Source organism: Ursus americanus, chromosome X, assembly GCF_024610735.1.
Source record: "Ursus americanus isolate L20-20 chromosome X, mUrsAme1.1.p, whole genome shotgun sequence".
Lineage (NCBI taxonomy): Eukaryota > Metazoa > Chordata > Mammalia > Carnivora > Ursidae > Ursus > Ursus americanus.
Genome location: NC_142164.1, coordinates 56,114,357 through 56,186,445, shown reverse-complemented (window position 1 = coordinate 56,186,445; position 72,089 = coordinate 56,114,357). Strand labels below are relative to the sequence as shown.

Below are 72,089 nucleotides of genomic sequence, written 5' to 3'. Positions count from 1 at the left end.
TTACCATACCACAGAAGTTTATGTTAGCCATGGGATTTTTACATATGGTCTTTCTTATTTTGAAGTATGTTGTCTCTAAACCAGGTTTCTTGACTTTTTATCATGAATAGATAATGTACTTTATCAAATGCTTTTTCTGAGTCTATTGAAATGATCATGCCGTTTATACTTTTGTTAGGGTGACATATCCCTTTGATTGATTTACGAGTATTGAACCAGCCTTGCAATCCAGGAACAAATCCCACTTAATTGTGGGGAATGGATTTTTTTAATGTATTGTTGGATTTTCTTTGCTAATATTTTGTTAAGGATTTTTTCATCTATGCTCATCAGAGATATAGGCTTGCAGTCCCCCCCTTTTTTTAAATAATGTCTTTATCTGTTTTTTTTTTTTAGCAGGGTAATGTTGCTCTTCCAGAATAATTTTTATGCTTTCCTTTCTATTCTATTTTTTTCAAATAGTTGCATAAGAATATTAACTCTTGTTTATATATTTGGTATTCACTGTGAATCTATCAGTTATGACTTGCTGGTTATGAGGTTTTTTATTAATAATTAAATTTCACCACTAGTAATCACTCTATTTACATATCCTATTTCTTCCTGATTCAGTTCTAGAAAGTTATATGTTTCTAAGAATTTCTGCATTTCTTTTAGGTTGTCCAAATTTGATGCCATGTAATGGTTCATAATTTTCTCTTATAATCCTACACCTTTTTCTGGTGTCAGTTGTTATTTCTCCTCCTTTATTTCTGATTATATTTATTTGAGTCCTCCTTTTTTCTTGTTAAGTGTAGCATAAAGTTTATCCATTTTGTTGATTTAAAAAAAACAGTTCCCATTTAATTGACCTGTTCTACTGATTTTTTGGTCCCTATTTCATTTATTTCTGCTCCAATCATCATTATTTCCTTTCTTCTACTGGCTGTAGGCTTTGTTCTTCTTCTAGTTACTTTAGGTGTAAAGTTAGGTTGTTTATTTGAGATTTTTCTTGCTAGTTGATGTAGGCCTGTATTGCTATAAACTTCCTTCTTAAAATGGCTTTTGCTGCATCCCAAATATTTTTTTACTCTTGTTTTTTTGCTTGCTTTGTTTTTTTAAAAAGATTTTATTTATCTATTTGTGAGAAAGAAAGCACAAGTGAGGGAAAGGACCATGGGAGAGGGGGAGGGAGAAGACTCTGTGCTGAGCATAAAGCCTGACATGGGGTCCAATCCCAGGACCCTCAGATCATGACCTGAAGAGGGGAGGAAAAGAGATGGCAGAGGAGTAGCAGACCCTATTTTAACTGGTCTCCTGAATTGAGCAGGAAATCTACCACACCATTCTGAACACCTACAAAATCAGCCTGAGATGTAAGAAGATATATCTGGATCTCCACAAACAGAATATCTCTGATGGTTGATCTTGAGGTATGAAGCAGGAAGCCATGATTTGTGAGAAGATATCAGAAGATAAAAAGAAAGGGGAGGGAGCTTCCATGAACTTGTACCAGGAAGGCAAAAGCCTCCCATGCTGGGAACAGGCAGATGTACAGACCGGTAGCAGCAGGGAAAGGACTTTAGGGCAGCCCACCCCCCCAGACTGAAACTGGGAGCTACAGATGCCTCTGTGCAAACCAGGGGTGACTTGCAGTTTTAGAAGCACAAAGGGCAGAGACGTGCCCAGACCTGGGAACAGTGGCTGAGAGTGTGTGCTCTGGGGCACACAACCCAGGAGACTGAGGTTTTTAGTAGCACAGACAGAAACAGAGACAATGTGGCCTGGAGAGTTCAGTGAAGATCAGACTTCAATCTCTCTATTCTGAGATACAGGTTTGGATGTGGTCACTTCTGCTCTGACTCTCAGAAGAGACGTGGAAAGCCACCAGAGAACAAAAGCCCCCCAAAACCAGTCTTCACTGAGTCCATCACTCCCACACACAGGGGGCAGGACAACTCTGCCCAAACAGGGTTGCCTGAGTATCAATGCAGCAGGTCCCTCCCCCAGAAGACAGGCTGGAAGAACAAGTTGCCCACAACCCTTAAGTCCCTATTAAACGGGTGCATCTTGCTTGGGTCATGGTTAATTCTTTGGACTCTGTACATTCCCTCAACCACCCTTCAACAAAATGACAAAGAGGAGAAACCCCCAACAAAGAAGAGAAGCAGACACTGTGGCCTCTGCCACAGAACTAATGGATATGAATGTAAACAAAATGTCAGAAATAGGCATCAGAGTAACAATTAAGAAGGTGATATCTAGGCTTGAGTAAAATATTAACAAGAATATAGAATCTCTAATGGCAGAAATGAGATCTAATCAGGCTGAACTTAAAAATACTATGAATGAAATGCAGTCTAAACTGGATACTCTGACAGCTAAGGTAAACGAGGCAGAAGAATGAATTAGTGACCTAGAGGATAAGGTGATAGAAAAGAAGGAAACTGAGGTGGAATTGGAAAAACATATTAAAACACAAGGGATCAAACTGAGAGAGATTAATGACTGACTTCCAATATCAGAATTCCTGGGATCTTTGAGGGAATGGAGAGAGAGGGAGATCTAGAAGATGTATTTGAGCAAATCATAGCTGAGAACTTCCCAAATATGGGGAAGGAAAAAAGCATTTGTGTCCAAGAGGACCCTCCCAAGATCAATGAGAACAAACTGATGCCATGACATATAATAGTACAATTCATAAATCTTAAGATCCAAAGAAACAATCTTGAAAGTGGCGAGGGGGGAAGAGATTTCATATGTAAAGAGGGAGGAACATCAGATAACATCAGAACTGTACACAGAGACCTGGCAAACCAGAAAGGACTGGCAAGATATATTCAGGGCACTAAATGAGAAGAACATGGAGCCAAGGATTCTTTATCCAACAAAGCTGTCATTCAGAATGGATGCAGAGACAAAGAGCTTCCAAGATGGCAGAAACTGAAAGAATCTGTGACCACCACACTGGGCCTGCAAGAAAAATTAAAGGGGGGCAGTGTTCCTAAAAAAGGAGAAAGACCCCAAGAGTGATATAGAAAAGAAATGTACAGAGACAATCTATAGAAACAAGGACTTCACGGGCAACATGATAACAGTAAAATCATATCTCTCAATAACTACTTGCAACGTAAACAGTCTAAATGCTCCCATGAAATGGCACAGGTTGCAGATTGGATGAAAAGACAAGACCCATTCATATGCTGTCTACAGGAGACTCATTTTGAACCAAAAGATATCCCCAGACTGAAAGTGAGGGGATGGAGAACAATTTTCATGCCAACAGACCTCAAGTGAAAGCTGGGGTAGCAATTCTTATATCAGACAAAATAGATTTTAAGTTTAAGACTGTAGTGATACAGAAGGACACTATATCATTCTTAAAGGTTGTATCCAACAAGAGGATAACAACTGTAATTACTTCTGCCCCCAACATGGGAGCAGCCAACTACATAAGCCAACTGTTAAACAAAATAAAGAAACACATTGATAATAATACATTAATAGCAATACACAGATCATCTAAGCAGAACATCGACAAGAAACAAGAGCTTTGAATGACACACTGGACCAGATGGACCTCATAGATATATACAGAACATTCCACCCTAAAACAAAAGAATACTCATTCTTCTCAAATGCACATGGAACTTTCTCCAGAATAGACCACATACTGAGTCACAAATCAGGTCTCAACTGATACCAAAAGACTGAGATTATTCCCTGCATATTCTTAGACAACAATGCTTTGAAACTGGAACTCAATTGCAAGAAAAAAACTGGAAGATATTTAAACACATGGAAACTAAAGACCATCCTGCTTAAGAATGTTTGCATAACAGCAATTGCAGTACTGGGTATTTACCCTGAAGATACAGATGTAGTGAAGAGAAGGGCCATATACACCCCAATGTTCATAGCAGCATTGTCCACAGTAGCCAAACTGTGGAAGGAGCCAAGAAGCCCTTCAAAAGAAGAATGAATAAAGAAGATGTGGTCCATATATACAATTGAATATTACTCAGCCATCAGAAAGAACGATTACCCAACATTTGCGTCAACATGGATGGGACTGGAGGAGATTATGCTAAGTGAAATAAGTTAAGCAGAGAAAGACAATTATCATACGGTTTCATTCATTTGTGGAACATATGGAATAGCAGGGAGATCAGTAGGAGAAGGGAGGGAAAAATGAAGGGGAGGTAAACAGAAGGGGAAATGAACCACGAGAGACTATGGACTCTGGGAAACAAACTAAGGGTTTTAGAGGGGAGGAAGGTGGGGGGTGGGCTAGCCCAGTTTTGGGTATTAAGGAGAGCATGCATTGCATGGAACACTGGGTGTTATACACAAACAACGAATCATGAAACACTACATCAACACTACAAAACTAATGATGTAGTGTGTGGTGACTAACATATCATAATAATAATAAAAAAGAATGTTTGGGTCAACCAGGAAATTAAAGAACTTAAACAATTCATGGAAACCAATGAGAACAAAAACACAACAGTCCAAAACATGTGGGATACTGCAAAGGTGGTCCTAAGGAGGAAATACATAGCCATCCAAGCCTCACTCAAAAATAAATAAATAAATAAAAATTTAAAAAAAATTCCTGAATACACAACCTAACTTTACACCTTGAGGAACTGGAGAAAGAAAAACAAATAAAGCCTAAGCCAAGCAGGAGAAGAGAAATAATAAAGATTAGAGCAGATATCAATGAACTAGAAACCAGAAATACATCAGAGCAGATCAACAAAACTAGAAAGAGGAGTCCAAGATGGCGGAGGAGCAGGAAGCTTAAATTTTGTCTGGTCAGAGGAATTCCCAGCTAGATAGCTATCAGACCATTCCGAACACCTACAAACTCAACTGGAGAATGAAGAAAAGAGTAGCAGAATCGCTATGAACAGAAAAGCGACCACTTTCTGCAAGGAGGAGAAAAGATGGCGGAGGAGTAGGAGACTCTTTCTCAACTGGTCCGGAGTCGAGCTGGATATCTACCAGACCATCCTGAAAACCCATGGAATCAGCCTGAGACGCAGGAAGATACACCTTGATCTCTACAAACGAACATCTCCAGCACTGATTATTGAGGTACAAAACGGGGAGCTGTGAATCCGGGCTCAGATATAGGAAGATAAACGGAAGGGGGAGGGAGCCTCCGCACTCGGGCGCTAGGAAGCAGTAGCCACTTGCGCTGGGGAATGGGCCGGACTCACGGACCCGCACCCGTGAGAAAGCAGACTGAGACTGCGAGCCCAGGAATGCACGTGACCAGACTGAAAACTGGAGCTCCGGAGCGGTCACTGGAACCGGACAAAATCCGGGAGCTCAGGAGCACGCGCGTGTCCAAACTGAAAACCGGAGCTCCAGAGCGTAAACTTTAACTAGACTGAAACCGAGAGCTCGGGGGTGCACGCACGACCAGACTGAATATGGGTGCTCCAGAGCCCACGTGAACCATACTGAAACAGGGAGCTCGGGAGCTCAGGAGCACAAGTGGGAACAGGGCTGCTGGCAGTGTTAGAAGCACAAAAGACAGATATGCTCCGACCCTGGAAGTGAGGGCTGGGAAACAGGCTATGGGGCGCACATCCCGGGTCACTGCAGGGTTTTTAGCAGCACCGATAGAAACAGAGTTAAAGTGGCCAAAATAGCTCAGTGGAGAGTGGACTGCAATCTCTCTGTTCTGAAAAAGAGGCTAGGATACGGCCACTGCTGCTCTGACTCTCAGAAGAGGCACAGAAAACCGCCAGGGGAAGACGCCAGAGAACAAAAGGCCGGAAATACCAGCTTACATTGTGCCCATACCCATGTCCCCTTGCAGGGGATGGGGCAACTCTACCCAAACAGGGTTTCCTGAATATCAGTGCAGCAGGATCCTCACCCAGAAGGCAGGCTGAAAATTCAGGAAGCCAACATCCCTAAGGTCTCTATAAAACAAGTGCACACTGCCTGTGTCCTGGTCAATAACTTGGGCTCTGGGGATCCCCACAACCTTTCCTCATCAGAATGATGAGAAGGAGAAATCCCCCCCCCCCAAGCAAAGAAAAGATAATGAGTCTGTGGCCTCTGCCACAGAACTGATGGATATGGATAAAACCAAATTGTCAGAAATGGATTTCAGAGTAACAATGGTCAAGATGATGTGTAGGCTTGAAAAAACTATTAATGAAAATATTAAAAAGAATATAGAATCTCTAAGGGCAGAAATGAGAGCGAGTCTGGCAGAAATTAAAAATGCTATGAATCAAATGGAGTCTAAACTAGATGCTCTGACGGCAAGGGTAAATGAGGCAGAAGAATTAATTAGTGAATTGGAAGATGGGATGGTAGAGAGAAAGTTAAAACAGAAACTTGGCTCAAAAAAATCCAAACTCAAGAATGTAGATTATGGGAGATTACTGACTCAGTGAAACATTCCAATGTCAGAATCATCGGCATCCCCAAGGGGGTGGAGAAAGAGAGAGGTCTAGAAAAGATTTGAACAAATTGTAGAAGAGAACTTCCCTAATCTGGCAAAAGAAACAACTATTCATTTCCAGAAAGCAGAGAGGACCCCTCCCAAGGTCAATGAGAACAGACCTACACCACGACACATCATAGTGCAATTTGCAAATATTAGATAGAAGGATACAGTATTGAAAGCAGCCAGGGAGAAGAAAATCCTTACCTACAGAGGGAAAAATATCAGAATAACATCAGAACTGTCTACAGAGACCTGGCAGGCTAGGAAGGGTTGGCAGGGTATTTTCAAAGCTATATCTGAGAAGAACATGCAGGCAAGGATCCTTTATCCAGCAAGCCTGTCATTCAGAATTGATGGAGACATAAGGAACTTCCAAGATCGGCAGAAACTGAAGGAATTCATAACCAACAAACCAGCCCTACATGAGATATTAAGGGGGTTTCTATAAAAGTAAACAGACCCTAAGAGTGATACAGAACAGAAATTTACAATCTATAGAAGCAAAGACTTTACAGGCAACATGACATCATTAAAATCATATCTCTCAATAATCACTCTCAATGTGAATGGCCTAAATGCTCCCATAAAACACCACAGGATTGCAGATTGGATAAAAACACATGACCCATCCATTTGCTGTCTGCAAGAGACTCATTTTGAACCTAAAGATACATCCAGAATGAAAGTAAAGGGATGGAAAACCATCTTTCATGCCAGTGAACCTCAAAAGAAAGCTGGGGTAGCAATTCTTATATCAGACAGATTAGATTTTAAACTAAAGACTGTAGTGAGAGATACAGAGGGACACTATATTATTCTTAAAGGATGTATCCAACAAGTGGATATGTCAGTTATAAATATCTATTCCCCCAACAGGGGAGCAGCTAGAAACATATGCTAACTCTTAACCAGAATAAAGAGAAATATAGATAAAAATACATTAATAGTGGGGGACCTCAACACTCCGCTCTCAGCAATAGACAGATCACCTAAGCAGAAAATCAACAAAGAAACAAGAGCTTTGAATGATATACTGGACCACATGGACCTCATAGGTATATATAGAACACTACCCCCTAGAAAAACAGAATACTCATTCTTTTTGAATGCACATGGAACTTTCTCCAGAATAGACCCTATACTGGGTCACAAAACAGGTCTCCACTCATACCAAAAGTCTGATTCCCTGCATACTCTCACACCACAATGCTTTGAATCTGGAACTCAATCACAAGGAAAAATTTAGAAGAAACTCAAACACTTGGAAACTAAGAACCATTCTGCTCAAAATGATTGGGTAAACCAGGAAATTAAACATCAGTTAAAACAATTTCTGGAGACCAATGAGAATGAAAACACATCCGTCCAAAACATGTGGGACACTGCAAAGGCAATCCTGAGGGGAAAATACATAGCCATCCCAGCTTCACTCAAAAGAATAGGAAAATCTAAAATGCAGTTTTTATATTCTCACCTCAAGAAGCTGGAGCTGGAACAGAAGAATAGGCTTAACCCATGCACGAGAATGCAGGTGATCAAGATTAGAGCAGAGATCAATGAATTAGAAACCAGGAGCATAGTAGAGCAGACCAACAGAACTAGAAGCTGGTTCTTTGAAAGAATAAATAAGATTGATAAGCCACTGGCCAGACTTATTCAAAAGAATAGAGAAAGGATGCAAATTAATAAAATTGTGAATGAAAGGGGAGAGATCACAACCAACACCAATGAAATAGGAAGGATCATAAGAAACTCTTATCAACAACTTAATGCCCATAAAATACAAACTGGAAGAAATGGAAGCCTTCCTGGAATCCTATAAACTAACAAGACTGAAATCAGAAGAAATTGATTATTTAAACAGACTGATTAATTATGAAAAGATTGAAGCAGTGATCAAGAACCTCCCCAAAAACAAGAGTCCAGGGCCTGACGGATTCCCCGGGGAATTCTAAAAAACATTCAAAGAAGAAATAATACCTATTCTCCTGAAGCTGTTTCAAAAAATAGAAACAGAAGGAAAACTACCAAACTCATTCTATGAGGCCAGTATTACCTTGATGCCCAAATCAGGCAAAGACCCCATCAAAAAGAATTACAGACCAATTTCGTTGATAAATATGGATGCCAGAATTCTCAACAAGATCCTAGCTAATAGGATCCAACAGTACATTAAAAGGATTATCCATCATGACCAAGTGGGATTCATCCCTGGGATGCAAGCGTGGTTCAACATTCACAAATCAATCAGTGTGATAGATCACATTAGTAAGAGAAGACACAAGAACCATATGATCCTCTCAATAGATGCAGAAAAAGCATTTGACAAAATACAGCATCTTTCCTGGTTAAAACCCTTCAGAGTGTAGGGATAGAGGGTACATTCCACAATTTCATAAAAACCATCTATGAAAAGCCTACAATGAATATCATTCTCAATGGGGAAAAGCTGAAAGCCTTTCCCTTAAGATCAGGAACACGACAAGGATGCCCACACTCGCAACTATTATTCAACATAGTACTAGAAGTCCTTGCGACAGCAAACAGACAACAAAAAGGGATAAAAGGTATCCAAATTGGCTAAGAAGAAGTCAAAATGTGTCTCTTCACAAATGATATGATACCCTATATGGAAAACCTAAAAGAATCCACCCCCAAACTACTAGAAGTTATAGAGCAATTCAGTAATGTGGTGGCATACAAAATCAATACTCAGAAATCAGTTGCATTTCTATACACGAACAAGACTAAAGAAAGAGAAATTAGGGAATCCACTCCATTAACAATAGCACAAAAAATCATACGTTATCTAGGAAATAACTTAACCAGAGACATAAAGGATATATATTGAAGAAACTACAAATCACTCTTGAAAGACATTGAAGAAGACACAAAAAGATGGGAAAATATTCCATGCTCATGGATCGGAAGAATAAACATAGTTAAAATGTTTATGCTACCCAGAGCAATCTACACTTTCAATGCCATCCCGATCAAAATACCAATGACATTTTTCAAAGTACTGGAACAAACAGCCCTTAAATTTGTGTGGAACCAGAAAAGGCTCCGAATCCCCAAGGAAATGTTGAAAAGGAAAAAAAAAAAGCTTGGGGCATCATGTTGCTGGATTTCAAGCTATACTACAAAGCTGTGATCACAAAGACAGCATTGTATTGGCACAAAAACAGACACATAGACCAATGGAACAGAATAAAGAACCCAGAAATGGACCCTTGGCTCTTTGGGCAACTTATGTTTGACAAAGCAGGAGAAAACATCCAGTGGAAAAAAGACAGTCTTCAATAAATTGTGCTGGGAAAATTGGACAGCTACATGCAAAAGAATGAAACTTGACCACTCTCTCACACCATACACAAAGATAAACTCCGAATGGTTGAAGGACCTCGATATGAGACAGTTATCCATCAAACTCCTAGAGGAGAACATAGGCTGCAACCTCTTTGACATCAGCCACAGCAACTTTTTTCATGACGCATTTCCAAAGGCAAGAGAAACAAAAGATAAAATGAACTTGTGTGATTTCATCAAGTGAAAAAGCTTCTGCACAGTCAAGGAAACCATCCAAAAAACTAAGAGGCAGCCCAAGAATGGGAGAAGATATTTGCAAATGGCACTACAGAAAAAAACTGGTATCCAAGATTTACAAAGAACTCCTCAAACTCAATACATGTGAAACAAATAATCAAATCAATAAATGGGCAGAAGATATGAACAGACACTTTTCCAATGAAGACATACAAATGGCTAACAGACACATGAAAAAATGTTCAACATCATTAGCCATCAGGGAAATTCAAATCAAAACCACCTTGAGATACCACCTTACACCAGTTAGAATGGCAAAAATGGAGAAGGCAGGAAACAGCAACTGTTGGAGAGGATGTGGAGAAAGGGGATCCCTCTTACACTGCTGGTGGGAATGCAAGTTGGTACAGCCACTTTGGAAAACAGTGTGGAGGTCCCTTAAAAAGTTAACAATTGAGCTACCCTATGATCCAGCTGTTGCACTACTGGGTATTTACCCCAAAGGTATAGACGTAGTGAAGAGAAGGGCCATATGCACCCTAATGTTCATAGCAGCATTGTCCGCAATAGCTAAATCGTGGAAGGAGCTGAGATGCCCTTCAACAGATGACCGGATTAAGAAGATGTGGTCCATATATACATGGAATATTACTCAGCCATCAGAAAGAACAATTTCAGAACATTTTCAGCAACATGGACGGGACTGGAGGAGATTATGCTAATTGAAATAAGTCAAGCAGAGAAAGACAATTATCGTATGGTTTCACTCATTTATGGAACATAAGAAATAGGAAGATCGGTTGGAGAAGGAACAGAAGAAAGAAGAGGGGGTAAACAGAAGGGGGAATGAATCATGAGAAACTGTGGATTCTGGGAAACAAACTGAGGGCTTCATAGGGGAGGGGAGTGGGGGATTGGGATAGGCCAGTGATAGGTATTAAGGAGGGCACAGATTGCATGGTGCACTGGGTGTTATACACAAGTTATGAATCATGGAACATTGCATCCAGAACTGGGGATGTTCTCTATGGTGACTAATATAACAAAATAAATATTATTTTAAAAAACCAACACCACAAAACTAGAAGCTGGTTCTTTGAAAAAATTAAGAAGATTGATAAAACACTGGCAAGACTTATCCAAAAGAAAAGAGAGATGACCCAAATTAATAAAATTATGAATGAAGGGGGAGAGATCACTACTAATACCAGGGAAATAGAAACAATTATTAGAAATTATTATCAATGACTATATGCCAATAAATTAAGCAACCTGGAAGAAATGATGCCTTCCTGGAAACCTATAAAATGCCAAGACTGTAAGAGGAAGAAATTGGCAATCTGAATAGACCAATAAGCAGTAACCAAATTGAAGAAGTGATCAAAAAACTCCCCAAAGACAAGAGTCCAGGACCTGAGGGATTCCCTGGGAATTCGACCAATATTCAAAGAAGAAATAATACTTACTTCCTGAAGCTTTTTCAAAAAAAAAAAAAAAACAGAAAAAGAAGGAAAACTTCTAAACTCATTCTATGAAGCCAGCATTACCTTAATCCCAAAACCAGGCAAAGACCCATTGAAAATGGAGAATTACAGAGTGATATCCCTAATAAATACCAATGCCAAAATTCTCAACAAGAGACTAGCTGACAGGATCCAACAGTACAGTAAAAGGACTATCCATCACCACCATGTGGGATTTATTCCTGTGATGCAGAGTTGGTTCAACATTTGCAAATCCATCAATGTCATAGAACACATTAATAAGAGAATAGACAAGAAACATATGGTCTTCTCAATTGATGCAGAAAAGCATTTAACAAAATACAGCATCATTTCCTGATTAAAATTTTTCAGAGTGTATGGATAGAGGGATCATTCCTCAATTTCATAAAAACCATCTATGAGAATGCCAGAGGAAATATCATTCTCAATGGGGAAAAGCTGAGAGCCTTTCCCTTAAGATCAGGAACACGATGAGGATGCCCGTTCTTGGCACTATTGTTCAACATACTACTAGAAGTTCTAGCAACAAGAATCAGACAACACAAAGAAATAGAAGTTATTCAAATTAGCAAAGAAGAAGTCAAACACTCTCTCTCATAGACGACATGATACTTTATGTGGAAAACCCAAAAGACTCCACCCCTAAATTACTAAAACTCATACAGCAGTTCAGTAATGTGGCAGGAGACAAAATCAATGCACAGAAATTATCTGATTTCCTATACACTAACAATATAACTGTAGAAGGAGAAATTATGGAATCATTTCCATTTACAATAACACCAAAAACCATAGGATACCTTGGAATAAACGTAAACAAAGAGGGAAAGTATACTCTAGAAACTACCAAACACTTATCAAAGAAATGGAAGAAGACACAAAAAGATGGAAAAACACTTCATGCTCATGGATCAGAAGAATAAACATTGTTAAAATGTCTATGCTGCCTAGAGCAATCTACACTTTCAGTGCCATCCTGATTAAAATACCAATGACATTTTTCTAAGAACTGTAACAAACAGCCCTTAAATTTGTGTGGAACCAGAAAAGGTCCAGAAACAGCAAGGACTTTTTGAAAAGGAAAAACAAAGTTGGGGGCATCACGTTGCCGGATTTCATGCTATACTACAAAGCTGTGATCACAAAGACAGCATGGTACTGGCACAAAAACAGACACATAGACCACTGGAACAGAATAGAGACCCCAGAAATGGACTCTCAGCTCTTGGGGCAACTCTTCTTTGACAAAGCAGGAAAAAACATCCAGTGGAAAAAAGACAGTCTCTTCAATAAATGGTGCTGGGGAAACTGGACAGCTACATATAGAAGAATGAAACAGGACCATTCGTTTACACCATATACAAAGATAAACTCTAAATGGATGAAAGACCTCGATGTGAGACAGGAATCCATCAAAATCCTAGAGGAGAACATAGGCAGTATCCTCTTCGACATCAGCCACAGTAACTTATTTCAAGACACGTTTCCAAAGGCAAGGAAAAGAAAAGAGAAAATTAACTTCAGGGACTTTGTCAAGATAAAAAGCTTCTGCAGAGCAAAGGAAACAGTCCACAAAACAAAGAGGCAGCCCAGGGAGTGGGAGAAGATATTTGCAAATGACACTACAAATAATGGGCTGGTATCCAAGATTTATAAAGAACTTCTCAAACTCAACACTCAAAAAACAAATTATCAAGTCAAAAAATGGTCAGAAGACATGAACAGACACTTCTCCAAAGAAGACATATGAATGGCTAACAGCCACATGAAAAGATGTTCAACATCATTAACCATCAGGGAAATTCAAATCAAAACTACATTGAGATAACACCTTACACCAGTCAGAATGGCAAAAATTGACAAGGCAAGCAACAACAAATGTTGGAGAGGATGTGGATAATGGGGGACTCTGGATAATGGGGGACTCTCTTACACTGTTGGTGGGGATGCATGTTGGTACAGCTACTTTGGAAAACAGTGTGGAGTTTCCTCAAAAAGCTAAAAATAGAGCTACCCTAGGACCCAGCAATTGCACTACTGGGTATTTACCCCAATGATACGGATGTAGTGAGAAGAAGGGCCACATGCACCCAAATGTTTATAGCAGCAATAGCCACAATTGTCAAACCGTAGAAGGAGCCAAGATACCCTTCCACAGACGAATGGGTAAAGAAAATGTGGTCCATATATACAATGGAATATTACTCAGCCATCAGGAAGGATGAATACCCACCATTTGCATCGACTTGGATGGAATTAGAGGGGATTGTGCTAAGTGAAATACGTCAAGCAGAGAAAGACATTTATCATATGGTTTCACTCATTTATAGAACATAAGAAATAGGAAGATTGGTAGGAGAAGGAAGGGAAGAATGAAGGGGGGGTAAACCCAAGGGGGAATGAACCATGAGAGACTATGGACTCCGGGAAACAAACTGAAGGTTTCAGAGTGGAGGAGCGTGAAGGAATGGGTTAGCCTGGTGATGGGTATTAAAGAGTACACATATTGCATGGATCACTGGGTGTCATATGCAAACAATGAATCATGGAACAGTACATCAAACACTAATGAAGTACTGTATGGTGACTAAGATAACATAATAAAATTTAAAAATTTAATTTTAAAAAAAAGAGCATGACCTGAGCTGAAGTCAGATGCTTAACAGACTGAGCCCCCTAGGCAGCCCACTGTTGGATTTCCATCTTCATGTATTTTTTTAAAATTTCTTCTTTGATCTGTTTGACCCATTCATTGTTTAGTAGCCTGTTACTTAGTCTCTGCATATTTGTGTTCCTTCCAATATATATTTTTTTGTGATTGATTTCTAACAATCACAATGCTTTATTTACAAAGCATTGTAGTCAGAAAAGATGCATGATAGGATTTCAAACTTTTTGAATTCACTCAGACTTCTTTGTGGTATTACATGTGATTTATTGGGAGAAAGATTCCATGAGCCCTTGAAAGGAATGTGCATTCCACATACTGGGTAGAATGTTCTGAATCTGTTAGGTCCATCTTGTTCAATTTGTCATTCAAAGCCACAGTTTCCTTGTCGATTTTCTGCCTGGATGATATACTTATTCCTGTTAAGGTGTGTTAGCGTTCCCCACTAGTATTGCAGTTTTGTCAATTTCTTCCTTTATGTGTGTTACTAATTACTTTATGTATAAAGGTGCACCCATTTCTGGTCCATAAATATTTAAAATTGTTATATCTGCTTGTTGGGTTTTTCCCTGTATCACTAAGCAGTGTACTTCTTTGTCTCTTGTTACAGTTTTTAAAAAATACATTTTATCCTATATAAGTATTTCTACGCAGCTTTCTTTTTTGCTTCCATTTGCATGGTAAGTTTTTTCCATCCCTTTGCTTTCTTTTTTTTTTTTAAGATTTAATTTATTTATTTGAGAGAGAGAAAGAGCATGAGTGGGGAGAAGAGGGAGAAGCAGGCTCCCCCCTGAGCAGGGAGCCTGACCTAAGGCTCGATCCCAGAACCCTGAGATCATGACCTGAGCTGAAGACAGATGCTTAACCAACTGAACCACCCAGGACCCCCTAATTATTCTTTAAATGTTTGACATAATTCCCTTGGGAAGCTATCTGGCCAGGGACTCTTGTTTGTTGGGAGATTTTTGATTCCTGATTCAATTTATTTGCTGGCTATGGGTCTGTTCAGGTTTTCAATTTCTTCTTGTTTCAGTTTTGATAGTTTATATGTTTCTAGGAATGCATCCATTTCTTCCAGATGCCTAATTTGTTGGCATGTAAGTGCTCATAATATTCTCTTACAAGTGTTTGTATTTCTTCAGTGTTAGTTATGATCCCTCCTTTTTCCTTCATGATTTTATTTATTTGGGTCCATTTTTTCTTTTTGATACATCTGGGCAGGGATTTATAAATCTTATTGGTACTTTCAGACATCCAGCTCCTAGTTTGGTTGATCTGTTCTAGTGGCTTTTTGTTTGTTTGTTTGTTTGTTTGTTTTCTATATCATTGGTTTCTGCTCTAATCTTTATTATTTCTCTTCCCCTGCTGGATTTAGGTTTTATTTGCTGTTCTTTTTCCAGCTTCTTAAGGTCTAAGGTTAGGCTGTGTATTTTAGACTTTTCTTGTTTTTGAGGAAGTCCTGTATTACTATATACTTCCCTCTTAAGTCCACCTTTCCTGCATCCCAATGTTTTGAAATGTTTTTGATGTGTTTTCATTTTCATTTGCTTCCCTTTTTATTCCTTCTTTAATTTTCTTGTTGACCCATTCATTCTTTATAATAATATGCTCTTAACGTCCATGTACTTGTGGTCCTTCCAATTTTTTCTTGTGGTTGACTTTAGGTTTCATAGTATTGTGGTCTGAAACTATGCATGGCATGATCTCAGTCTTTTTGTAGTAGTTGACAACTGATGTTTTAGCCAGTATGTGATCTGTTCTGGAGAATCTTCCATGTGCTGTAGACAAGAATGTGTATTCATCTGTTTTAGGATGAAATGCTCTGACTATATCTGTTAAGTCCATCTGGTCCAGTATGTCCATTATATCCTTGTTGGTCTTCTTCTTAGATGATCTGTCCATTGCTGTGAGTGGGGTGTTAAAGGCCCCTATTATTATTGTATTATTATTAATGAGTTTCTGTAATTTTGTTATTAATGGGTTTATATATTTGGCTGCTCCCCAGTTAGAAGCATAAATATTTGGAATTGTTAGGTCTTCATGTTAGATAGATCCCTTTATTATGCTATAGTTTCCTTCATCTCTTCTTACAGTCCTGTTGGTATAAAATCTAGTTGCCTTATAGGAGGATGGCTACTCCAGCTTTCTTTTGATGTCTGTTAGCATGATAAATGTTTCTCCATCCCCTCACTTTCAATCTGGAGGTGTCTTTGAGTCTAAAATGAGTCTTTCGTAAGCAGCATATCAGTGGGTCTTGAGTCTTTCGTAAGCAGCATATCAGTGGGTCTTGTGTGTGTGTGTGTATGTGTGTGTGTGTGTGTGTGTGTGTGTGTGTGTGTGTTAATCCATTCTGATACCTATGTCTTTTGATTGGAGCATTTAGTCCATTTACATTCAGAATAGTTATTGAAAGACATGAATTTGGCGCATTTCTATTATCTGTGAAATTGCTGTTCCTGTAGATTTTCTCTGTTCCTTTCTGGTCTTTGTTACTTTTGGGCTCTCTCTCACCCAAAAGATCCCCTTTAATATTTCTTCTGGGAGTGGTTTGGTGTTCACATATTCCTTTATTGTTTTTTTATCCTGGAAACTATCCATTCTTCTTCTATTCTGAATGACAGGCTTGCAAGATAAAGTATTCTTGACTGCATATTTTTCCCATTTAGTTCAGTGACTATCTCATGCCAGTCCCTTTTGGCCTGGCAGGTCTTAGTGGACAGGTCTGCTGCAAGCATTATGTGTCTACACTTATAAGTTAAGGACCCCCTTTCCCGAGCTGCTTTCAGGATTTTGTTTATATCTTTGAAATTTGCAAGTTTCAGGATTATGTATTGGGTGTTGACCTATTTTTATTGACTTTGAGGGGAATTCTCTGTGCCTTCTGGACTTGAATGCTTGTTTCCTTCCCCAGATTAGAGATGTTCTTACCTAAAATTTGTTCAAATGAACCTTCTACCCCTTTCTTCAGCTCCTCATCTTCTGGTACCTGTTTTATTCAGATATAATTCCACTTTATGAAATTGCTGGGTTCTCTATGTCTCCCTTCTTGATTTAATAGTTTTCTTTCTCTCTTCTTTTCAGCTTACTTGTCTTCCATCATTTTATATTCTATATCACTGATTCACTCTTCTGCCTCAATAATCCTTGTGTTTATAGCCTCCACTTGGGATTGAATCTCACTAATAGTATTTATAATTTCAGCCTGACTAAATTTTAGTTCTTGTATTTCTACTGGAAGTGATTCTCTAGTGTCTTCTATGCTTTCTTCAAGCCCAGCTAGTATATTTATAGTCTATGTTTTAAATTCTAGTTTGGACATCTTACTTATATCCATATTGATTAAATCCCCTGCAGTGATTACTACCTCCTGTTCTTTCTTTTGGGATGAATTTCTCTGTCCTCTCATTTTTTCCAGAAAGGAAAAGAAGAAAGAAAAGCAGAAAATAGCAAAGACAACAGAAAAAACAAACAAAATACAAAAACAGAAACAAAACAAAACAAACAAAATCCAAAACAATACAAAACAAAAACTAGACCACGGGTGTGTTTGGTCTGCTTATTAAAAGAAACTAGATCCCAAAATAAGAAAGGAAAACTTGTGTGTGTGTGCGTGTGTGTGTGTGTGTGTACATATATATATATATGAATGATTGGAAAAATAAATATATGTGTAAAATATATATAAAAAGAAAAATTTAGAAAACAATAAAAAAGAATTGAAAAATTGAGAAAATAACTGAAAAAATAATACTGAATGACTAAGGAATAAAAAAAAAAAACAAAGAATTCAATATACAGTTTTCTCCAAGAGCTGAAGTTTTGCAGCCCTCCACGATCAGCAAACTTGGTGTAAGCAGGTTGTTGCTCCTGGTCTTCAGGAAGAGGGTCCTGTTGCACCTGCCCTATTACAAATGCACCTCCCTTTTGCAGAGGCAGAGCTCAACGTAAGTGTCCCCAGATTCTACTATGTGGCACCATTTTTCTCCCTGAAAACTTTCTGCACTGTTGGGGGGGATGAATGTTGTGGTGAACAGCTTTCTGGCCCCAGAGCTAAAGGTTTGCAAACCACACTCTTCAGTGAACCTTCACAGAAAAACAGTCAATCACTCTTGTCTCCCAGGTTTCCATCAGAACTCTGTTCAGCCAGACAGTGATGTCCCAGGCACAGGACTTACTTTCCAAATTCCAACTTTTATTTATTTTTTTAAAATTTACTTCAATTTTATTTTTTAATTAAATTCAGTTAATTAACATAGAGTGTTATTATTAGTTTCAGGGCTAGAGTTCAGTGATTCCTCACTTAATTAATACCCAGTACTCGTTATATCACATACCCTCCTTAATGTCCATCATTCAGTTACCCCATCCCCCCACCCATCTGCCTTCCAACAACCCTGTTTGTTTCCTATGATTGAGAGTATTTTATGGTTTGTATACCTCTCTGATTTTGTCTTTTTTATTTTCCCCTCCCTGCCCTTATGGTCATCTGCTTTTTTTCTTAAATTCCGCATATGTGTGAGATCATATGAGAATTGTCTTTCTCTGGTTGATTTATTCTGCTTAGTGTAATACCCTCAAATTCCATCCATGTCATTGCAAAAGACAAGATTTCATTTTTTGAAGGCTGAGTATTATGTATGTATGTATCTACATATATAGAGATATATATCTACAGGCTGAGAAGTATGGGTTTGAAGGCTGAGTAGTATTATGTATGCAGATCTATATCTACATCTATATCTCTATCATCTATCATCTATTATCTATCTATCTATCTATCTATCTATCTATCTATCTATCTATCTATCATCTATCTATCTATCATCTATCATCTATCTATCTAAAATCACATTTTCTTTATGCATTCACCTATCCAACATCTGAACTCATTCCACAGTTTGGTTCTTGTGCACATTGCTGCTATAAACATTGGGGTGCAGGTGCGCCTTTGGATCACTACATTAGTAAATACCTAGGAATGCAATTGCTAGGTCCTAGGGTAGTTCTATTCTCAACTGTTTGAGGAACCTTCATACTGTTTTCTAGGGTGGCTACACCAGCTTGCATTCCCACCAAAAGTGTAAGAGGATTTCCCTTTCTCTGCATCCTCACTAACATAGGTCAATTCCTGACTTCTTAATTTTAGCCATTCTGACCAGTGTGAGGTGGTATCTCATTGTGGTGTTGACTTGTATTTCCCTGATACCAAGTGATGCTGAGCATTTTTTCATGTCTGTTGGCCATTTGTATGTCTTTGGAGAAGTGTCTGTTCGTATCTTTTGCCCATTTCTTGACTGGATTTTTTGTTTTGTTTTGTTTTGTTTTGTTTTGAGTATCGGTATTGATTTTGTTAAGTCCTGTATAGATGTTAAATACAAGCCCTTTCTCTGATAAGACATTTGCAAATATCTTTTCCCATTCTGTCGGTTGTCTTTTGGTTTTGTCAACTGTTTCTTTAGCTGTGCAAAAAAATTTTTATCTTGATGAAGAACCAATAGTTCATTTTTCTTCGTTTCTGTTGCCTTTGGAGACGTGTCTCACAAGAAGTTGGTGTGGCTTAGGTAACAGGTTATTGCCTGTGTTCATCTCTAAGATTTTGATGGATTCCTGTCTCACATTTAGCTATTCCATCAATTTTGAGTCTATTTTTGTATATGATATAATAAGAAAATGACCTAGCTTCGTTCTTCTACATGTGACTGTCCAATTTTCCGAGCACCATTTATTCAAGACACTGTCTTTTTTCCATTGGATATTCTTTCCTGCTTTGTCAAAGATTAGTTGAGCATAGGGTTGTGGGTCCATTTCTGGGCTCTCTATTCTGTTACATTGATTTATGTGTCTGTTTTTTGCCAGTACCCTACTGTTTTGATTATTACAGCTTTTTAATATAGTTTGACATCTGGCATTGTGATGTCACTAGCTTTGATTTTCTTTTTCAACATTCCTTTGGCTATTAGGGTTCTTTTCTGGTTCCATACACAACTTATAATTGTTCCAGATCTGTGAAAAAAAAAGTTGATGCTATTTGATAGGGATTCCATTGAATGTGTAGATTGCTCTGGGTAGCATAGACATTTTAATAATATTTGTTCTTCCAATCCATGATCATGGAACACTTTTCCTTTTCTTTGTGTCTTCCTCAATTTCATTAATGAGTGTTCTGTAGTTTTCTGAGTACAGATTCTTTGCCTCTATTGTTAGGTTTATTCCTACATATCATGGTTTTGGGTGTAATTGTAAATGGGATTGACTCCTAAATTTCTCTTCCTTCTGTCTCATTGTTAGTGTATAAAAATGCAACTTATTTCTGTGCATTGATTTAACATCCTGCCACTTTGTGAATTCCTGTATGAGTTCTAGCAATGTTGGGGTGAAGTCTTTTGGGCTTTCATATAGAGTATCATGTCATCTATGAAGAGTGAGAGTTTGACTTCTTCTGTGCTGATTCGGATGCCTTTTACTTATTTTTGTTGTCTAATTGCTAAGGCTAGAACTTTCAGGAATATGTTGAACAACATTAGTGATATTGGCCATCTCTGTCATCTTCCTGACCTTAGGGGAAAAGCTCTCAGGTTTTCCCCATTGAGAGTAATATTTACTATGGGCCTTTTGTATCTGGATTTTGTAAAGATACTGAGGTACAGTCACTCTATCCCCACACTGTGAAGAGTTTTACTCAAGAAATGATGCTGTACTTTGTCAGTTGCCTTTTCTGCATCTATTGAGAGGATCATATGATTCTTGTCCTTTCTTTTATTACTGTAGTGTATCCATTGATTTGCAGATGTTGAACCAGCCTTGCAGCCCAGGAATGAATCCCACTTGGTTGTGGTGAATAATCCACGAGCATGGAATGTTTTCCATCTTTTTGTATCTTCTTCAATGTCTTTCATCAGTTTTCTCTAGTTTGTAGAGAATATATCCTTTACCTCTCGGGTTAAGTTAATTCCGAGATATCGTATGATTTTTGGTGCTATTGCAAATGGAATCGATTCCCTAATTTCTCTTTCTTCAGTCTCATTGTTCGTGTATAGAAATGCAACTGATTTCTGAGCATTGATGTTGTATCCCGCCACATTACTGAATTACTCTATGACTTCTAGTAGTTTGGGGGTGGATTCTTTTAGGTTTTCCATATAGAGTATCATGTCATCTGCTAAGAGAGACAGTTTGACTTCTTTGCCCGTTTGGATACCTTTTATGCCTTTTTGTTGTCTGAATGCTGTTGCAAGGACTTCGAGTACTATGTTGAATAATAATGGCGAGAGTGGGCATCCTTGTCATGTTCCTGATCTTAAGGGAAAGGCTTCTAGCTTTCCTCCATTGAGAATGATATTTGCTGTAGGCTTTTCATAGATTTTTTTATGAGATTGAGGAATGTATCCTCTATCCCTACACTCTGAAGTGTTTTAATCAGGAAAGGATGCTATATTTTGTCAAATGCTTTTTCTGCATTTGAGAGGATCATATGATTAGTGTCTTTTTTTCTCATTGATATAATCTATCACAGTGATATATTTGCAAATGTTGAGCCACCCTTGCATTCCAGGGATGAATCCCATCCACTTGGTCATGATGGATAATCCTTTTAATGTACTTTTGGATCTTACTAGCAAGAATCTTGTTGAGAATTTTGGTGTACATATTCATCAGGGATATTGGTCTGTAATTCTCCTTTTTGGTGGGGTCTTTGCCTGGTTTGGAGATCAAGGTAATATTGGCCTCATAGAATCAGTATGGTAGTTTTCCTTCTGTTTCGGTTTTTTGAAATACCTTTAGGAGAACAGGTATTATTTCTTCTTTGAATGTGTGGTAGAATTCCCCGGTGAATCCATATGGCACTGAAGTTTTGTTTTTTGGAAGGTTTTTAATCACTATTTCAATCTCTTCGTAATTAATTGGTCTGTTTAAAAATCAATTTATTCCTGTTTCTGTCTTGGTAGTTTATAGGTTTCCAGGAAGGCCTCCATCTCTCTCAGGTTGCTTAATTTATTGGCATAAAGCTGTTGATAAAAGTTTCTAATGCTCCTTCCTATTTCATTGGTGCTGGTTGTGACCTCTCCCTCTTCATTCACAATTTTATTAATTTGGGTCCTTTCTCTATTCTTTTGGATAAGTCTTGTCAGTGGTTTATCTATTTTATTTATTCTTTCAAAGAACCAGCTTCTAGTTCTGTTTTTCTGCTCTACTGTGCTCCTGGTTTCTAATTCATTGATCTCTGCTCTAATCTTGATCAACTGCTTTCTCATGCGTGGGTTGAGCCTCTTCTTCTGTTGCAGCTCCAGCTTCTTGAGATGAGAATATAAAAACTGCATTTTAGATGTTTCTATTCTTTTGAGTGAGGCTTGGATGGCTATGTATTTTCCCCTTAAGACTGCCTTTGCAGTGTCCCATAAGTTTTGGACCGATATGTTTTCATTCTCGTTGGTCTCCATAAATTGTTTAAATTGATTTTTGATTTCCTGCTTTATCGAATCATTCTTGAGCAGAATGGTTCTTAGTCTCTAAGTTTTTGAGTTTCTTCCAAATTTTTCCTTGTGATTGAATTCCAATTTCAAAGTATTTTGGTCCGAGAATATGCAAAGAATAATTTCAGGATTTGATATCGGTTGAGACCTGTTATGTAACCCAGAGCATGATCTGTTCTTGAGAATGTTCCATGTGCATTAGAACAGAATGAGTATTCTTTTGTTCTGGGGTGTAGTGGTCTTTATGTATGTATGAGGTCTAGCTCATCTAGTATGTCATTCAAAGCTCTTGTTTCTTTGTTGATTTTCTACTTAGGTGATCTATCTATTGCTGATAGTAGAGTGTTGAGGTCCCCTACTATTAATGTATTTTTATCTATATGTCTCTTTCTCTGATTTAGAGTTGGCTTGTGTATCTTGCTGCTCCCCTGTTGGGGGCATAGATATTTATAATTGTCATATCCAACTGTTCGATACATCCTTTAAGAATAATATAGTGTCCTTCTGTATCTCTAACTACAGTCCTAAGTTTAAAATCCAATCTGTCTGATACGAGAATTGCTACCCCAGCTTTTTTTGAGGTCCATTGGCATGAAAGATGGGATTCCATCCCTTTACTTTCAGTCTGGATATATCTTTAGGTTCAAAATGAGTCTCTTGTAGACAGCAAATGGATGGGTCATGTCTTTTTATCCAATCTTCAACCCTGTAATGTTTTATGGGAGCATTTAGGGCATTCACATTGAGAGTGATTATTGAGAGATATGTTTTTAATGATGTCATGTTGCCTGTAAAGTCTTTGTTTCTATAGATTGTCACTTTCTGTTCTGTATCACTCTTGGGACCTTTTTACGTTCATAGAATCCCCCTTAATATCTCCTGTAGGGCTGGTTTCGTGGTTACAAAATTGGTCAGTGACTGGCAATTCTGGACGGTCTTTATCTCTCCATCAATTCTGAATGACAGCCTTGCTGGATAAAGGATCCTTGCCTGCATGTTTTTCTCTGAAAGAGCTTTAAAATGCCCCCCCAACCCTTTCTCTCATTCCAGGTCTATGTAGACAGGTCTGACCTAATTGTGATACCTTTGCCTTGGTATGTGAGAACTGTCTTTGTCCTGGCCGCTTTCAATACTGTATCCTTGGGTCTAATATTTGCAAAATGCACTATGACGTGACTTGGCATAGGTTTGTCATGGTTGAGCTTTGGAGGGGTCCTCTCTGCCTCTTGGACACGAATGCTTGTTTCCTTTGCTAGATTAGGCAAGTTTTCAGCTACAATGTTTTCAAATATCTCTTCTAGACTTCTGTTTTTCTCTAACCCCTCAGGGATGCTGATGATTCTGACATTGGAACGTTTCATTGATTCAGTAATCTCCCATAACCTACATTCTTGAGATTGGATTTTTTTGAGCCAAGTTTCTGTTTTAGCTTCCTCTTCTAACCCATCCTCCTATTCACTAATTCGTTCTTCTGCCTCATTTACCCTGGCCATCAGAACATCTAGTTTAGACTGCATTTGATTCATAGCATTTTTTTTTAAGATTTTATTTATTTATTCGACAGGAAAGAGACAGCCAGTGAGAGAGGGAACACAAGCAGGGGGAGTGGGAGAGGAAGAAGCAGGCTCATAGTGGAGGAGCCTGATGTGGGGCTTGATCCCATAACGCTGGGATCACGCCCTGAGCCGGAGGCAGACGCTTAACCGCTGCGCCACCCAGGCGCCCCCTGATTCATAGCATTTTTAATTTCTGCCAGGTTTGGTCTCATTTCCGCCCCTAGAGATTCTATATTCTTGTTCATATTTTCATTAATATTTTTTTCAAGTGTACACATCATCTTGAACATTGTTACTCTGAATTCCATTTCTGATAATTTGGTTATATCCATATCCATTAGTTCTGTGGCAGAGGCCACAGACTCATTGTCTTTTCTTTGCTGGGGGGGATTTCTCCTTCTCGTCGTTCTGATGGGGAAAGGTTGTGGGGTGATCCAGATCCCAAATTATTGACCAGGACCCATGCAGTGTGCACTTGTTTTATAGAGACCTTAGGGATGTGTGCTTCTTGAGTTTTCAGGCTGCCTTCTGGGGGAGGGGCCTGCTGCGCTGATACTCAGGCAACCCTGTTTGGGTAGAGTCTCCCTGTCCCCTGCAAGGGGGGATGGAGATGGTCACACTGTGAGCTGGTATTTCCAGGCTTTTGTTCTCTGGTGGCTTTCCTTGGCTGTTTGCTGTGGCTCTTCTGAGAGTCAGAGCAGCAGTGGCCAAATCCCAGCTTCTATCTCAGAACAGAGGCATCTGTTCTCCACTGAGCTCTTCTGTCCTTTTTAACGCTGTTTCTGTTGGTGCTGCTAAACCCTACAGGATCCCAGGATGTGCAACCCACCACCGGCGTCCCAGCCCTCACTTCTAGGGCCAGCACTGCTCTGTCCTTTGTGTTTCTAACACCGCCAGCCACCAGCCACCAGCTGCCCCCACGTGCTCTGGAGCTCCTTTTCTGTTTGGTTCACATGCACCCCAAAACTCTGGTTTTCAGTCTGGTCACTCATGTTCCCCAGCACACGGTTTCAGTCTGCTCTCTTGGGTGCCGGTCTACAAGTCTGCCAGCTCCCCAGTGTAGATGGCTACCACTTCCTGGCGCCCGAGTGCGGCGGCTCCCTCCCCCTTCCGTTTATCTTCCAATATCTGTGTGCAGTTTCACGGCTCCCTGCTTCATACCTCAATATTCAGTGCTGGAGATGTTAATTTGTAGAGATCCAGATGTATCTTCCTGCATCTCAGCTTGATTCCATGGGTGTTCAGGATGGTCGTGTACCTATCCAGCTCGACTCAGGGAACCAGCTGAAAAAGGGGACCCCTACTCCTCCACCATCTTAACTCCTCCCTCTATTTTCTCTGTTTCTTTCTGGTCTGTTATTTTTGAGCTCTCTCTTCATTTAGAGGATCCCCTTTAATATCTCTTGCAGGGCTGGTTTAGTGATCATAAATTCTTTTATTTTCCGTTTGTCCTGGAAGCTTTATGTCTCTTCTTCTATATTGAATAACAGCCTTGCTGGATAAAGGATTCTTGGCTGCATATTTTTTCTTATTTATTTCCCTGACTATATCATGCCAGTCCTTTTTGGACTGCCAGGTCTTTGTCATAGGTCTGCTGCCAGTCTAATATTTCTCCCCTTGTAGGTTAAGGATCACATGTCCTGAGCTGCTGTCAGGATTTTCTCTTTGTCTCTGAGATTTGCAAGCTTCCCTATTTTATGTTGCTGTATTGACCTATTTTCATTGATATTTAGGGGGGTTCTCTGAGTCTCCTGAACTTGAATGCCTGTTTCCTTCCTCACATTAGCAAAGTTCTCAGCTATATTTTGCTCAAATATACCTTCTGCTCCTCTCTCTCTTTCCTCTTCTAGGATCCCAATTATTCTAATATTGTTTTGCTTTATAGTATCACTTCTCTTGAATCCTCCCCTTGTGAACCAGTAGTTGATTATCTCTTTTCCTCAGCTTCTTTATTCTCCATCATTTTGTATTCTATATTACTAATTCTCTCTTCTGACTCATTTATCCTAGCAGTCAGAGCCTCCATTTTGGTTTGTATGTCATTAATAGCCTTTTTTATTTCAACTTGATTATATTTTAGTTCTTTTATATCTCCAGAAAGGGATTCTCTAGTGGCTTCTATGCTTTTTTTCAAGCCCAGCTAGTATGTTTATAATCGTTGTTCTGTACTATGATTCTGACATTTTACTTATATCTATAGTGATTAAGTCCCTGGCAGTCAGTACTGCTTCTTTTTCTCTATTTCAAGGTGAGTTTTTCCAACTTTTCCTTCTGTCCAGAGAAGAATAAATGAATGAGACAACAAAATACCAAAATGGCAACAATGGTCCCAGAGAAATATCCACTAAAGAAATCAGAAGAGACCCGAAACTGAAAAAAATAAAAAATAAATAAAAAATGGGAGGATATAATCAGACAGGTGAACAGAACAGAGCAATACATTGGATCCCATGTGTATTTTGGTCTGTTAGAAAACTTAATTCCAAAATTCTAATGCATGAAAACTTATATATGTGCAAAATACAATTAAATACAATGAAAGGATAGAATGTAACTGTAAAAATGAAAATTAAAAAGACAACAGAAAAGTTGATAAAAAAGAAATTAGTTGAAATGGAAGAAAAAAAATTAAAATTGAAAGACTAAATAATCATGAGAAAAAATTCTATTCTATATACTGTTTTCCCCTAGTGCTGGAATTTTACAACTCTGTGTGATTGGTAAAATTGGTCTTAGCCACATTTTCTTGCTGATCGTCTGTGGGAGGGCCTGTTGTGCTGATTCTCAGGTGTGTTTGCCCCAGGCGGAACTGCATGGCCCTTGACAGGTGGCCAGGCTAAGTAAACGTCTTTGGATTGCTCTATATGGCTTTTGTTCCCTGAAGGCTTTCCCCACCACTTCAGAGGGTGAGGATGAAAATGGTGGCCTCCCAATCTTCAGCCCCAGACCCAAAAGCTTGCACCCCCTCACTCTTCAGTGCACCCTCTGGGGAAAGCAGTTAATCACTCCTGTCTCTCTGGTCTCCAGCCACACTGTGCTCATGCAGCCTGTGCCAAGTGTCCCTATCTCAGGCACATGACCCCACTTCAAGTCTCCAAACCCTGCAGAATCCTGTGGTGTGCACCCATGCCTCTATTCCTGGGGAAGGGAGGGAGGTTTCACCACAGTTTTGCCACTTGCTAGCCCCCTGCTTAGAGAGTGGTTGCCTGACTGTGCTGCACTTTTTGATTTATGGAAACTGAGCTGAAATGCCACTCCTGGGCTCACTGATTGTAGCTGGCTTCCCTGCTCTGATGCCTGGAAACTCTGCCACACTCAGGCACCTTCGTTCTTTCTGTGACCTTGGGGATCTTGAGACCACACTATCCCATCTAGGAGTCCTTCCTGCTTCACCACCTGAGTGCTTTTCAGGCAGGGACGTCCCTCACCAGAGCAGACTTCTAAAAGTTCTGATTTTGTGCTCCACTGCTCTATCACTTTCCAGTAGCCAGCTTATGGAGGTTCCCTACCCCTGTGATTTATCTTCTGATATATTGCCTCAGATTCACTTTCTTGCACCTCCTACCTTGTAGAAAGTGGTCACTTTCCTATTTGTAGAATTGCAGCAATTCTTTTCTTAGATCTCCAGTTAATTTTGCAGGTGTTTGAAAGATTTGATAGCCATCTAGTTGAACTCCGGGGACCAGACAAAACAAAGGTCTCCTACTCCTCCACCATCTTGAGAAGTCCCCAAACTCCAAAATTTAGTGACTCCTGTGGCATAGACACATGCTGTTCCTCCTGGGGCAAAGAGGGGGGTTCCTGCCATGCTTCTGTCTTCTGCTGGACCCCTCTCAAGAAAGCAGTCACATGACCATACAGTAGTTCACAGTTTGTGGCAATTGGAGCAAAAAGCCACCCCCTAGACTCACTGTTCTCAGCTAGCTTCCCTGCTTCTATGCTTGGGAACTCTGCCACACTTAGGCACCCCTATTCTTCTTGTTACCCAAGGGATCCTGAGACCATGATTTCACAGCTGGGATTGTGCCCCTCTTAGCCAGCTGAGCACCTTCAAGCCAGGGATGTACCTCACAGTAGCAGACTTCCAAAAGTTCTGATTTTGCACTCCACTGCTTATAATACTTTGTGGTATCCTACTTAATCAGGCTTCCTCCCCTCTGCCTTATCCTCAGATATATCACCCCGGATTCAAGTCTTCATACCTCCTATCTTCCAGAATGTGGTTGCTTTTCTACTTTTAGAATTGCAGCATCTATTTTATCAGATCTCAGATTGATTTCTCAGGTGTTCAGAATGATCTGATAACTATCTAGCTGTATTCAAAGGACCAGATAAACCTAATATTCCCTACACCTATGCTATCTTAACTCTTCCAATATGTAATTATTTTAATTTTGTCGTTTTATATTTGTTTTTGTATTTTTTTTCCTCTGTTCTTTTCTTCTCTCGTTCTTTTCCCTTGTTTGGTGGTTTTCTATAGCAACATGTTTAGGTTATCTTCTATTTTTTATATATCTATACATTTTTTTAAATTTGTGGTTACTGTTAGCTCATATATAACTTCTCATGCCTATAGCCACCTTTATTAAATTGTTGGGCACCTAAGTCGAACCTATTCTAAAAGCACTGCATTTTTACCTCCCCCACCCATACTTCATGCATATAATATCATAATTTACATCCTTTTATTTTGTCAATCCCTTGACTGTTTTTTATATACATAATTGTTTTTATTGGTTTTGGGCTTTAACCTCCTTACTGGTTTTATAAATGATTATTTTACTACTGTTATTATGTTTGTATTTATCTGTGAAATTTTCCCTTTTATAATTTATTAAATAAACAAAAATAAAATAAAATCTTAAAAAAAATTCCCTTTAACCTTTATTAGTAGTGATGAACTCCATTAACTTTTGTTTGTCAGGGAAACTTTTTACCTGTCCTTTTATTCTGAATAATAACCTTGCTGGATAGATATTCTTGATAGCAAGTGCTTTTTGTTTTGTTTTGTTTTGTTTCATTGTGTTTTGGTTTTTTTGTTGTTGTTGTTTTGTTTTGTTTTGCTCTGCTTTGTTCTGTTCGTGTTTTCTCTTTAAGTACTTTAAATTTTTCATGCCCTCTGTCCTGGTCTACAAATTATCTGCTGAAAAATCAGCTGATTGCCTTATGGGGTTTCCCTTGTATGTAACTGTTTCCTTTTTTCTTGCTGCTTTTAAATTTTTCTCTTTATCACTACTTTTTGCCACTTTAATTATCATATGTCTTTGTGTGGGTATCCATGGGTTGATTCCTTAAGGGACTTTCTGTGCCTTCCGGACATGGATGTTTCTTTCCTTACCCAGATTAGGAAAATTTTCAGTTATTTCTTCAAATACATTTTCTGCCCCCCGCCCCAATCTCTTCTCCCTCTGGGATCGCTATACTATAAATATTATTACACTTGATGATGTCACTGAATTCCTTTAACCTATTCTCAGATTTTCATTATTATTTTTTTCTTTTTGCTATTCAGCTTTGTTGCTTTCCATTACCTTGTCTTCCAGCTTACCAATCAATTCTTCTGCCTATTCTAATCTAGCATTGATCCCTTTAGTGTATTTTTAATTTCAGTAATTGAATTGTTCATCTGTTTCTTTTCTATATTTTTATCTCTTTGTTGAAGACCTCACTGAGATTTTCCACTCTTAAATCAAATTCAGTAAGTATCTTTATGTCCACTACTTTGAACTTTTATCAAGCATATTGCTTATCTCCATTTTATTTAGCTCTCTTGCTATGGTTTTGTCCTGTCTTTCATTTGGGATATATTCTTCTGTTTGCTAATTTTGTCAAAATCTCTGTGTTTATTTCTATATATTAGGAAAGTCAGTTACATCTTCTGATTTTGGAAGTAGTGGCCTTATGAAGAATTCTTATCATGCTCTGTGCTGCAATGTCCCCTGCTCATCACAACCAGGTCCTTTGGGAATGTGTCCTATGTGGGTTTTATGCACCCTACAGTTGTGTGTGAGCCTCATTTGCCTTTAGTCCACTCAGCTGTAATGGCCTGCTTTTCCTGTTGTGGTCTGGGTTTGGTCCCTATGCTGTTATGTGGCAAGTTTGTGGCTTCTGTAGGCTTGTAGTTGGGCAGAGTCAATAGTCAGACCATATGCTTGTCCTCAGTCTGTTTGTCAGTGATATGGTCACACAGAACTGTAGAACAGTCTCCCTGCTTTGTCCCCTGAGAGGTTTTTGTTGGTGAGTGGGACCTGCAGAGAAACCAAATATGTTCTTCCAGTCCATGTTTTTGGGCTGCTGTAACACATCTGCAAGATGTTCTGTCTGCATTGTCCCCTGAGAATCTTGTTGGATGGGACTGGCAGTTGGACCAGCTGCCTGCCTCCAGTCCATCTGCCAAAATTACAGTGATGCTGAACTGCAGGATGTTCTTCCTGTGGTGCCCCCTGAGAGGATTTCGTTGGTGGGCAGGTTCAGCAGTCATATCAGATGGCTGACCACAGTCCATCTGCTGAAGCTCCAGATGCACTGACCCACAGGGCACTTTCTCTGCACTACCATTTATAAGGCTTGGCTGCTCAGCTGCAGTCGAACTGGTGTGTGTTGTTGTCTTCCCTTCTCACCAGGGCAGGAGACAGTTTGTAGTGGTGCTGGTTCCTGCAATGCCTGGATGAAAAATGATATGTGTCAAGAGCTGCTTTGGAGGGACACCTGCTGAGTGGGGTGGGTTGTATGGGGTGGATCCTCAGGAGAGCATGGAGGGCAGTGTGTGTAGTATTAAGAAATTAGGTTGAGAGTGTTCATGCTGGTTCCCACAAGTGTCCAGCTATCTAGGCTGGAGTAAGGTAAAGAGATGGTGTCCGCTGACTTTTTCTTTTCTTTTTTCTTTTCTTTTCTTCTTTCTTTCTTTCTTTCTTTCTTTCTTTCTTTCTTTCTTTCTTTCTTTCTTCCTTTCTTCCTTCCTTCCTTTCTTTCTTTCTTTCTTTCTTTCTTTCTTTCTTTCTTTCTTTCTTTCTTTCTTTTTTCTTTTTGGAAAAAATCTCCTAAAGATTCCTGCCCCTCTAAGGCTGGTTCTGAGATTACTAATTAAATCTCCTTCCCTTATACTCCAGATGCCTTTCAAACTGCTGCTTCTATGCTTTATTTCAGTGGGGTCATTTCTTATGCTGTCTCTTTAAGGATGGGAGTCAGTTTCTTTCTTTTTTAAAAATTTTCTGTTATCTTATGTTATTCACCATACAGTGCATCATTACTTTTTGATGTAGTGTTCCATGATTCACTGTTTGCATATAACACCCAGTGCTCCATGCAATATATGCCTTCCTTAATACCCATCACCAGCCTAGCCCAATCCCCCACCCTCCTCCCCTCTTAAACCCTCACTTTGTTTCCCAGAGTCCATAGTCTCTCGTGGGTCATTCACTCTTTTGTTTACCCCCCCTTCATTCTTCACTTCTTTCTCCTACAGATCTCCCTATTTCTTATGTTCCACAAATGACTGAAGCCATATGGTAATTGTCTTTCTTTGCTTGACTTATTTCACTCAGCATAATTTCCTCCAGACTCGTCCATGTTGCTGCAAATGTTGGGTAATCGTTCTTTCTGATGGCTGAGTAATATTCCATTGTATATATGGACCACTTCTTCTTTATCCATTCATCTGTAGAAGGGCATCTCGACTCCTTCCACAGTTTAGCTATTGTGGACAATGCTGCTATGAACATTAGGATGCATATGGCCCTTCTCTTCACTACGTCTGTATCTTTGGAGTAAATACCCAGTAGTGCAATTGTTGGATCATAGGGCAGCTCTACTAATCTTTGACAAAGCAGGAAAAAACATCTAGTGGAAAAAAGACATTCTCATCAATAAACGGTGATGGGAAAATTGGAGAGCTATATACAAAAGAATGAAACTTGACCACTCTCTCACACCATACACAAAGATAAACTCCAAATGGATGAAAGACCTCGATGTGAGACAGGAATCCATCAAAATCATAGAGGAGAACATAGGCTGTAAACTCTTTGACATCGGCCATAGCAACTTCTTTCATGACACGTCTCCAAAGGCAAGGGAAACAAAAGAAAAAATGACCTTTGGGATTTCATCAAGATAAAAAGTTTCTGGGAGTCAGTTTCTTATTGCCCACTGGCTTTCTCAGATCTAAGCCTGCTAATTTTTAAATTACCCAGAGTTAGACCCTACTGGCTGTACAAACTCATAGAGTTGTATCCCACTGGTTTTCAAAATCAAATGTTATGGGTTTTATCTTCCCAGGGCAAGTCCCTCATATCTCATGTGTCTGATGTAAGGTCTGTTCCTCCCCCTTCTCTGTGCTTGTGGTGGTCCTTCCATTTGTGGCTAGTGTCACTGGGAGTGTGGTTCATGACCACGTCTCCACTCTGCCTACCTTTTAAGATGTGGCCTCCTGTCTACTATTAACTAGAATGTCTATTTGTGAGTGTTTAGATCATTTTCTGGGTTGGTTGTACTAATATGGCTGTTATCTAGGTGTGTCTGTGGATTGAGGTGAGCTTAGGATCCGCCTTCTCTGTCATCCTTCCCTCATCTCTTTAACCTATAAATGTTGAAAAGCCCAAGAACTCAGTCCATAGACTTCTCTCTCTTATCTATAACCATTAAGTATACAATATTATCCAGCCCCATGGTTTTATATGCCATCTATATGCCAATGAACTCCAAATTTATATTTTTATTCCACCCAGACATCTACTCTAATTTCCATACTCATATGTGCAACAGCTTTATTAACATCTCCACTTGGATGGCTGATATATCAAAGCAAATATGAAAACAGAATTATTGCTTCACTCCAAACTTCCTCATCCATAAGTATTCTCCATGTCAAAAATTGACATGAGAGACTATGGACTCTGAGAAACAAACTGAGGGCTTCAGAGGGGAGGGGGGTGGGGGAATGGGATAGGCTGGTGATGGGTAGTAAGGAGGGCATGTATTGCATGGTGCACTGGGTCTCATATGCAACTAATGAATCATCGAACTTTACATGAAAAAAATAAAGAAAATAAAAAATTAATAAAAAAACAAAAAAAAATTTAAAAAAGGAAAAACAATTGACACTGCTGTTCACTCGTTCACACACACACACACACAGACACAAATATACCAACATATCAGTATATCTTTAGTGTCATCCTTAATGGCTCTCTTTCTCTAGCAGCTAACATCCAGTGTATCTGCAAATCTTATAGAGACTACCTTCAAAATATATCTAGAATTCATTCATTTATCAGCAATTCTGCCACCAAATCTAAATCATCTTAATCTCTTTCATAGATTATTGTGAAATCCTCTTAATTTGTTACCTTGTGTATTAGTTTCCAATTGCCTCTGTGCAGATTATCATACATTTAATGGGTTAAAATGACATAAATCTATTCTGTTATAATTCTGAAGGACAGAAATCCAAACTGAGCTGTTTTGAGGTAAAAATCAAGATTTTGGCAGTCATGACTACTTCTGGAGGCTTTGGGGGGAATCCATTCAGTGCCTCCTGCAGTTTCTGACAGCTACCAGCATATATTGATTTTGTGATTGCATCATTCCAATCTCTACTATGCTGTCATATTGCCTTACCTATTTCTTTAGTCTAATCTCCCTTAGCTTCCCTCTTAAAACAATAACAACAACAGCAACAAACAAACCAAAATTCATGATTACATTTAAGACCTACCTGGATAATCCAAGATAATATCCTCAACTCGAGCTTATTTTTTTAAACATTTTATTTATTTATTTGGGAGAGAGAGGGAGAGTGAGCATGAATCAGGGAGCACCAGTGGGGAAAGAATCAGAGGGAGAGGGAGAAGCAGGCTCCTCACGGATCAGGTGCTCCTGGAATTGTGACCTGAGCTGAAGGCAGATGCTTAACCAATTGAGCCAGTCAGGTACCCCTCAACTCAAGATTCTTAACCACACCTACAAATTTCATTTTTCCGTGTAAGGTAACATTCACAAATCCCAGGGATTAGGAAATGAATATATTTGGGTTTATTATTCAGCTTACTACAGTCCTCTGGGCCCCAAAGATCCATACACTCCCCACATGCAAAATACATTCTCTCCATCCCAACATCCCCAAAAGTATCAGATTATTCCAGCTTTAAGTCAAGACCAAAATCCCATCTAAATATAATCAGCTTAAAAAGTCCGAGATCCCACAATTTAAATGATCTAAATCAGACCTAGGTTAGATGCTATGTATGATCCATCCTGGGGCAAAATTTCTGTCTATTGGCAGAATTAGGAAACAAATTTTCTCCTCCCAAAATACAATGATTTGACAATATAGGATAACAGTTTTAGACGCTCCATTTCCAAAAGAGAGAAAATAGAAAGAACTAAGGAATTTGACCCTAAGCGATTTCTAAATCCAACAGGGCAAACTCCATTCATTTTTCATGCCTGGGAATAATTCACTGTGGCTTGATGCTCCGCATTCTGGGCCTTCAGCTTTGCTCTCAGAGTCGTTTTCCTGTTCCTTTAAAGGTAGCACGTGTTTGTAACTAAGTAGCTTTTTCAGCCTAATTCCTATCTACAGGATTTTAGCAGTTTAATGGTCTTCTTTAATTTTTTTCTGTCTCAGACCATTTAGGTCCAATTGGGAAATAGTTCTGCTTATATAATATTCTTTAAAAAGTGAATGGGTTTCTTGTGTATGAGAATTTATAGCATTAGACAAGATGCTCCTCTACATATCCTTCTTGTTTAATCTCATCTCTATTCCTGAAATTTGCTGAGATGATTACGTGAATCCATTAGTCACGTGTCTAATATCTTCTTCACTAGGAAAACATTGTATAGCCAACTGTTGATTTTCTCTCCAGAGCACACTTTCCTACCGGTAAACCTCTTACTTTTATCATCTATTGAAATCTGGATAAGCTGAGATTTTCCCAAATTAACAAGTCCTGATTTTCAGGAAAATGGTTTTATTGTTTCTTTCCTTTCACACTCTATCATAAGCAGCACGTTTGAGCTTTGTATGAAAATCTCAGATTAATGTCTGTTTATCAATTGCAACTTCTGCTTCCCACATAACCATAGAATACAATTCACCTAAGTTTTTAGAAATCTATAAAGTATCTTTTTTCCTCCAGTCTTCAATAACATGCTTTTCTACTTCTTCCTGAACACTCAGTTGCTATATTTTTCCCTTTATATTTTTTAATTTAAATTCAATTCAGTTAACATATATAGTATTATGAGTTTCAGGGGTAGAATTTAGTGATTCATCAGTTGCATATAACACCCAGTGCTCATTACATCAATTGTCCTCCTTAATGCCCATCACAAAGTTACCCTATCCCCCCACCCACCTCCCCTCCAGCACCCCTCAGTTTGTTTCCTATAGTTAAGAGTCTCTTATGGTTTGCCTCCTTCTCTTTTTATCTTATTTTGTTTTTGTAATTACCTTCACCTTTGTTCATCTGTTTTGTTTCTTAAATTACTATGGTATTTCTCTTTCTCTTACTGACTTGTTTTGTTTAGCATAATACCCTATAGTTCCATCCATGTCATGGCAAATGACAGGACTTCATTCTTTTTGATGGCTGAATAATATTCCATTATAGATATATGTATATATAACCTGTTCTTTATCCATTCATCTGTCAATGGACATCTGGGCTTTTTCCATATTTTGGATATTGTGGAAATTGCTGCTATAAACATTGGGGTGCATGTTCCCTTTCAAATCACAGTGTTTGTATCTGTCAGATAAATACCTAGTATTGCAATTGCTGGGTCATAGGGTAGTTCTATTTTTAACTTTTTGAGGAAACTCCATGCTGTTTTCCAGAGTTGCTGTACCAGTTTGCATTCCCACCAACAGTGTAAGAGAGTCCCTATTCCTCCTCATCCTTGGCAAGATCTGTTGTTTCCTGACTTGTAATTTTAGCCATTCTGACCAGCATGAGGTTGTATCTCATTGTGGTTTTGATTGGTATTTCCCTGATGCTGAGTAATGTTGAGCAGTTTTTCATGAGTTTGTTAGCCATTTGTATGTCTTCTTTGGAGAAATGTCTGCTCATGCCTTCTGCCCATTTCTTGACTGGATTATTTGGTTTTTGGGTGTTGAGTTTGATAAGTTCTGTATAGATTTTGGATACTAGCCCTTTATCTGATAAGTCATTTGCAAATATTTTTTGCCACTCAATAAGTTGTCTTTTAGTTTTGTTGACTGTTTCCTTTGCTGTGAAAAGCTTTTTATTCTGATGAAATCCCCATAGTTCATTTTTGCTTTTGTTTCCCTTGCCTTTGGAGTTGTGTCTAGCAAGACCTTGTTGAAGCAAGGTCAAAGCAGTTGCTGTCTGTGTTCTCCCCTAGAATTTGGATGGATTCCTGTCTCACATTTAGGTCTTTCATCTTGTTTGAGTTTATTTTTGTGTGTGGTAGGAAAATTGGGCAGCTACATGCCAAGCAATGAAACTGAACCACTTTCTTACATCACTTGTATAATTCCGATGTTCATATTTCAACCAAAATTCTCTTTGTGACTATATAGGTATCCTCTAAGATGATATAGGCTTTCTCTATCATGCTCCTCACTTCCTCCAGCATCCATCAAAAGGGTCTTTAACTTTCATTTCTACTAGCAGTTTTCTCAAGGCCATCTAGGATTTTTTTTTTCATCATGCTTCTCTAAATCCCTCCAGTCTTTGTCCACTTCCAGTTGTAAAGTTACTTCCACATTGTTAGGGATTTGTTACAGCAGCACCCACTAGTGGTACCAAATTTTGTATTAATTATTTATTATTGTTGTGGAAAAATACCACAAACTCAGTGTAAAAAAGAATATATAGTTATTTGCTTACAGTTCTGGAGGTCCCAAGTCTGAAATCAGTTTTACTAGGCTAAAATAAAGGTGTCAACAAAGTTGGTTTCTTCTAAAGGCTCTGAAGAGAAAACCAATTTTCTTGCATAGTTTTAGTATCTAGTGACTACCTGAATTCTTTGGCTTGTGTCCCCTTACCTTTTCTACAAAGTGAATCTTTCCAATCTTTGTTTTCATCATCAGATTGCCTTATCCTCTGACTTTGTGGTTTTTCTCTTATAAGAACTCTGGAGAATAAATTTAGTGCCCTTTCTGTATAATCCATAATAATTTCCTGATTTCATGATTCTTAACCATATATATGAAGTTCTTTCACCATATAAGATAACATTCAAAGGTTCCAGGAGTTCAGATATGGACATTTTGTGGGGTCATTTATTAGCCTTCCAAAGTACTCAATACTTATTTAATGAATAAATGAATGAAAACCACATCATAATTTCTTATTTAAATTTGAAGAACTGACTCATTCAATTGTCAGGGAATACAATTTCAAGAAAAGTAATGAATTAAATAAAAGTGGAGAAAAAACAATGAGTAAAACAAATTATGTTTATACATAGAAAAATAAGGTTTGAATTAGGGGATATATAAATGGATAAGGAATGACGAATTTTGAGAACAGGATTTCACTTCAGAACAAAAACCAGAAAATTCCAGGTCTGGATGTTTTCATTGATCAATTCTTCCAAAAACCCAAGAAAGAAATAGTAATTATTTACAAACTCTTCCAAAGTCTAGAAAAAAGGGAACACTTACCAACTTATCAACTTGTTCTATGAGAACAGAGTAAGCTTAATAAAAGAATCTCACAAGAGGATTATTAGAAAATAAAAATTATAGTCCTATATTTTTTATAAACACAGATTCCAAAAAGCTTAAACATTTTTATTAAATTCAATACATTAAAAGCATATTATATCACAATCAAATGAGTCTTATTTCAAATCAGTTTAACATATGAAATTCACTTGCTCAGCAGGGAGTCTGCTTTTCTGCCTCTCTCTCTGCCCCTCCCCCACTCACTCCCTCTCTCTAAAAATAAATACATAAATACATAAATAAATCTTTAAGAAAACGAAAACACTACAAAAGCACAATAACCATTAGCTATCATTGTTATTATTATAATGATTCTATAATTTCTTCAAACTATTTTATTGTGGCGTTCAAAGAAGAAAAACATCTTTTACACTATTCTAATTTGTTTTCTCTTACATTTCCATTTTCTGGAGAAAAGAAGAGTGGTATAGTTCATCATTATTGGATAACAGAAACCTACCATGTTATTCTATTCCATTATGATTATAGATTTTTTGTCCTGTTTAAGAAATATTTACTCCACTAGCATTAAATTATTCTCCTATGTTACCTTCTGAGAGCATTTTGTTTTACTTTTCAGTTTTATGTCTATAATACATCTAAGGCTGATTTGGATTTGTAATGTGAGATAATGATCAAGAATTACATTTTTTCTTCTTGAAAATACCAAACTGATGAATACCATTTGTTGAAAATACTCTTTCCCCAGTGCATAACAACTTTGGGATAATTCATGTGACCGTATCTTTATAGGTCTCTTTGTACTTCTTATTCTGTTCCATTCGTTGTTTCTGTGCCAACATTATGTTGTCTTAATTGTTGTCACTATATCATAAGTTGATATATTGATATTGGTAATGCACATCTTTCCATGTTTTTTCAAATTGTCTTAGATATTCTTGGATCTTTCATTTCAATGTAAAATTTAGAATCAAATATCAGTTTTCAAAAATGTCAAAAACCATTTTTGAGATTACATTGAATCAATATATCAATGTGGGAAGAATTGTTATACATATGATATTGAGTCTTCCAAATCCTGAACATGGTATAAATCCATTTATTTATGTTTTCTTTAATTTAACTCAATATCGGTTTCCACCCTTTAGTGTAGACATTTTATAGATATATTTTTGATTTATTCCCAAGAATTTGGTCATTATGATGTTATCATGCAAATGGTATTAGTAAAATATTTTCTAATTGTGTTCCTGTACATAGAAATATAACTGATTTTCACAGTTTTGTATATAATAATTTCACTAAACTCATTTATTAATTCTGATTGTGTGTCTGAAACATTTTGGATTTACTGTGTAAATGGTTGTGCTGACTGCAAATAATAACAATTTTATTTCTTCTTTTACTAACTGATTGAGCCATGCTGGCGCCCCACTAATATTTTATAGTGCTTAAAATGCATTTCCAAATAGTATATTTATAATATAATTTTAATTTAGTTTTTCTTGCTTTATTGCATAGACTAAGATCTTTAATATAATGTCAAATTGAAGTTGTACTAGTAGACATCCTTCTTATTCCTCAACTCAACAGGAATGTTTCCACTTCACCTTGGAATGCTACCTTTGTTCCAGATTTCTGTAGATTCACTTCATCAGTCTAAAGTTTCCTTCCATTCCTTGCTTGTTAAAAATTTTACCATAAATGAGTGTTAGATATTCTTAAAGATTTTTTCTGTATACTGAAATGATTTTATGACTTCTATCCTTTATTCTAATGTGTTAATGTGGTGAATTTCAAACGTAAAATTGACTTGAAATAAGGCTCATTTGGTTGTGATATAATATGCTTTCTACGTATTGAATTTGATAAAATGTTTAAGCATATTGGAATCTATGTTTATAAAAGATATAGGACTGTAATTTTATTTTCTATTAATCACCTTGTGAGTTTTTTTTAAGCTTACACTGTTCTCATAGAACAAGATAAGTGTTCCCCTTTTCATAAACTTTGCAAGAGTTTGTAAATAATTGCTATTTCTTCCTTAGGTTTTTGGGAGAATTGATCAATGAAGACATCCAGACCTGGAAATCCCTATGTTGGTAGGTTTTTAAATTACCAAGTTAACAGCTTTAGTATACATACAGTAAATCAGATTTTCTATTTCAGCTTTAATATGTGTCCTTCTTAAAGGGATTTTCCCATTTCAACTAAATTTTTTAATTTATTTGAATAAAGCTTTTGCTTTCTTTTCACCTCTGTTGTCTTTACTTTTTTTTTTTTTCCTGCATATGCTGGCTTCAATTTGCTGTTTGGTTTATTGCTCCTTGAGATAGATACATAAGCCATTTATTTTCAGCATCTCTTATTTTTTAATATATGAATTTAAAGCTGTGAAATTCTTAGTAGTTCTTTGAATCTGTTCATATTTCACTACCATATTTTTCTTTATGATGTACAGAAAGTAGTTCAAAATATTTTCTAATTTACATTGTAATTTACTCTGTAACTCATACGTTGTATTGTTAATTTCCAAATGTTTAGATTTTTCAAATGTTCTTTTTGTTGTTGATTTCTAGATTTATTCAATTGTGGTCAGCAAATATATACCACATAATTTCAGTACTTTGGTACTTGTTGAAACTTAATTTATGGTCCAGTCTATGGCCACTTTTGTTAAACATTCCATGTGAACTTGAAAAGAATGTGTATTGTGCCATTGTTTGGTGCAGTGTCTTCAAATTGGATCATTTTGTAAATAATGCTATTCAAATTTTCTATATCTCTACTGCTATATTTTATCTAATTGCTGGGTTAGTTACTAATTGTGCTAAAGCTTCCAGTTGTAATTTTAAGTTTCCATATTGCTTTTAGTTGTATAAGTTTTTGCTTATATATTTTACAGCCATGAAAGTGAGTACATGCAAATTAAGAATTGCTATATTTTCCTATGGGATTGACCCATTTAATGTTATAAAATGTTGCATTTATCTTTATTTATGTTACCTTTGTTTGACATTAGTATGGCTCTATGAGCTTATTACCCATTACTGTGTGCACAGTATATCTTCTCCATTATAAAAGTAATCTTTACGTGTTCTTGTGTGACTTTTTTTTTTGGATTAGTGTTTTTATTTTCTTTGGCAAAATACCCAGTAGTAGATTTACTGGCTCACGTGGTAATTCTATTCTTAAGTTTTGAATGAGCTTCCATATTGCCCTCCATAATGGCTGCACCAGTTTGTATTCCCAAAAACTGTACATTAGGGTTCCTTTTTCTCCACATCTTTAGTAACACTTTTTTATTCTTGTGTTTTTGATTTTAGCTATTATGATAGGCCTGAGGTGATATCTCACTGTGGTTTTATTTTAAGATTTTTATTTATTTATTTTAGAGAGAAACAGAGCGAGTGGGGAGAGGCACAGAGGGAGAGAGAGAATCTCAAGCAGACTACCACAAAGTGCAGAGCTCAATGTGGGGGCTCAATCCTATGACCCTGAGCTGTAATCAAGAGTCAGACACCTAACTGACTGAGCCACCCAAGCACCCTTCATTGTGGTTAGATTTGAATTTCCCTGATGATGAGTGTTGTTGAATGTATTTTCATATCTGTTGGCCATCTGGATGTCTTCTTGGGAGAGATGTCTGTTCATGTTTTCTGCCCATTTTTCATTGGATTATTTGTTTTTAGTGGGGGGTGAGTTTTATAAGTTTTTATATATTTTACATACTAAACCTTTATCGGATATGTCATTTGCAAGTATCTTTACCTGTTCAATAAGTTGTATTTTAGATTATTGTTGATTGTTTCCTTTGCTGTTCAGAAGTTTTTTTTGTTTTTTTTTTTGTTTTTATTTTTGTTTTGATGTAGTCCCAATAGTTTATTTTTGCTTTTGTTTCCCTTTCCTCAGGAGTAATATAGACAAAAATGTTGCTATGGCCAATGTCAGAGAAACTACTGCCTGTTCTCTCATCTAGGAGTTTTATGACTTCAGGTCTTACATTTATATTTCTTTCCAGTTGGATTTTATTTTTGTGTATGGTGTGAAAAAGTGGTTCAGTTTCATTTTTTCTTTCTTTCATTTAGCTACCCCATTTCCCCAACACTATTTGTTGAAGAGACTATCATTTCCCCATTGCATATACTTGCCACATTTGTCATAGATTGATTGACCATGTAATCAATGGTTTATTTCTGGGGATTATATTCTATTCTGTTAATCTATGTGTCTTTTTTCCCCCCGTACTATACTGTTTTGATTACTGCAGCTTGGCCGCACATCTTGAAAGCTAGGACTGTAATACCGCCTGTTTCATTCTTTTTCAAGATTGCTTTGGCTATTTATAGTCTTTTTTTTTCACACTAATGTTAAATTTCTTTATTCTAGTACTGTGAAAACTGCAGTTGGTATTTTGATAGGGGTTGCATTAAATCTGTAGATCACTTTGTGTAGTATGGTCATTTTAATAATATTTGTTCTTCCAATCTATGAGCATGGAATATCTTTTCACTTGAGTTGTCTTCACTTTCTCTTATCAATGTTTTATAGTTTTCAGGGTACAGGTCTTTCACCTCATTGGTTAAGTTTATTCCTAGATATTTTATTATTTTAGGTTCAATAGTAAATGGGATTATTTTCTTAAGTTCATTTTCTGCTACTTTATTATTAGTATATAAAATGAAATAGATTTGTGTATATTCATTTTGTATCCTGTAATCTAATGTATTTGTTTAGCAATTCAAGTAGTTTTTTTTATGGAGTCTTTAGGGTTTTCTATATGTAATATCGTGTCATCTGCAAAGAGTGAAAAGTTAACTTCACCCTTAGCAATTTAGATGTCTTTTTTTTTTTCTCTTTCTGATTGCTGTAGCTAGGACTTCCAATACTGTGCTGAATAAAAGTGGTAAGAATGGATTTGTCTTGTCTTAGGAAAGTTCTCCCAGTTTTTCCCCATTGAATATGATGTTAGCTGTGGGTTTTTCATATACGGCCTTCATTATGTTCAGGTATGTTCCCTCTAAACCTACTTTTCTGAAGGTTTTTACCATGCATGGGTGCTGTACTTTGTCAAATGCTTTTTCTGCAGCTATTGAAAAAATCATATGATTTTTATTTTTTTTCTCTTCTTATGTGATATATCACATTGATAAATTTGTAAACATTGAACCACCCTTTCATCTCTGGAGTAAATGCCATTTGATTGTGGTGATTATTTTTTTAAATGTATGTTTGGTTTTGGTTTACTAGTATTTTTGCATCTAAGTTCAAAATTCATCAGAGATACTGTCCTGTAGCTCGCTCTCTCTCTCTCTCTCTCTCTCTTCCTCTCTCTCTCTGTATGTCTTTATATGGTTTTGGTATCAGGGTAATTCTGCTTTCATAGAATGAATTTAGAATCTTTCCATCCTCTTCTATTTGTTAGGGTATTTTGAGAAGAATAGATATTAACTCTTCTTTACATATTTGGTAGAATTCACCTGCAAAACCATCTGGTCCTGCACTTGAGTTTGTTGGGAGTTTTATTATTATTATTACTATTATTATTATTATTATTATTATTACTGATTTTCAATGTCATTGCTGCTAATCAGTCTGTTCAAATTTTCTATTTCTTCCTTGTTCGGTTTTGGGAGGTTATATGTTTTTAGGAATGTATTCATTTCTTCTAGGTTTTCCAATTGGTTGGCATATAATTTTTCATAATATTATCTTCTACTCCTTTGTATTTCTGTCATGCTGATAGTTATTTCTTCTATTTTGTTTATTTTGTTTATTTGAATTTTCTGTCTCTCTATTTTTTACGAGTCTGGCTAAAATTGTATCAATTTTGTTATTTTTGAAGAACCAGGTCCTGGTTTCATTTATTTATACTATTATTATTGTTGTTATTTTTTTAGTTTCTATTTCACTTATTATTGCTCTAATCTTTGTTATTTACTTTCTTCTCTTGGTTTGGGTTTTGTTTTTTCTTCATTTCCTAGATCCTTTAGGTGCGAGGTTAGATAGTTTATTTTATATTTTTCTTGCTACTTGAGTTAAGCTTGTATGCTGTAAACTTCCTTCTTACAAGAGCATTTGCTGCCTCCATAAGATTTTTTATCATTATGTTATCTTTTTCATTTGCCCCCATGGATTTTATGATATCCTTTTTGATTTCTTAGTTGATCCATTCATTGTTTAGTAGCATGTTATTTAACCTCCATGTATTTTTGTTCTTTCCAGATTATTTTTTGTGGTTGATTTCTAGTGTCGCAGCACTGTGGTCAGAAAAGATGCATGGTATGACTTCAATCTTTTTTATTTTGTTGAGACTTATTTTGTGGTCTAATATGTGATCTATTTTGGAAAATGTTCCAAGTGCACTTGAAAAGAATGTGTACTTTGCTGATTTAGGGTGGAATGCTCTGAATATATCTATTATATCTATCTGGTCCAGTGTGTCATTCAAAACCACTGTTTCCTTATTGATTTTCCTTTTGGATAATTTACCCTTTGAAGTAAGTAGGGTGTTAAAGTCCCCTACTATTATTGTATTACTATCAATTACTTTCTTTATGTTTGTTATTAGCTGCTTTATGTATTTGGTGCTTCCATATTGAGTGCACAAATATTTACAATTGTAATATCTTCTTGGTGGATTGTTCTTTTTATGATTATGTCATCTCCTTCTTTGTGTCTTATTACAGTGTTTGTTTTTAAGTATATTTTGTCTGATATAAGTAATCCTATCCTGGTGTTCCTTTCACTTCCATTTGCATGATAAATGTTTTTTCCATCTTTTCACTTTGAATCTCCATGTGTCTTCAGGTCTGAAATGAGTTTCTTGTAAGCAGACTATAGATGGGTCTTGCTGTTTTATCCATTCTTCACCCTATGTCTTTGGGGTTTTGTTTGTTTGTTTGTTTTTAATAATAATTTTTTATTATGTTATGTTAGTCACCATACAGTAAATCCCAAGTTTTTGATGTAAAGTTCCACGATTCATTACTTGCGTATAACACCCAGTGCACCACACAATACGTGCCCTCCTTAACACCCATCACCGGCCTATCCCAATCCCGAACCCCCCTCCCCTCTAAAGCCCTCAGTTTGTTTCCCAGAGTCCATAGTCTCTCATGGTTCACCCTATGTCTTTGGATTGCACTGCTTAGTCCATTAAGATTCAAATTAATTATTGTTAGGTATGAACTTACTGACATTCTGTTATTTGTTTTATGGTTGTTTTTGTATTTGACCTTTGTTCCTTTATTCTCTTCTTCTCTTCTCACTGTTTGTTGGCTTTATTGATATATTCTTTTTTTCTGTATTTTTTGCATATTTATTACTGGTTTTTGATTTGCTGTTACCAGTAGGTTTATATATAACATCTTATGCACATAGCAGTCTATATTAAGTTGATAGTCACTTAAGTTTGTACTTATTCTTTACTCCTTCCCCCCCTATGTTTTTGGTATATGGTGTCATACTTCACATGCTTTTGTTTTGTAAATGTCATGACTGATTTTTATAGATATGCTTAATTTTACTGCTTTTGTCCTTTCTACATTTTTTACTTCTACTTTTGGTCTTTATATTTATTGTAGCACTGGTTTAGTTGTCATAAATTCCTTTAACTTTAATTTGTCTGGGAAACTCTTTATTTGTCCTCCTATTTTAAATGATAGACTTGCTGCATAGAGTATTATTGGTTGCAGGGTTTTTTTCTCTTTCATTATTGTGAATGTATCATGCCACTTTCTTCTGGTCTGCAGTTTCTGCTGAAAAGTCTGCTGATAGCCTGACGGGTTCCTTTGAATGTAACTGTTTTCTCTTGCTGCTTAAAAATTCTCTCATGGGGCACCTGAGTGGCTCAGTAGGTTAAGCATCTGCCTTCCACTCAGGTCATGATCTCAGGTTCCTGGGATCAAGTCCTGTGTTGGGCTCTTTGCTCAGCGGGGAGCCTGCTTCTCCCTCCTCCTCTACCTGCTGCTAACCTGTTTGTGCTCTCTTTCTTCCTATCTCTCTCTTTGTCAAATAAATAAGCAAAATCTTCAAAAAAATAATTCTCTCTTAATCTGTACTTTTTTTGGTAATTTTAATTACTATGAGTCTTTTTGTGGACCCTCTTCAAATAAATTTTCTACCCCATTTTCTCTCTTATCCTTCTGAGATCCCTAAAATGCAAATGTTATTACACCTGATGAAGTTTCTGAGTTCCCCTAATAGTTTTTATTTTTTCCCTCTCTTTCCTGTTCTACTTGACTGTTTTGTCATTACTCTTACAGGTCACTGATCCTTCTGCTTCCTTTTATCTATGATGTATTCCATCTTGTGTATTTTTAATTTCAGTTATTGAGTTGTTCGTCTCTGATTGGTTCTTTTTATGTTTTCTTTCTCTGTGTTGAGGGTAACATTGAGGTCCTCCATTCTTTACTCAAGTACAGTGAGTATCTTTATGACCATTATTTTAAATTATTCTATCAGTGGTATTACTTATCTCTATTTTGTTTGGCTTTCTTGATGTCGTTTTGTCCTGTTCTTTCATTTGGGACATATTTTCTTTCTCCTCATTTTGTCTAACTCTCTGGGTCTGTCCCTATATTTTAAGAAAGTCTGCTACCTCTCTTGCTCTTGAGAGTAGTCACCTTGTGAATGAGAGGTCCTGTAGTGCCCAGCAATTCAATGTCCCCTGTTTGCCAGAACCTGGAGCTTCAGGGGTGTCCTGTGTTGCTTAATGTGCCTTACTGTTGTGCCTGTGCCATGTTTGCCTTTAGTACAGTCATCTGCAATGGATCTCTTTGCCTGTGGTGGAAAGTATTTGGTCCCTGTGCTGTTAATGAGCCACTCTAGGGCAGGCTTATGCTTGAGTTGAGTCATAGCAGGCATTTGCCAGAGATTTAATAGCACTGAACTGCAGGGCACTTCTCCTGTATTGTCCCCTGAGAAGCTTTTATTGGTGGGAAGGGCCAGCAATCAGACCTGTCTTACTTCAGCCCATTTCTTGGGTCACTGTTGGACTGGTGTGTATAATTATCTTCCCTTCTCAAAAGGCCAGGAGTCACTTTGGAGTGGTGCTGGCACCTACTGGGGCTGCTTGCACACTGCCAGTCTTGTGGCACTGCTTTGGATGGGTGTGGCCTATGGTGTATTGGAGAGAGCAAGTCCACAGGAGAACATGGGGTCAGGAAACACAGTGCCAGCAAGTTCTACACACTTCTGCTGTCTGGGCCCTGAAGGGGACCTGCAGCTGCCTGGGTAAACTCCTGCTGAGTCTTGGATGGTGGGGATGTTTCTGCAGGAGCACACAAGGCTGGGATAGACTCTTAGCAAACAAGGTGGAGAATGTGTATACTGTGCTGGTTTCTGCTATATCCCTTGTATCAAGTTTGGGTTGTGGGGGAAGGAAGTGGTACCTGTCAGCTATTTTGTTCTTAGAGAAGTTCCACAAAGGTCCCTGCCCCTCCAGCACATGCTCTGAGATTAGTAAATAAATGTCCTTGTTGTACACCCTAGGCATTTTCAAAACTGCTGCTTCTATGCTGTATCTCAGCAGAGTTGTTTGTTGTGCTGTATCTTTCAGGACAGGTACTCTGCCCTCCTAGCTCTCCCAGAGCTAAACCCCCTGATTTTTAAAGTTCCACATATTAAGACCCACTGGTTATTAGGACTCTCTGGTTTCCAAAGCCAAATGTTATGAAGATTTGTTTTCCCCATGTGGGTCCTTCCATGCCTGGGGTGCCTGGGGTAGAGTCTGGTCCTCTACCCTTTTTGTGCCCACAGTGTCCCTCCCTCCCAAGGACAATCCTGCAGGTCTGTTTGACTGCATCTCTACTCTTGCTACTTTCTTTGATGTGGTTCCTTTTCTATATTTAGTTGTGGAGAGTCTGTTCTTCCCATCTTTGGGACATTTTGTGGTTTATTTACACTGAGGTGGGTGTTATCTAGTTGTATCTGTGGGACACGGTGAGCTTGGTATCCTCCTACTCCATTTTCTTCCCTGGATCTGACATTTTTGTCTTTTAAGTGGTATACTTAGTCCATATACCTTTTTTTTCTTTTGGTTAGTACACTTAACATATCTATTCTTTTAACAAATTTTTAAGTGTACAACATAGTATCATTAACTATACATACTATGTTATATAGCAGATATTCAGAACTTTTTATCTTACTCCATTTACATTTAATGTAATTATTTTACATTTGGATTTTAATCTAACGTCTCATTTTTTATTTATTTGTCCCACATTTGTGCTCTTTATTTTCCCTTCCTTCTATCCTTTGTATTAATCAATCATTTTAATGATATTTCTCCCTCTATTGTCTTATTATACATTCTTTTATTATTCTTTTGTGGTTTTTCTAGAAATTACAACATGATCCTTTGATTTATTACCGTTTAGGACAAATTGATATTTCTGTCATTCCCCAGACAATGCAATCACCTTATGCTTTAATTCCACTTATTCAACCCACCTTTACTACTATAAATTCTATTTTTCATAAAATTTTTATTTTATTTTAAGCTCAACAGATTATTATGTACAAATGCCTAACATTTATATTCTGTACCCACATATTTGCTATTTTTGATACTCTTTATTTCATTTTGCATTAACTCTATCATCTTGTGTCATTTCCTCCTACCTGAAGAATCTCCAGTTTTATTTATTTTAGTGCTTCTACTGACAATGAAATTCTCACACTCTTTGTTTGCTGTATTTAACTCCTAAATTGGCAGTAGTTTTTCTTTCAGAAATTTAAAAATATCATTCCATTGTCTTTCAGCTTCTATCACTCATTCACTCTTTATGTCAGGTTATAGGTTAGGACTACCCATGTACCAAAGGAATATACACATAATCATTTATAATGTAAAAAAAAATAATGTTCTATTTATGAGGATAACTACTCAGACATTTTACTATATTTGAATTTCCAATAATTTGAGACTGAGGCCACATCTATATAAAGCAAACATGTTATGATATTTGGCTAAATTGTTCCCTGTTTCACTGTTCCCTGATTACCTCTTCTAGTGTACTCCAAAATGAGACGCTTTTTCAAGGCAATCCACTGGAGTGTGGAAATAAGATTTAAAACTTCAATTTATGTTTTATTTCCTCTTTCAATATGTTTTATCTTAATGTATAGGGTATATTATTACAAAAGAACATGAATTATACACACACATATTGAGTTATTATCAAGGAAGGTTGGAAAACAGTATTTTAGGCTGTAGGGAAAAAAAAGTCAAAATCAATGCAGGTACAAAATCTTTTCCCAACTATGAAAGCAGCAATCCAGTCAGCATGTCAAACCTCCAATCTGTTAAATTTCCAAGAACCCAGGCCATAATATCATCTAGCTATTGAATAAATAAGGTTTCAACACAAACAAATAGATCACTGATCAACTGCCTTTTAGAAAAACAAAACCAAGCTTGAATTATTTCAGAAAACTATGACGTTTCTTTTAAAGATCACTTAGATGAGTGGTTCTTGACCATAGGTAAGTATCCAAATCATCTAGCAGTTTTATTTTTGTTTTTTTTTAAAGATTTTATTTATTTAGTTAGTTACTTGAGAGTGAGTGGATGGGAGGGAGAGTGAAGCACACTCCTGCTGGGTGCAAACCCTATCCCCAGGCCTTGAGATCATTACTGCGAGATCACGACTTGAGCCAAAACCAAGAGTTGGATGTTTAGCCAACTGAGTCACCCAGGTACCCCACATAGGAGAGTTTTAAAATACAGACTTCATAAAGCCACACCCAGAGATTCTGTTTCAAGGGTGTAGGAGAATTTGCCAGGCATGTTCACATTTATTTATTTATTTATTTATTTATTTTTATTTTTGATGTTCACATCTAGTTAAGAAACACTGGATTAGATTTTTTTTATTAATTGGTGTATCCAAAATATTTCCTAAGTAAGTCAGTAGTAATTTAATGGTGAGTATGGACTGGGCTTTGTGCTGGATACTAGAGATTTACTTAGGAAATGAACATAGATTTGACACAAATATATATATACAAGTTAAATAAGTAGTTACTTATAAAAATAAAAAGAAAAGTTGCATTTACTAACTTGATAATTTAAGTCAGTTAAAAAATCAAGCTCAGGATGTATGTGTATATAAGTACAATTTCGGAATTAGCAATGGTCACAACTCACTGTCTCTGATACCTAATAATGATGTAAAAATTTTAAAACAAATTACACCATATGTATCCTCAGTAAACACCATGATTATTGCCAAATTCAATGGGTACTTTTTGAATGGAAAATATTATAGAGCAATTTTCCTGTGTGTACAAACAATTCAAAATCCAAATCAACACTTATCTGTGCCCCTTTCAGATATCATTATCAGTTTTAATTTAAGTTCTGAGAACATTAAAAAGTTGTCATTTTTTTCCCTCAAAATTTATTTAATACATTTAGAAAATAGGTGAGTTTCTACTTGTTTAGACATTTTCACTAGAGGACTGGGGGGGGCTTGTTTGACTTATTGTTCTATAGATATTTTATTAACTTTAGATTTTGTCAAATTTGTGTCTTTATTTCAACTTTTGATCCATGGTTTATTTTTCTTCAAGTTTATGGTGAAAAATATGCTTTTGTTTTTTATAATTTCATTTAGGGGTGGGGAGCTGTGATGTGAATTATAGGTAGACATTTTCAGAAAATGGAGGTCAGGGAATGCATAAGATTTCTCAGAGTGATGGTTGCAGTCCAAAATGGTGATGTAGGAACATCCTGAAGTCACCTCCTTCATGGAAAACACCAAATTACACCTATTGATAGAACAATTCCTCCTGAAGAAAGACTAAGGGCTGATTGAACAGTTTCCACAGAAAGATAGAGAATGGCAAAGAGGACAGCAGGAAAAATGGACACACAGTAAAAATGGGAACCCCCACCCCTGATGCTGTGTACAGCAGTGGGGAAGGATAGTACTGAGGGACAAAGAAGAGATTCCTCTGCTCTTGGTCACAAAAAAAAAAAAAAAGCCATGCTTTAAAAGAGCAACAAGTAGGTTGTCTTTTAGTTTTGTTGAATGGGAGAAGATATTCAGAAATGACGTATCAGATAAAAGGCTAGTATCCAAAATCTATACAGAACTTATCAAACTCAACACCCAAAAACCAAAAATCCAGTCAAGAAATGGGAAGAAGACATGAACAGACATTTCTCTCCAAAGAAGACATGCAAATGGATAACAGACACCTGAAAAACTGCTGAACATCACTCAGCATCAAGGAAATACAAATCAAAACCACAATGAGATACCACCTCACACTGGTCAGAATGGCTACAATTAACAACTTAGGAAACAACAGATGTTGGGGAGGATGTAGAGAAAGGGGAACACTCTTACACTGTTCATGGGAATGCAACCTGGTGAAGCCCCTGTGGAAAACAGTATGGAGTTTCCTCAAAAAGTTAAAAAGAAAACTACCATAGAACCCAGCAATTGCAATACTAGGTATTTATCCAAAGGATACAAAAACTGTGATTCAAAGGGGCACCTGCACCCCAATGTTTATAGCAGCAATATCCACAATAGTGAAAATATGGGAAAACCCCAGATCTCCATCGGCAGATGAATGGATAAAGAACAGGCAGTCTGTATATATAATAGAATATTATTCAGCCATCAAAAAGAATGAACTCTTGCCATTTGCAATGATGTGGATGTAATTAGACGGTATTATGCAAAGCAAAATAAATTAGTTATAGTAAGACAAATACCATATGATTTTTCTCATGTGTGGAATTTAAGAAACAAAACAGATGAACATAAGGGAAGGGAAGAAAAGATAAAATAAGATAAGAAGAATGAAAGAGGCAAACCATGAGACTCTTAATTACAGGGAACAAACAGGGCTGCTGGAGGGGAGGTGGGTGGGAGGATGTGGTAATTGGGTGATGGGCATTAAGGAGGGCACTTGATACCATGACCACTGGGTGTTATATGCAACTGATGAATCACTAAATTCTACCCCTGAAACTAATAATACTGTATGTTAACTAAATTGAATTTAAATTAAAAAAATCAGTAGTATCTAGAACTGCTAAAAAGGAAAAAAAAAAGCAACTAGTATATAAAAGAGACAACACCAGAACTCCACCAAATGGCAAAGGAGCTGCAGGAATGTTCTCCAGGTCAGAAGGACTGGAGAAAAACACAGTTCATTTTTCCACTCCACCTTAAAAGCTCACACCAGGGAAGGGTCCAGACACCATAACTTGTTGGTACAGTTGTCACAGCAAGCTTGTAACCTCAGTGAGCTCAGGGTCCACAAGCCTACAGCACTTTCAGTTGAGCTGGGGCACAGGAAAAAAGCTGCTTTTTAAAAGGGTCCACAGAAGCTGTGTAAATGCTCTCTCACCTTCCACCTTAAATTCCCAGACTGGAATAAGGTCCAGTCCCACACAGTGAGCTTACAATCTTAGCTGGCTCAGTTACACAAGCCCACACAGCCCTAGTCATGCTGGGGCATGGAAAATAAGCCATGGGTTGGTTTGTTTGTTTATTTGTTTTTTTGGTCTTGTTTTCTTTTTGTTTTTGTTCCTTTTCTTTCTTTTTTTTCTTTTATTTTTATTATTTTATTTATATTATATTTATATTTTATTTATATTTATATTATATTTATATTTTATTATATTATTTATTATTTTATTTTTATTTTATTTCTTTTTTCTTTTATTATTATTTTTTCTTTCTTTAAGAAGCTGCAGTTCAGGGGCGCCTGGGTGGCTCAGTCGTTAAGTGTCTGCCTTCAGCTCAGGGCTTGATGCTGGGGTTCTGGGATCAAGCCCCACATCAGGCTCCTCCACTGGGAGCCTGCTTCTTCCTCTCCCACTCCCCCTGCTTGTGTTCCCTCTCTTGCTGGCTGTCTCTCTCTCTAATAAATAAATAAAATATTTTAAAAAAAGAAGAAGCTGCAGTTCAAATGAGCAACTATAACAGAAGAGTCAGCCTGAGAACTTTGGGTGAACATATACAGTTTACACTCCACTTTACTTTGAAAGCACAGACCAGTGCAGTCTGAGCACCCTAACTGGCCTGCCACCTCAATGAGTCCTGGGCCTCTAGCCCATACCAAGCCGTCCCACAGGGTGGCCAAAAGGTAGTGTACACCAGGACACTGCTGCTTAGTGCCCACCAGAGCCCAAGTCTTTGTACCAAGGTGACACAGGTGCAAAGCAGCCCAGAACATTCCCAGATATTTTGCTATGGCACCCTTGGTGTAGAGTGCTCCAAAACATGTTGGCTGACATATGCTTGAGATGCAGCTGTCCCCCCCAGGATGCTCCTGACATGAAGGATCCCAGGAACTGCAGGCCCATACATGCATCAGCTTCAGACACCCCACATGGGCACATGCTATGTGGAGCACCCCAGAGCACTATCATCCATTCCAAGCTTGGCTCCACCCACCTGGCCAGGGCACCACTGCACTGAGTATGTTAAGACACCCTCACTTGCACCTAGTTCAGCTTCAGCAATTTTGCCAGATCACCCTCAGTGTGGAGAGCCAGGACACCCAGGACTGTACCCGATTCAGGTTCAGCTGTCCTGCCAGGACGCATTTTTCATGGAGACCCCCAGGATCACAACAACCCATGCCCATTTTAGCTTTAACAGCCCTCCCAAGATTCCCTCGACACCAAGCATCCCAAGACCTCCCACCCTGTACCTCATTTCAGCTCCAGCCACTCCTCAGGTCACCCTCTGTTCAGAGAATTCAGGAACAACTTGGTTTACATCCACATCTGCTTCAGTTATCCTGCCAAGGTGCCCTCTGTGTATAGAGATCCAGGTGCCCCTAGCTTGTACCCACTTTAGTTTTAGCTATCCTGCCAGGGCACTTTTTTCATGGAGAGATCAAGAACCTCCTGACTATATACTACATCAGTTCCAGCTACCCTGTCAAAACACCTACACAAAGAGCCCCAGAACACTGTGATTTACACCTATATTTCAGCTTTAGTTGTTCTGCTAGTGTTCCTTCACTGCACAGAATGATGTGAAAACCCTGCCTGCACCCATTTCACTTTTAGTTGTCCTGACAGAATGTCCACTACATGGAAAGCCCCAAGACCCCAACCCACGCCAACCTTAGCTCTAGCCAGGCAGGAAAAGTCACCAACCACAGTCTATATAGGGAACAGCCATTCACAAGACTGTCACTTCAGTTTAGAAGAAGTACCTGTTCTGCCTAATCCATAGAAATAAGCACAGAATGTCAAGCAAAATGGAGTTCTCCAAAAAAATACAACAAAATGAAATAAAACAAAACAAAACCTCTGAAAGACAACTAAATGAAACAGGCATAAGCAATATGCCTGATAAAGTATTTAAAGATTATAAAAATAATGGGCTGGAGAAAAGAGTGGAAGAACTCAGTGAGGCCATCAATTAAGACAGACCAAAAAATATAAGAAAGAAGCAATCATATTTAAAGAATATGATAACTGAAATTAAGAAAACCTCACACACTAGATGGAATCAGCAGCATATCAGCAGACATAGAAGAATGTATCAATGATCTGGAAGTCAGGGTAATGTAAAACCCTCAAACTGAATGACAAAAAGAGAAAGAAAAATGAAATTTGAGGATAGGTTAAAAGATATCTTGGACAACATCAAGGGAAAAAATACTCACATTATAGAAGCCCCAGAAGAAGATAGAGAAAAGGATAGGAAAAATATTTGAAAAAAATAATACTGAAAAATTCTTTAACACAGGGAAAGAAATACACATCCAAGTCCAAGAAGCACTGAGAATTCCACATAAGATGAACCTAAAGATGTCCACACCATGACAAAAATAATTAAAATGTCAAAAGTTAAAGATAGAGAACTTTAAAGCAGTAAGAGAGAAACAAAAAGTTACCTACAAGGGAAATCATATAAGACTTCAGCAGAATCTTCACAGGCCAGAAGGGAATGAATTGGTATATTCAAAATGCTGAAAGGAAATACCTACAACCAAGGATATGGATATATCATCTGGGCAGAAAATCAAAAAAGAAACAATGTCTTTGAATGACGCATTGAACAAGATCAACATAAGAGGTATATATAGAGAATTCCATCCAAAAATAATAGAATATTCCTTCTTTTCAAGTTTGCATGGAATGTTCTCCAGAATAGGCCACATGTTTGGACACAAAACCAACCTCAATAAATTTAAGAAGGTTGAAATCATACCATGCATCTTTTCCAATCACTACAGTATGAAACTAGAAATCTATCACAAGAAAAAAGACTAGAATAGACGACAAACCTGAACACATGGAGACTAAGCAACACGACACTAAAGAACCAATGAGTTAATCAAGCAGTCAAAGAAGAAATAAAAAATAAAGTCATACAAATGAAAATGAAAACACAAAATCTTTGGGACACAGTGAAATCACTTCTAAGTAGAAAATATAATGGGATACAGGCCTATCTGAACAAACAAAAAAAGCTCACATAACAATTTGACTTTACATATAAAGGAACTAGAAAAACAACAACAAAAAATCCCAAGGTGAGTGAAAGGAAGGAAATAATAATGGTCAGAGGAAATAAATGGCATAGAAACTTAAAAAAACAGGGGTGCCTGGATGGCACAGTCATTGGGTGTCTGCCTTCAGCTCAGGGCGTGATCCCGGCATTCTGGGATCGAGCCCCACATCAGGCTCTTCCACTGGGAGCCTGCTTCTTCCTCTCCTACTCCCCCTGCTTGTGTTCCCTCTCTAGCTGGCTGTCTCTGTCAAATAAATAAATAAAATCTTTAAAAAAAAAGAAACTAAAAAACAACAGAAAAAAAATCAATGAAACCAAGAGCTGGTTCATTGTAAAGATAAACAAAATTGATAAATTCTTAACCAGACTCATCAAGAAAAAAAGAGAAAGGACCCAAATAAATAAAATAAGAAATGAGAGAGAAGTAACAATGACACAAGAGAAATACAAATTATAATTGACTACTACAAAAATTTACGTATCAACAAATTAGACAACCTAGAAGACATGGATAAATTCCTAGAAACAATCTTTGAAACCTGAATCAGGAAGAAATAGAAAATCTGAACAGATTAATTACTAGTAATGAAATTGAGTCAGTAATAATAATAATAATAAACTACCAAAAAATAAAAGTCTCAGGCCAGATGGTTTCACAGGTGAATTATACCAAACCTTTGAACAAGATTTAATACCTATTCTCCTCAAAATATTCTAAAAAAAAAAAAAAAACAGAAAAAGGAGGAAAACATCCAAATACATTCTACCAGGCTAGAACTACACTGATACCAAAACCAAAGACACTTAATAAAAGAAAACTACAGGTCTATTTACCTAGTGAACACAGAAGTAAAAATTCCCACCAAAATATTAGCAAACTGCATACAAAGACATATTAAAAGATCATTCACCACATTGAAATGGGACTTATTTTGGATATGCAAGCGTGGTTTAATATTTGTAAATTAATCAACATAATATATTACATCAACAAAACAAAGGAAAAAATCATATGATCATTTCAATAGATGCAAAAAATAGCATTTCACAAAGTATGACATACGTTCATGATAAAAACTCTCAACAAATTGGGTTTAGAGGGAACATATCTCAACATAATAAAAACCATATGTGAAAAATGCACAGCTAACATCATAATGAAAGGTGAAAAACTAACAGTTTTTGCTTTATGATCAGAAATAAGACATAGATGTCTACCTTTGCTACTTTTATTTAGCATAGTATTGAAGTGTTACCCACAGCAATCAGACAAGAAAAAGAAATAAGAGGCATTCACATTGATAAAGACGTTAAACTGTCACTATTTGGAAATGACATGAATATAGAATAAAAATCTAAAAGATGCCATCAAAAAACTACTAGAACTGATAAATGTATTCAGTAAAGTTGGAGAATACAAAATTAATACCCCAAAATCAGTAGCATTTTAAACACTAATAACAAAGTAGTAGGAAGAGATATTAAGAAAACAACATAACTTACAATTTCACCCAAAATTATAAAATATCTAAGAATAAACTTAATCAATGAGGTGAAAGACTATACTCTGAAATCTATAAAACACTGATGAAAATTAATGATGATGACACAAACAAATGGGAAGATATTTTATGGTAATGGATGGAAGGACCAATATGGTTAAAATGTCAACACTAGCCAAAGCAACCTACAGATTAAGGATATCCCTATCAAAATGCCAACATTTTCCACAGTACTAGAAGAAATAATACTAAAATTTGTATGGAACTATAAAAGACTCCAAATAGCCAAAGCAATCTTGAGAAAAAAATAATAAAGCTAGAGATATCACAATTCCAATTTCAAGATACACCACAAATCTTCAGTAATCAAAACAATATGGTATTGACACAAAAAAAGATATATATATATATCAATGGAAAAAATATAGAGCCCAGAAATAACCAAAAAAGGAAGAATTATACAATAGGCAAAAGGCCATCTCTTCAATAAATAGTGCTGGAAAAACTGGACAGCTAAATGTAAAAGAATGTAACTGGACCACCTAGTAACAGCAAACACAAAAATAAATTCATAATGGATTAAAAACCTTAATGTGAACCCATAAAAATCCTAGAAGAAAACACAGGCAATAATTTCTCTGACATCAATAACAAAATTTTTCTATATATGTCCCTAAGTCAAGATTAGATAGATAGATGATAGATGATGATGATAGATAGATGATAGATAGATGATAGATAAATAGATGATAGATAGATGATAAATGATAGATAGATGATAGACAGACAGATAGGCAGAGATACTATACACACACAGACACACACACACACACACACACACACACACTCACACACACGAGTGGAATATTATGCAACCATAAGAAAGGATGAGATCTTGCCATTTTAGACAGCATGGATGGACGTTGAGGGTGTTGTGCTAAGTGAAATAAATCAGGCTGAGATAGTCAAATACCATATAATTTCACTTATAAGTGGAAGCTCAGAAAATAAACTCACAAACAAAGAGCAGAATCAGACCTATAAATGCAGGGAACTGATAGTTGACAGTCATGGGAATAAAAGGCATAGCATAAGGATAGTAGTTATATTGTAACAACAATGTATTGGGGCAGATGAGGGCTACACTTATGAACATAACATAATGTATAAACTCGTGAAATCACTATGTTGTACAATTGAAACTAATGTAACATTGCATTAACCGCACTAAAAAAATTCCTTGAAGTGTTACAATTGAAGTTTTATTAACATTATTAGTATTATTATTATTAGCCATGGTACAAATTTATTTTTGTTATATGTTTATCAATGTTTATAATGCAAACTCTGCTTTTTTATTACAATATTGAATAATATATAGGAAATATATAGTATTTTGGCATGTTTTAAAATTTGTTACTTTTTTATTGAAGTATAGTTGACATACAATATTATATTAGTTTCAGGTATAAAACATAGTGATTCTATATATTCTACATATCATGCAGTGCTCACTACAGTAAGTTCAATTATCATCTGTCAGTATACTACATTATTAAAATATTTTTGACTATATTCCCTGTGCTATACATTTCATTCCTGTTATTTATTTTATAATGGAAATTTTGTACCTCTTAATCCTCTTTACCTATTTTGTTCATCCTACCACCCTTTCCCCCTCTGGAAACCACCACCTTGTTCTCTGCACTTGAGAGTATTTCTATTTTTGTTTATATGTTCATTGTTTTTTTCTTGATTGCACATATATGTAAAATTATATAGCATTTTTTTATTTCTTTATCTGATTTATTTTCCTTTGCATAATACCCTCTAGGTCCATCCACGTTGCTACAAATAAGATTTAATTCTTTTTTATTTGAGTAATATTCCATTATATATACACTACATTTTCTTTAGCCATTCATCTATAGATGGACAGTTGGGTTTCTTCCATATCTTAGCTATTATAAATAATGCTGCAGTAAACATAGTGGTTGCTATATCTTTTTTACTTAATGTTTTTGTTCTCCTCAAGTAAATCCCCAAAAGTGGAATTATTGCATCATATGGCACTTCTATTTTAGTTTTTGGAGGAACCTCTATGCTGTTTTCCACAGTAATTGCAGCATTTTACATTCCTACCAACAGTGTTCAAGTGTTTCCTTTCTCCACATCTTCACAAACACTTATTTTTTATCTTTTTGATACCAGGCATTCTTACTGGTATATTTTATATTATATCATATCATATCATACCATATTATAAATTATATTATTATTGACATATTACTGTTATTAGCTATTATTAACTATAGCACAAATTTAATTGAAGCTTTTTCTTAACAGGCAAGAAGTAAACATCAGAACAAATGATAATTCCATATCAAGTAAGAATTGAGTCTTTAAAGTTCAATATTATTTAGATTATATTTAAAATTATTTTAGGGACAAATGACTAGTATCTTCAATTCAGTGTTGTAAAGCATAAAGTACCCTGATTTTTTCTTAATATTTAAAAGAACCTATATGTATGTGGATATGTGTATGTGTATTGGAATGTGTGTGTGTGTGTGTTTAAAATATTTCTGACCTTGATGTGGGTTTGTACTAGCTACTTTAAAGGAAATAGTTTGTTCTTCCTCATTATAAAAAACCAACCTTAATTGCATAAGTTTTCCTTTTATTTAAAATCCATAATTATAAAACCTAAAGTAGAGAAAAAATAGTCAAAATGATGAAAGTGGACTTTTCATTCTGTTGAACAAATACAATTTAAGGAAAGTTCTCCTTATATATTGAGCTGATATCTGCCTGTACTGATACACAGTTTACCCACTGGGTCTAGTCCTCCTCTTAGGGAACACATAGAATTCTCTAACATTGTGACTAAGAGCATGGACTCTGAGCCAAACTATATGTCTTTGAATCTCAGCCTTTTCACTTTATGATTTTTGGCAAGCAATTTAACTTCTCCCAGTGCTTCATTTTTGTACATCTATAAAATGGAAGCAATTATAAATCATATCTAATTCAAAGGGTTGTGATAACTAAATGTGTTTAAAACAGTCTGACAAACCTTAAGCACTATATGCGTTAACAGTTGCAGTTATTCTGTTATTACTATTGCTACTACACTTTCATATAACAGTTCTTTAAATATTTGAATGTAGTCATCACATCTCTCATTAGTCTCCTTATCTCCAGGAGAACTATTCTGAGTTACCTCGTCATTTCTTCTTTCCATGTTAGAGCTTCTGCATAGTTTGATCACTTTATTCTGGATGCCCTCAAGGGTGTATATGCCATTCTTTAGGGTTCCCTGAACTAAAATCAGGATTTGGGTTTCTAGCCCTAATTTCTGTGGCTTGGAAGTCACTGAGGTCAGAGGAGCACTAAAATAAATGATTAGATTTAATCAATATAAACTTTATTGACTACTTTATGCTCTGCATTGTGCTATTATGGAGACTATAGAAGACATATTGTTTGCAACAGAACCTAGATGACATAAAGAAAAACCAAAATGGAGAAGATGATGGAGATGTTGGAAAGGAAACGTCAAACCTTTCTCTATTTTCCATTCCTACTGTTTGTATTATTTTAACAGGTGAAAATTGGGAAAAGTAGTTTAATCTAAAAAATAAAGTTATAAATGTAATTTTACACATAATTTAGTACTAAATGGAGAGATCAGCTTTTATTTTCCCTAACTGATATGCAAAAAAACTATAGACTTCAGAGAGAAGAGCTATATTTTAAGTTGTGACTTATCTTAAACAATTATTTCTTACTCAAGCATATTTCAGTGCTGATGAAAATCTGTTAACTGAAAATTGTTCATTGTCCTCACTCATTTTAGTCAATGAATCAAGCAGAAAATTATGGAATCAAGATTACTTTACTTTGACATTTCCCAAACCACTCCAGCCAGGTAGAAAAAAGAGATCAAGACATTCAGAATCACAAATCTCAGTTCCTGTAAGTATTGAAAATGTCATTTTAAACTAAATCTAAGTTTATATAATATACAAATATAAATTTAAAATATGTAATTTGAATTTTGCTTCCTTTTGGAAGCAGATATTTTTAAATTTATAATTCCCTTTACAACAGATTATCTCCATCTGTTTCAGATAAACTTTTATGTATACATAATTCTCCTTTTCAAAGGCATTATAAAGCTAGTAGGCTATGTAAGCTATACAACCTAATGCTGCAACTAGTGGGATCTCTCAGGAAATGTTTACCAGCTGCAAAAACATCTAAACTGAATCTTAGCATATGAGCCAATGTTGATGAGGTTTCAGGGCCTCTCCGTTTTCTTTAATCTGGCACTCAGGATACTAGATACTGGGACATTCAAGCTTTCTACCTCTTTCATAAAGTGTCATTATCTTATTAACATGGAAAAACTAGCTTACAAATAGAAAAGATGATGAAGATGTTTGAAAGGAAATGTCAAATCTTTCTCTATTTTCCATTCTTATTCTTTGTATTATTTTAACTACAATGATTTAAGTGAAATCTGATGTCACCCATGGTAATATCAAAATGTGTTTTAAAAGCATCACCCAAAGCAGAGTTACAGTCAATGCATTTATTCAAGTGTCATTCATTACATCTGTAGTGATCCAACTTTCATGCTTCTTTTCATGGTCCCCCTTTAATTCCATATGACCATTTCATTGACTGGTGATGTCCCTACTGAATAGTTAAAAGACTATAAAAGATAAATGCAAAATTAGTGTATGTGTCCACTTTGAGAACCAGATTTGACAGATTTGGGGTTGAGACTTAAAAAAAATTACACTACTGTTGCACAAATTAATAGGATCAGATATTTGTTTCATTTTATGTCCTTGTTTTGGAAAATAATTCACACCAGGGCTCTCAGGTTCTTCATTTGATCAGGGATGTTGAAAGCAGGAGGAAAAATCAGGCTAAGGCCTGAGGTCTACAGTTATCACAAGAATTGTCATGACAAACTACAAGGGCATCAGTTTATTTCTGAGCTAACATGGGGATGAGAGGTGCACAAAATGTTTCAAAAGATCTCTTCCATATAAGAATTGAAAAGGAACCCACTATCAATGATGAGGATGGGCCCTTAAATGCCATGGATCACTGTGAGCTTCCTCCAATCTCTATAAATCATTGAGAAAATCCTAAGGTTAAAGTCGTTTGGTTTCTAATATGGAGTTATCTCACATACATAACACACACAGAATGTCGAAACTAGTTTTTTCCATTTTAAGTAGATGATTAATGAGAAACTAGACAATTTTCATGTTTCAATATTAAAAATATATAACTTATTTAAAAATGTTTATCATTATTCTAACTAATCTTTTCAGAGACATGACAAAAGAAAATCAGAGGAAGTTCAGAAGCCAGCTCATATAAGGATAAGGCATTCTTTTAAAAAATTTTCCCAAAGGCCATCTGTTTACTTAACTGTCAGGAGACAGGCTCCATTCAGAAATCCTTATACTCTTAAAGCCCATCCTGAAAATGGAGAATCTAAAAAGCCCAAAGATGACAAAAAAGGAAGAACTTTGCAGAGAATTTCCAAGAAAAACAAAGGCCCACATGAAACAACTACAGAATCTAAAATGGTAAATGATGAGAAACCTGAAAGAGGAAATAAAGAAGATAAAACTCCATCAAAATTATCACTTTTATGTGAACTATCTAAGGATTCAAAGTCCAAATTGGAAATAAATCCAGAATCCAATGATTTTAAGGCAGTCTCAAAGTATCCAAAAAAAGATAAGAAAGATTCAAAGATTTCCAAGGAGACATATAATGAATTCATATGTGCAAAGAAGGATTCAAAGGACTCAATGAAAAATTCTGATGCCAAATCACAGACTTGCTCAAAAAATATTTCAAATATGGATTTCATACTGTATTTAGAGGAGTCTGGTGCTGAATCCATGAAATGTGAAATGTGGTTAAAGAATTACTCTCAGAATAATTCAAAGAAGCCTTCAAAGAAGGACACAAAAAAGGATGCAAAGAAAACCTCTGACGCTGAGTCTGTAGACTCAAAAGATGCAAAGAAAGATAAGAAAGGTGTAAAAAAAGACAACAAGAAGAAGGATGCAAAGAAAGACACAGAGTCGACTGATGCAGAATCTGTAGACTCAAAGGATGCAAAGAAAGATTCAAAGAAGGCTAAGAAAGGCTCAAAGAAAAATGACAAGAAAAAGGATGCAAAGAAAGACACAGAGACTACTGATGCAGAATCTGCAGACTCAAAGGATGCAAAGAAAGATTCAAAGAAGGCTAGGAAAGAGTCAAAGAAAAGTGACAAGAAAAAGGATACAAAGAAGGATGCAGTGTCTACTGATGCTGAAACAGAGTCTGAACTGGAGACAAAGAATTTGAAGAAAGATGAAAAGAAGGATAAGAAAGATTCAAAAAAAGATGACAAAAAAAAGGATGCCAAGAAGGATGTAGTGTCTACTGACACTGATTCTGAATCTGAATGGGATTCAAAAAAGGGCAAAAAAAATGATAAAAAGGATAAGAGAAATTCAAAGAAAGACGACAAAAATAAGTTTGCAATGAAATCTGAAGAGTCTACTGAAACTGAATCTGATTGGGAATCAAAGAAGGATAAGTACGATTCAAAGAAGACTAAGAAAGATTCAAAGAAAGATGCCAAGAAACAGGATGCAAAGAAGGGCATAGAGTCTACAGATGCAGAATCTGATGAATCTTCCAAGAAAGACTCAAAGAAGCCTGAGACACTCAAAAGTTCAGATGCTGAATCCGAAGAGTCACTATATAAACTTGGCACTAAAAAGAAAGTTGCTGATGAATCAGATGCCACATCTACAGATTCAAAGAAGGAAGCACTGGAACTAAAGAGAGAATTCAAAATGTCATCCAAAAAGACTACATTCAAAGAAAAAGGGAAAAAAACAGGTACAGGTAGAGTCCCTCCATCAAGAGAAAGACCACCACTACCTCCTTGTGAGCCTTTGCTACCATCACACAAGACCAAACGTCTCTGTCAGTGCCAGATGCCTCCTGCACCTCAAAAACCAAGATATGCTCCTTTGGTATGTTTACTGTGTTTTATTTTAGAAAAAATGGACAAAAAATGAAAAATATTAAGAAGGGTTGAATTTATATTTTCCTTAAGAGTAGTTCAACTTTACTGGAATATTGACAAGTGAGGGACTAACAGATAAGAAAGAATATTTCAAAAGGACCCAAAAGAGTTGAAGAACAAATGTCAAAAAGTTAAGAATAATATTTAGACTGAAGCAGAGAACTGACTTGTGACTTGAAAAAACAATTGAAATTATTTGTAAAGAGAATACAATTACAAAAGTGGTTAAATGTTTTTAAGAAGGAATAAAAAAACAAAAATTGACTAAAACTTTTATAGAGGCAGATTTTAATGAGATAGACAGACATTTCCTAAGAAGTTGCTAAATATAGTAAAAACTCAACCAAAACCCAGACATAGCACAGTAAAAACATAACATACAAGGATTCAAATATGCAAATTAAATTATTTAATCTATATCTGAACTAAACTTTATAAGTCATCATTCTTATTGATAATCAGGGAAATAAGTTAACTTGCCAGGAGTAACTAGATCCCTTCTGGTTTATAACAATCAGGTTAATTTGCTCTCTTTGGGGGTAAATGCTCTGTAAATTTAGTTTCTTTTCTTTTCTCCAGAAGATCTCTTTCATCCCCTTTCCTCCAAAATCTGGCTATAAGGGAAGCTTAAGTAGACATCTCAATTTGAATGTAGGGGCTCCTGCTCCCCATGTTCTCTCCCCTTGCTGGTTCTCTCTGATCTTTGGTTGAGACATAATTCATTTGCATGGTTTCTGGGCATCAACCTGTGTGTCCTCTGCTTTCACACAGTGTTTATTGTCAGTTCTCAGCATGACAGGGCTGATGCCCTCTGTTCTGCTAAATTCAGAGCTTCTCTAGATATTGCTGAGTCTTAACCTTGAGCTTCTCATGTTAACTAAATTTCTCCCTTCCTCCACTTCCTCCCTGTTCTCCTATGCTTATTTCCTCTCAATGGGCTTCGACTTCCTCTTCTAGTCTCATGGGGATCTCCCTTTACTTTTTGTTGCAAGTTTTTTCTATCCTTGGTTTATAATAAAATTTTATGTATATCTCCATTTTCCTCTTCATATATTTTCCTATTTTTATTTAGATATCTTTTTTTTTTACTTCTGTCAGAAAGTCTGGACTTTAAGTCCATTTTTCTCCAAGCAGACTCAGAAAGTCAGCTTTGAGACTCAAAGCTGATGAATGACTTCTTTGCTAAATGGTAAATCTTAGATGGGTGAATGGCCATTAGGGCAACAAGATTTACAAGAAATGAGAAGGTATCGGTGGATAAATTTTAAGGCAAATGAAAAGAGAGAACCCCAAGTAGCTGGATTATTTTCCATGAAAAGTGTTTATGAAAAATAAGTAAAATACAAGAAAATGAATTGGGGACATGGATTGATTTTAGTTGTAAAAGAAAAGCTTTCAAGGTATGTTATGGGCTTGTATACATTCAGACTAAAACTCTTTAATAAGCTTCGATATGCATAGCTACCATATAATCAGGCTTTTCCCCCTTATCACTTTACTGAGACTGCTTTTTTCAAGATTTGGCAAATACCTTCTTGTGGCCACATCCATTGGTTTCTCCTTTCTCATCTTATTCTACAATCCAACATCATTTAAAATACCCTCTCTCTCTTTATAAAAACATGTACTTTACTTGATTTCTAGGACCCGACTATCCTGTTTTCTTCCTACTTACTGGTAGTTTTTGCCACCTTTATTGTATCCCCCTCTTCCTCATCTTTGCTGTTGCAAGGACCTATGACTTGGTTCCTGACCTTTTCGATCTACAACCCTCTCTTGGTAAATCCATCTAATCCCATGGCTTTAAAGATATTTTTAAAGATATGTTTTAATTATTTCCAAATTGATATGTCTAGTTCTGATCTTTCCACTGAAGTGCAAATTCTTATAGCTAACCACCTACTTAAAATTTTCAGTGTGAATTCTACAAGGCATCTCAAAATTAACATAACAACTCTCAACCCATACCAAAATCTATACCTCCCCATCTTTTCCATCTTAGTAAATAGTGCTACCATCCACCCACTTGATCTTTTAAAACCCAGATATCATCTGTGATTCCATGCATTTCCTCACCCCCCACATATGATCAATAAGTAAAACTTCTCTAACTTTCCTCCAACATATACCCTGAATCAGTCCATATCTCTGCATCTCAACTACTACTACTTTTTTTATAATAATTTTTTATTATGTTATGTTAGTCACCATACAGTACATCCCTAGTTTTTGATGTAAAGTTCCATGATTCATTACTCGCATATACCACCCAGTGCACCATGCAATACATGCCCTCCTTACTCATCACTGGCCTATCCCAATCCCCCATCCCCTCCCCTCTGAAGCCCTCAGTTCATTTCCCAGAGTCCATAGTCTTTCATGTCATCTCCCCCTCTGATTTCCCCCCCTTCATTTTTCCCTTCCTTCTCCTGATGTGCTCCATGTTATTCCTTGTGTTCCACATATAAGTGAAACCAAATGATAATTGTCTTTCTCTGCTTGGCTTATTTCACGTAGCATTATGCCCTCCAGTTAGTTCCGTTCAGGTCGATGCTATGCTATTTTTAATGTTTTTTTTTTTAATTGAGTTGTACAAGTTCATTATGTCTTTTGGATATCAACCTTGTATTGGATATATCATTTTCAAGTATCTTCTCATATTCAGTAGGTTGCATATTTCTTTTGTTGATGGTTTCCTTCACTGTGGAAAATATTTTAGTTTGCTGTATTTTCATTTATTTTTTATTTTTTTGTCATTGCCTGAGGAAATACATCCAATAAAATATTGCTAAGATCAATGTGAAAGAGCTTAGTGTCTATGTTTTCATCTAGGAGTTTTATGGTTTCAAGCCTTACATTTAAGTACTTAATCAACTTTGAGTTTATTTTTGTATTCACTGTAAGAAGGTAGTCCACTTTTACAAAACTATTTATTAAAAAGTCTGTTTTTCCCCACACTATATGTTCTTGCCTCCTTTGTTGTAGATAAATTGATCATAGAAGAGTGGGTTTATTTCTGGGCTATTTATTCTATTCTATTGGCCTATACGTTCTTTTTGTTCAGGTACCACATAGTTGTGATTGTTATCGTTCTGTAGGATAATTTAAAATCAGGTACATATGATACCTCCAGATTTATTCTTTCTCAAGATCGCTATGCCCATTCAGTATCTATTGTAGTTCCCTTCAAATTTTAGGATTATTTGTTGTAGTTCTGAAAAAAATGTCATTAGTATTTTATAAGGATTGCCTTGAATCTTTAGATTGCTTTGGGTAGAATGGATAATTTCATATTAATTTTTCCAGTCCATGAACACAAAATATCTTTTCATTTATTTGTGTTGTCTTTAATTACTTTTATCAATGTTATAGTTTTCCAAGTATATTTCAGTTCTTTGGTTAAGCTTATTCCTGAGTATTTTCTTATTTTGATGTAACTGTAAAAGGGATTATTTTCTTATGTTTTCTTTCTTTTGTTTTGTTTTGTATTGTTTATTATGTTATGTTAGTCACCATACAGTACATCCTTAGTTTTTGATGTAGTGTTCCATGATTCATTCTTTGCGTAAAACACCCAGTGCTCCGTGAAATATGTGCCCTCCTTAATACCCATTACCACCCTATCCCAGTCGCCCACCCCTATCCCCTCTGAAGCCCTCAGTTTGTTTCCCAGAGTCCATAGTCTCTCTTGGTTCATTGCCCCTTCTTTTTACCCCACTTCACTCTTCCCTTCCTTCTCCTACTGATCTTCCTACTATTTCTTATGTTCCATAAAACAGTGAAACCATATGATAATTGTCTTTCTCTGACTTATTTCACTTAGCATGATCTCCTCCAGTCCCATCCATGTTGCTGCAAATGTTGGGTAACGTTCTTTCTGATGACTGAGTAATATTCCATTGTAGAAAGGGATCACATCTTTATCTATTCATCTGTTGAAGGGCATCTCAGCTCCTTCCATGATTTAGCTATTGTGTACAATGCTGCTATGAACATTGGGGTGCATATGGCCCTTCACTTCACTACGTCTGTATCTTTGGGGTAAATACCCAGTAGTGCAATTACTGGGTCATAGGGTAGCTCTATTTTCAACTTTTGGAGGGATCTCCACACTGTTTTCCATAGTGGCTGTACCAACGTGCATTCCCACCAACAGGGTAAGAGGGTTCCCCTTTCTCCACATCCTCTCCTGCAATTGTTGTTTCTTGCCTTGTCCATTTTTGCCATTCTAACTGGCGTAAGGTGGTATCTCAATGTGGTTTTGATTTGAATTTCCCTGATGGCTAATGATGTTGAACATTTTTTCATGTGTCTGTTACCCATTTGCATGTCTTCATTGGAGAAGTGTCTGTTCATATTTTCTGCCCATTTTTTATTTGATTATTTGTTTTTCTTGTATTGAGTTTGAGAAGGTCTTTATAGATCTTGGATACCAGTCTTTTATCTGTAGTGTCATTTGGAAATATCTTCTCCCATTCCGTGGTTTGTCTCTGTTTTGTTGACTGTTTCCTTTGCTTTGCAGAAGGTTTTTATCTTGATGAAATCCCAAAAGTTCATTTTTGCTTTTTTTTTCCCTTGCCTTTGGAGATGTGTCATGAAAGAAGTTGCTGTGGTCGACATCAAAGAGTTTACTACCTATGTTCTCCTCTATGATTTTGATGGATTCTTGTCTCACATTGAGGTCTTTCATCCATTTGGAGTTTAGCTTCGTGTATGGTGTGAGACAGTGGTCAAGTTTAATTCTTTTGCACATAGTTGTTCAATTTTCCCAAAATAATTTATTGAAGAGACTGTCTTTTATCCACTGGAAGTTTTTTCCTGCTTTGTCAAAGATTCCTTGTCAATAGAGCTGAGGGTCCATTTCTGGGTTCTCTATTCTGTGCCATTGGTCTATGTGTCTGTAGTATAGCTTGAAATTAGGCAACGTGATGCCTCCAGCTTTATTTTTCTTTTTCAACATTTCCATGGTGATTCGGGGTCTTTTCTGGTTCCACGCAAATTTCAGGGTTGTTTGCTCCAGCACTATGAAAAATGTCGTTGGTATTTTGATTGGGATGGCGTTGAAAGTGTAGATGGTCTGGGTAACTTAGACAGTGTAACTATGTTTATTCTTCCGATCCATGAGCATGGAATGTTTTTCCATCTCTTTGTGTCTTCTTCAGTGTCTTTCATCAGTGTTCTGTAGTTTCTAGAGTATAGATCCTTTACGTCTCTGGTTAAGTTTATTCTGAGATATCGTATGCTTTTTGTGTTATTGTAAATGGAATTGATTCCCTAATTTCTCTTTTTTCAGTCTCATTGTCCATGTATAGAAATGCAACTGATTTCTGAGCATTAATTTTGTATCCTGCTACATTTACTGAATTGTTGGATGAGTTCTAGTAATTTGGGGGTGGAGTCTTTTGGGTTTTCCACATAAAGTATCATGTCATCTGAGAAGAGAGAGAGTTTGACTTCTTCTTTGCCAATTTGAATACCTTTATTTCTTTTTGTTGGCTGATTGCTGATGCTAGAACTTCTACTACTATGTTCAACAATAATGGCGAGAGTGGGCATCCTTGTCATGTTTCTGATTTTCATGGAAATGCTCTCAGCTTTTCCCCATTGAGAATAATATTCACTGTGGGCTTTTCGTAGAATGTTTTTGTGAACTTGAGAAATATACCCTCTATCCATACACTCTGAAGGGTTTTAATCAGGAAAGGATGCTGTATTTTGTCAAATGCATTTTCTGCATCAATTGAGAGGACCATATGGTTCTTGTATCTTCTCTTATTAATGTGATCTATCGCACCGATCAATTTCAGAATGTTGAACAACCTTGCATCCCAGGGATGAATCCCACTTTGTCGTGATGGATAATCCTTTCAATGTACTGTTGGATCCTATTAGCTAGGATGTTGTTGAGAATTCTGGCATCCATATTCATCAGGGATATCGGTCTGTAATTCTCCTTTTTGATGGCGTCTTTGCCTGGTTTGGGGATCAAGGTAATACTGGTAATACTGGCCTGAGTTTGGTAGTTTTCCTTCTGTTTCTATTTTTTAGAAACAGCTTCAGGAGAATAGGTATTATTTCTTCTTTAAATGTTTGGTAGAATTACCCGGGGAATCCGTCAGGCCCAGGACTCTTGTTTTTGGGGAGGTTCTTGATCACTGCTTCAATCTCTTCCTAATTAAACGGTCTGTTTAAATAATCAATTTCTTCCTGTTTCAGTCTTGGTACTTTATAGGATTCCAGGAAGGCATCCATTTCTTCCAGGTTGTTTATTTTATTGGCATAAAGCTGTTGATAAAAGTTTCAAATGATTGTTTCTATTTCCTTGGTGTTGGTCGTGATCTCTCCCCTTTCATTCATAATTTTATTAACTTGGGTCCTTTCTTTATTCTTTTGAATAAGTCTGGCCAGTGGCTTATCGATCTTATTTATTCTTTCAAAGAACAAGGTTCTAGTATTTTTGATCTGCTCTACTGTTCTCCTGGTTTCTAATTCCTTGATCTCTGCTTTAATCTTCATCAACTGCCTTCTCATGCATGGGTTAGGCCTGTTCTTCTGTTCCAACTCCAACTTCTTGAGGTGAGAATATAAAAAATGCATTTTAGATTTTTCTATTCTTTTGAGTGAAGATTGAATAACTATGTATTTTCCCTTTAAGACTGCCTTTGTGGTGTCCCATAGGTTTTGGACTGATGTGTCTTCATTCTCATTGGTTTCCATAAATTGCTTAAGCTCATCCTTAATTCCTTGGTTTACCCAATCATTCTTAAGCAGGATCGTTCTTAGTGTCCAAGTGTTTGAGTTTCTTCCAAATTTTTCCTTCTAATTGAGTTCCAGTTTCAAAGCATTGTGGTCTGAGAATATTCAGGGAATAATCTCTGACTTTTGGTATCGATTGAGACATGTTTTGTGACCCAGTATAGGGTCTATTCTGGAGAAAGTTCCATGTGCATTCAAAGAGAATGAGTATTCCATTGTTCTGGGGTGTACTATTCTGTATATAACTATAAGTCCATCTGGTTCAGTATGTCATTCAAAGTTCTTGTTTCTTTGTTGATTTTCTGCTTAGGTGATCTGTCTATTGCTGAGAGTGGAGTGCTGAGGTATCCTACTATTAATGTATTATTATTTATATGTCTCTTAATTCTGGTTAAGAGTTGGCTTGTGTACCTAGCTGCTCCCCTGTTGGGGGCATAGGTATTTATAATTGTTAGATCCTCTTGTTGGATACAGCCTTTAAGAATAATACAGTGTCATTCTGTATTTCTAACTACAGTCTTTAGCTTAAAATCTAATCTGTCTGATATGAGGATTGCTATCCCAGCTTTCTTTTGAGGTCCATTGGCATAAAAAGTGGTTCTCCATCCCTTCACTTTCAGCCTGGGTGTATCTTTAGGCTCAAAATTAGTCTCTTGTAGACAGCATATGGATGGGCCATATCTTTTTATCCAATCTGCAACCCTGTGGTGTTCTATGGGGCATTTAGCCCATTCACATTGAGAGTGATTATTGAGAGATATGATTTTAATGATGTCATGTTGCCTATGAAGTCTTTGTTTCTATAGATTGTAAATTTCTGTTCTGTATCACTATTGCTGTCTTTTTACTTTTATAGACCCCCCCTTAATATTTCTTGTAGGGCTGGAGTGGTGGTCACATATTCTTTCAGCTTCTGCCAGTCTTGGAAGTTCCTTGTCTCCCCATCCATTCTGAATGACAGCCTTGCTGGATAAAGGATCCTTGGCTGCATGTTCTTCTCACTTAGAGCTCTGAATATGTCTTGTCAGCTTTTTCTGGCTTGCCAGGTCTTTGTAGACAGGTCTGTTATTCTGATGTTCCTCCTTCTGTAGGTGAGGATTTTCTTCCCCCTTGCTGCTTTCAAGATTGTATTCTTGGATCTAACATTTGCTAATTGTACTATTATGTGATGTGGAGTTGGTCTGTTCTCATTGATCTTGGGAAGGGTCCTCTCTGCCTCTTGGACACTAATGCTTGTTTCCTTTGCCACATTAGGGAGGTTCTCAGCTACAATTTGTTCAAATATCTTTTCTAGACAGATCTCTTTCTCCACCTCCTCAGGGATGCCAATGATTC

At 36.7% G+C, this 72,089-nt stretch overlaps 1 protein-coding gene across 1 annotated transcript; it reads left to right on the top strand.

The window, feature by feature from the left end:
• Positions 1 to 53,205: 53,205 nt before the first annotated feature.
• On the top strand, positions 53,206 to 63,990 carry CYLC1 (cylicin 1). The gene is made up of 4 exons (XM_045775644.2): positions 53,206 to 53,651; positions 59,222 to 59,262; positions 60,735 to 60,853; positions 62,230 to 63,990. Exons 1-4 carry the CDS (start codon positions 53,206 to 53,208, stop codon positions 63,988 to 63,990), a joined length of 2,367 nt encoding a protein of 788 aa, XP_045631600.2.
• The last annotated feature ends 8,099 nt before the right edge of the window (positions 63,991 to 72,089 follow it).

Coding starts and splice junctions, on each gene's coding strand:
- CYLC1 (XM_045775644.2), top strand. CDS start 53,206: ATGCATCAGCTTCAGACACCCCACATGGGCACATGCTATGTGGAGCAC. Junction 59,263..60,734: donor AAATGATAATTCCATATCAA/GTAAGAATTGAG, acceptor CACTCATTTTAG/TCAATGAATCAAGCAGAAAA. Junction 60,854..62,229: donor AATCACAAATCTCAGTTCCT/GTAAGTATTGAA, acceptor TAATCTTTTCAG/AGACATGACAAAAGAAAATC.